Consider the following 72089-nt stretch of genomic DNA (forward strand, 5'->3'; position numbering starts at 1 on the left):
GAAAGTGGGGGAGGGGCAAAGAGAGAGGATCCCAAGCAGGCTCCATGCTATCAGCACACAGCCAGAGTCAGGGCTCCATCTCACAAACCCTGAGATCATGACCTGAGCTGAAATCAAGAGTCTGACGCTTAACCGACTGAGCCACCCAGGAGCCCCCAGCAGCAGAATCTTTATTGTGATTTTACAAAATGATCTGCTTGGATTCTGGTTGTTTGTCCAAAGCAGAGACTGGGGCGGTGGAGTGAGCAGACCTCAGAGGACAGCGCTCTATTTCTGCTGTCCGTGCTCACGGGGCTCCTGTATTTAGTTCTTGGTCTCATCCATAGCACAGGGATTACTGGAATCTACTGTGTGTGTGAGCCTCAGTGAGTCAGGCACTATATTCTCAGTACGTTCTAAAAATCATCTCGCAAGAGATACCGACCCTTACTCATTTTGTGGATGTGGAAACCGAGGCAGAAAGAAATAAGCCATGCTGAAACTTACACGGATAGGAAGAGGCAGAATTTAGGGAAATTTCATTGTGATCAAGAGCTCTGCCATTAACTAGCTCATTGTGTGGCTTTGGGCCAGTTACTTAACCTCCGTCTGTCTCCATTACCCCAAAATGGGGTAATAGCAGTACCTGCCTTACATGGATGTGGTGAGAGTCAGTAATGCTTGCAAAGGGCTTGGGAGAACACCTGGGACGCAGTAGGAGCTCAATAAATGTCAGCCTTCCACAAAACAAAACAAAGCAAAAAACAAAACAAAACAAAACAGTATCATTCTGTCAGGCTTCCAAGCCTTGTATTCTCTGCTACTCCCCGCTGCCTCAAAAGGAGCCAGGGAATTGAATTCATACTAAGAAACCCGAACAAGGTTCAGGATTGCAAGGCATTCGAAAGCGTGGCCTAGTTAGAAAGCACACTCACATACACACACGTAGCTACTTTTAATAGCTGGTAAGAGCCAGAGAAAATCCAATTACAGATGAATCAATCGATTAAAGAGAAAAGGGGCAGAAGAAAGGAAAGAATGCTGGAGAGACACAGAGCCAAATTACAGCTGGGTAATAGAATTAAGGGTCTGTAGAACGAACTGGGGGAAATAACAAAGGCATAAGGGCGGAGGACTCCCTCACAACGCCGTCATGATTTCATTCTTTCTCGGCCCCTTGACTCCAAAGACCCCTCATTGGTCCAGCGCCCCAAACAACTGATCGCCAAGAAAAGGGCCAGAATTGGCATTTGGCAAATTATATTTTTGCAAAGAAACAAACCGCGCGTGGCCTCTGGAACAAGAGGATTATGTCCGGGTTAAACAGAAGCTCACCGGGACGGGTGAAAGCGTGGGGCGCGGCGATCACAATCCTGGGAGGGGGAAGTTGAGAGCTGTGTCTTTGCTTGGCAAGAGGTAGCCTTAGCTCGTAATTTTCTGTTTCCTGAGAAATTCTGCCTTTGCTCTCAAAGAAACATCTCATTGTTGACAGAATTTCCCTCTTGCATACACGCACTGGAAAAAAAAAAAAAAATCCCACGTGCATTTTAAACTTTATTTTCTATTTTGGTGGGAGGGGGGTGCGGAGAGGGAGGTGGGGCTGTTAATCCAGCAGCAGTCTCTACAGCTGTGCCTATTATTGGTGGGTTCTAGAATAACATCCGTTTCTATGTATTTATGGAAAGGCGTCCTTAACTAGGCCACATAAAGAGCCAGCGCATCTATAAATAAATTAAGGCGGCTGCCCCTCGGCGCAGCTGTCGCCTTTGTGACCGGCCAGGCCTGTCCCATTGCCCGATTACCCAGGGCGGGAGGGGCTGTGCACGTGGGGCGGGGCGCACCTCCTCCGGCAGGCCTCTGGGATTGACACCAGTGCGGAGGGTGGGCTTCTCAGAGGTCCCGGGCAGGCCTAGCTGACTTGCGAGTCTCTGGCCCCTGACTGCCAGCGCAGGTGGGCGGGCAGCAGTCACTTCGTGGGAGTCAGGTGCACCCAACGCACGCTTAGGCTGGGCACGGAGTTAACGGGTGTGGGACCGAACAAAACAAGGGGAACAACAAAAGAATCCCGAATGTGTAAAATTAAACGGACAAGGGAGCATGAGCATCAGAGCTTTTCCCAGAGTTTGGCAGCCCAGTCTTCTCATCCCATCCCAGGGTCCATGCCCCTACCAGGGTGATGGCTCTGAAGGGGCATGGGGCATACCGGCAGGTTTTCTTTCCTATGCCCTCAGAGACCGAAGAAGAAAGCAACCCTTGTCCTAGGAGAAATGAAGCAGAGAGCTTCTATTTGCGTGGTAGCCATTTCTGGATTTCCTGGGCATCTTGTGCTGGGAGCGACCTCCCTGAGAGCGCCAGTCCGTGGGCAAGCCATATCAGGACCTCCTGTTCAGAAAGCAGAATCTGGGGCCTTCCAGACCCACTGAGTCAGAAGCTGCAGCCATTCAAGATTCCCAGGGGGCTTAGAGGCCATTTGAAGAGCTGTAGTCCGCTGGGTCCCTAACCCTGGCCGCACGTCAGAATCACCTGGAGTTATGGATTGACTTGCCTTCTTGAAAAGGATGTCGAAAGTCCTAACCCCCAGTACCTGCGAGTGAGACCTTGTGTGGAAATAGGGTCTTTGCAGATGAGCAGTGTTGTTGGGGTGGGCCCCAATCCAATATGGCTTCTAAAAATGGGGAATGCGGACTCAGAGATAGGCATGATGCGCGCAGGGACAATGCCATGTGAGCATGGGGCGCAGACTGGAGTGACAGCCTGTGAGAAAAAGAATAACCCAGATTGCCAGAAAACCGCCGGAAGTTCACGGAGACCCTGGAGCAGAGTCTCTCTAACACCCTCAGGAGAAACCAATCCTACTGATACCTTAATCTCGGGCTTCTGGGCTCCAGAAACGTGAGTCACGGAGTTTCTTTTGGTTAAGCCATCCAGTTGGTGTCACTTTGTTAGAAGCCCTAGCAAACGAAAACCTCGGGATACTTCTAAGAAAGATCCAGGTTTCTGAGCTACATCTGACATGTTTGCAGACTACCCCAGGGGCGGGGCTACGGGACCTGCATTTTCTACCTGTTCTTTGGGTGATATTGATGTGGTCGGTAGTGTGGGCAAGGGGTTCTGTCCCCATATCGTGCACTACCTGCCTCACCCTTACGGCTCCCTCCCTACGAGCGGACCCTTGCACGCACCAGTCTGCTTGTAGACTTCCAGTGATGGGGGACTTATTACCTGATGGGGCAGCCTGATCCATCATGGAAACTTGTAATCTGTTCAGAGAAATCTTTAAATAGAGCTAAAATCTCCTATGCCTTTCTCATTACGAGGATGAAGAAACTGAGCTCCTGGGAGCTGGAGTAACTTGTTCAAGGCCATTCAAACATGGGGCTGCCATGGATTTGAATCCAGGTAGATACTGGGGTCCATCCTCCTGACCACTTGAACTCCTCAGATGGCCCAAGAGCTTACAAAGGGCCATGACAGCTGTGGTCATAGCAAGACCTCCTCCAGCCTCGGAAGACAGAGACCCAGTGTCCCTCCCTGATCCTTACACCTAAGTGGTGGGAGGAGAGGGTGGTGTATGAGGTTAGAGGAGGGAACTGTGTGGTCCCACGAGGCACTGGGGCTGTGGGATTTGCTATGTGTGCATCCAGAACGTGGCTGAATCATGTGGGGAGGCCGCGGTGTGGATTTGGTTCTTGTGTCAGGGCCTACTTCTGGCCCCAACTCCCCGAGTGACCCTGGGCAGGTGTCTTGTGCTTTCCTCAGTGTTCACATCTGTGAAATGTGGATAATAGATGCCGCCTTTCCTACTCTGTAGCAGCCTTGAAGGGTTACAGTGAGATCACCCACAGGAAAACACCTTGGGAAGCAGAGATGTGATGATTATGACTTGGCATGAGAATTGCACTTAGGTGTTTCCATGGAAAACTCTTCTCACAAGGGCAACTTTGGCGATTTCTCTTCTTGCCCAGCCATTTGATTTCTGCTCGGTTTCTACCCAGCCATTTCTAGACTGGAGTGGAGGTGGGCATAGGGAGGATGAGTCAGAGGTGAAGCCTTGTAGACAGCTCTGAGTTTGGCCACATACTTCCCTCTCCGTGGACATACCCCATAATGGACCCATTCTCCAGAACCAAGAATGGAATCCCCTTCTCTTTTCAATGCATTGCAACTGGGCTGTGTTTTCCTGGGGCAGGACTGCCTGTCCCTCTTTCCCTAGAAATCGAGATTGCCTCCACTCTATGGACCTGGCTCATTCACCAGGGTTCAAAGGGCTCGATACCATTATTACTCTCATCCCCAGGTTTTCTCATCGATTTCCTGATCAATTCTTTCCACAAATATTCCCTTAGTGCTTACTTTGCCTCAGACATTGTGCTGCAGAATATGAAATGGATTAAGATGACTTTCTGTGTTCCAGAAGCTCACACGCAATCCAATCTAAGGGTTCCACGTGGTTCTCTTTCCCAAAGCCGTCCCTGTCTACAGACCTCATGGTGAACTTTCTGCTCCTTCTCCCACCCTTTGTGGTGTGGTAGACCAGGAAGAGATCACAGCTGAGGCAGATGAGACAACTGAGGCACAGAGAAGTTCACTAATTTACGAGGTCCCAAAACTAATTCTTTCCGGAACATGAGTCAAGTGCAGGCTCTCTGGTTCTGGAGCCCAGGTTCTTAGCCACTGGAGTGTCCTGACTCCCTAAGTTGTCCATCATCAGAGTTGGCCTTAGAGGGTGTGTGAACAGAGGCATGACACTCTGTGAAGCACTGAACAAATGAGTGCGGGATGATGATGAAGATGAAGAAGGAGGAGAAGGAGGAGGAGGAGGAGGAGGAGGAGGAGGAGGAGGAGGAGGAGGAAGAAGAAGAAGAAGAAGAAGAAGAAGAAGAAGAAGAAGAAGAAGAAGAAGAAAACAGATGTCATCTTTGATAAAGGAGTGAAATTTCTCATAGGGTCTTATCTATCCATAGACGGAGGGAGGGATGGAGGGAGGGAGAGAAGGGAGAAAAAGAAAACAGGAGAGAGGGAGAGAGAGAATTATATACGGTGTTGAATTGCTATATTGTATACCTGAAACTGATACTGCACTGTATGTTAACTAGAATTTAAATAAAATCTTTAGGGGCACTTGGGTGGCTCAGGTGGTTAAGCGTCCAACTTCGGCTCAGGTCATGATCTCATGGTTTGTAAGTTCGAGCCCTGCATCTGGCTCTGTGCTGACAGCTCAGAGCCTACAGTCTGCTTCCGATTCTGTGTCTCCTCTCTCTCTGCCTCTCCCCCACTCGTTCCCTCTCTTTCTCTCTCTCTCTCCCTCAAAAATAAATATATATTAAAAAAATTAAATAACAACTTTAAAAAAGGTGAAGAAATGGAGGCTCAGAGAGGTGCTGTGCCTTGCCCAAGGTCAGTCAGCTACAGAGCTTGGGTTTCGCCCAAGGGCTGTCTGATTCTGAAGCCAGTGCCCTTTGTACATGTCTCCGCTCCAGGGTAGACAGGAGGCAGCAATTCTGGTCTTCAGGTGAAATCCAGTCACCTCTCCTGTCCCCGCCTTCATTTATCAACAGTTTGTGGAGCAATTTCTGTACTCATGGACAATTCAACAAGAACGATTCCACCATTCCTGCCTTCAGGGAGCCGTAGCTTTAAACTATTATAGAATCTTATGTCCTGTGAGAAAGGAGACTTTCCTAAGAAGTCCTTACTTCCCGTGAGAAGGAGGAAGCTGGTGGCCAAAGGAGAGACTTCTCCCCTCTTTGTCTCACTCTCCTGTTTGCTGGAATCTGGATTGAAGCATGGCTTCCAGTGCCAAAATGGACTTCATTTGGACAACCTAAAGGTCAGTTTAGCAAAGCCAGGCCAGCTGTCTCCTTTTGACTTCAAGGTCAAAGAATAGGTAAGTTAAAAACAATGTTACTCCCAGTCTCTTTGTTGCTTAAACAGATTGACTTTTTCTCCTATTATGTCCTGGGCTGGTTCTAAGACGACATCACACATGACAAATCAGAACCAGTTAGGATAATGTGGGTGAAGTTAACAGTGGTGGGAAAAAATGCGCATAAAGTGGTACAAGAGAGAGCAAAATAAAAAGCAGATTTTTTTTTGTTTTATTTATTTATTTTTCCCAAGGGAGACATGGACAGATCTAAACTCAGGTAAACATGTCCAGGGAAAACTTAGGTCTGAAAGCCTTAGGTCTTCCTTACAGGAAGACGGTATGTATTTCACCCATGTTGTGCAAGGCAGTGAGTTAGACCCTGTCACTGCATCATCCCATTTAATCCTCCTGGCAACTCTAAAATGAATATATTATTATAAAATAGGGATGGGGACTATTATTATTTTTTAAATGTTTATTTATTTTGAGAGAGAGAGAGAGTGAACAGGGGAGGGTCAGAGAGAGAGGGAGACAGAGGATCTCACGTAGGCTCTGCACCGTCAGCTTCACGCGGGGCTCGAGCCCATGAACCATGAGATCATAACGTGAGCTGAAATCAAGAGTCAGACACTTAACCGATTGAGCCACCCAGGCACCCTAGGATGGGGATTACTTGAGAGGATGTAAGTACCACACCAAGTCTGTTGCCTGTTCAATTATTACTGCTGCTTAAATCCATTCGACAGACAAGGAAGCTAAGCCTGGGAGAGATTCAGCAACCTGCCTGTGGAATTATGAGGCTAAGGAGTGGCAGACAGGGCAGGGGTCTGACACAGACCCATGTGGCCCCAATGATCACTCAAGGCTCTTCCTACAGTGCGTGGTGCTAGTAAGCTGCACTTGCCTGAAGGAAAGACAAAAAAAAAAAGACTTTTCATTTATTAATTTTTCTATAAAGTCCTACAGTTCTGGTTCCCCTGGGCCAGCCCTATTCCTGGCCTGTGTTTTTCTTTTCTCCTCTAATCATCTAGTCTCGGGAAGAAGCCACCGTATAGTTTCTTTCGTAGCCCCCGGCTCAGCTCCGATCTTAAAGGAAACATGCAAGAAAGCAGAAGACCCTGTCACCGTCACCATCACCATCAGCAGTGCCATCTGTTACAGGTCTCTCTCAAGCCCCAAGCAAAGCACATCCTCCTCTCCAGTGTGACTCCTACCCCATCAGCTGCCCCTCCCATGAGTCAGTCTGGCTCTGACAGTCTCAAAAGAACTATAAATTTAAGTCCAATCCTTCAAGGTCAAGGAGCACCATAGTTCTTTAAGCCAGACCATTGTGGTTGGCACACGCCTTCTCCTTCAGCCAAGGCGAACTCCATGCCTCTGTGGGTTTTTCCTTTTTAGCTAATTGCTCCCTCTTTGGTCCCACCCTGAGAGGATCGTCAGTCATGGGGACACTCCTGGATCAGAGGTCAGGTCACAGATGCTCCAGGGCTGAGATCTTGGGTGAATTCTAGGTTTTGCAAAAGAATTAGAGACTGGGGAAGCCAAGTCCTGAATCAAGTGCAGCTTATTAGTAGGACCAGCAAAAGCAGGGACCCCCTTAGTGCTGGTTCATCACAGGCCACTGGGCCTGTGGCTTTACAGGCAGGTTATAATTAGTAGACAGCTCATCCTGGAGGAAAGCAGAGAATGAGCCTCATAACCGGTCCTCCTGCCTCTGGTTTGGCATCCCTCCAGCCTGCCCCATTGTCATGTCACTCCCATGCTTAGGATCTTTAATGACTTCCCTTTAACCTCTGTTTAACAAGAGGAAGAATGTTTTTATGGTTTAAATGGAAATACACACACACACACACACACACACACACAGAGTCTTTCCCCCTCTGCCTCCCTACTTCACCTGCCCCACTTCTCCTGGTCTCTGCTGTCACCTCTTCTGATTTGCCAGGCTGAGCTAGGCTCCTGCTCTGTACATTTGTTACACTTCTTGGGCATCCTTCTAGCCCAGCCCTCACTGCACTTCCTGGAACTCTGCTTTTCTATTTAATCATCTATCTTCTCAACATTGCGATAAGCTTTTCAAGGGACAAGACCCTGTTTGTACAAACCATGTAGTAGGTGTTAGAAATGATGGGTGACATAGCAGGATGACTGTGAAACTTACCTGGCTCTCTTTTTATGTCACTGTGGCTTCATTGGACTTGAAGGAAAGATGTCTCTTTCTGTGTTATTGAAAATCTGAATCTTCTTTACCCTTAACGAAGGAAATTAATGGACTTGCTGGGGCTTCTGGGATAAAAAAAAAAAAAAAAGTCGGCCTACCCCGCCCCAAACTCAGTGCCATGATTTCTTTTTTAGGTGATAGAAATGGACATCAGAGAGAGGATACAAGAATCCTTATAGAGACAGAACTGCCAGGCCTTGAAGTGTGGATGGAGAAGGATGCAGGACAGAGAACAAGGAGTTGACTCGGGTTTCTGGTCTGCTTGATGATGCATTCCGGAAAAACCAGCAATTTCAGGAGCAGGGACAAGTTTGGGAGGAGTATAAATGGTTGGAGATGATAAACGTGATTTTAAGCATGTTGAGTTTGGACTGCTTACGGAACATGTTAAGTGGCCATCTGAAAGACAGGCTTGGCTCGGAGAAAAGACCAGATTAGGGAGAGGGATGAGTAGGAAAGGTTAACATATTAGAAGTAAAAATAATAAGGGTTCCTTCACTAAGGAGGAGAAGAGAAAAAAAGAAATAGCAAGAAGGGAGGAGAAAAGATGATTCTCTAAAAGCTCCCAACCATATAAATATTCTGGAGAATGTCACATGTGTTTCTCCTACCGAGCGTCTTGACTTGGGTACATATGTGGTAGTCCAAGTGCCAGGAGCTATGATTTGTGCTGGGAGAGTACCTCTCCACTCTCAAGGAGCTCTAAACTTACGCGAGGCAGGTGGTTGGGTCTCCCACAGATGGGTCTTCCCCACAGCCAGCGAAAGTCTCATATCCAAGGTGAGCTAGAGGCCACCAGAGGGGTGTTTCCTTCTATGGGCCTGGAATGCCACCATTGCAAGCTCACAGTTTTTGAATAAGCTGTTTGCCTTTTCTTTTTAGGAAGCCACACGATATGGTGGAAAGAAGGCGGGCTTCGGAGGCAAGGGGTAGAATACGCTACCTAATAGTGATAGGCCCTGGACTGATAACTTGTAATCTCTAAGCTTTGCTTCTCTATTGATTAAACAAGAACAATAAGGCTAACGTTGGGGACCCTGAGGGTAACCTGCAATAATGGGAAATTCTTGATATTAAATATGTAGTGTTCCTTGACAAGAATAATGGGAAGATGCTGATGGTGGTGATGATGAAGGTGATGATGGGAGCAGACAGACAGTGCTACTATTTTGTGCCAAGGCGGTCTAAGCCATTTACAAATATCCTATTAATCTCCTTAACAACCCTATGAGGTATAACTATTATTATTATTTATTTTCTTTTGACAAGTAAGAAAATTGAGACAGAAGAGTCCTCAGGCTTGAAGATGTGATGATTCTGGATGGGCAACGCTGGAACTAGCTCTCAACACCTCTCTGAGAACAACCAGCACTAGGGGATGTGGGATTCAGGGGGTCGGAAAACACTCACTGTCCACTGGCAAGGAGCCTGGAAACAGAGAAAATGGTGTGGGATGCTGAAGTATGTGGACGCTGTTGGGAAGAAGTGAGGGGTCAAATGTCACTACTCAATATTTTGTCAAAGACTGCACAGACACCAAATGGTTCATGAGTTCATTCAGCCATTCAGTGTCTTTTTATTGAACACAACTGTGGCAGACCAGGAGCTGGGCTCAAGGGCGCCCCCTTCCCCCCAGTTTCCAGAAGCTTCTGGTTGATTCCAGGAATGGCAGAGTGATGAGCAGGCAGAAATCTTTAAGAGGGTTCCTTTTCTCTCCATCTGCCCTATAATAGATGCATAGGTAGATTTTTTTTGATGGATGTCCAACATCCATTTTCTTTCTTTTGATCTTATCTTTTGGGAATTACTCCTTAGCCATGTGGTGTGACACTCATAGGGCTGGCTTTAAAAAAAAAAATTAATGTTTATTTATTTTTGAGACAGAGACAGAGTGTGAGAGGGGGAGGAGCAGAGAGAGAGGGAGGCACAGCATCCCGAAGCAGGCTCCAGGCTCTAGGCTCTGAGCTGTCAGCACAGAGCCCGATGTAGGGCTCAAATTCACAAACCACGAGATCAGGACCTGAGCTGAAGTCGGAGGCTCAACCCACTGAGCCACCCAGGTGCCCCACAGTGGGTTGGCTTCTGATGCAAACCAGAGTGGCCAGGCAACTCTCTCTAGAATTTGCTTTCGAATGGAGGGACATGGTAATGAGAAATGTCTGAACCTGCTTCATCTAGAGTCCCGCACTCTGAAGAGACTTTCCTTTGGTTCCTGGAACTTTAAGACCCTGGTGCTGCCCAGCTTCCTTTATTCATTGTGTATTTACTCATATCATATCTATATGTATATAGACATATACATCACACACACACACACACACACACACACACACACACATTTTCCCCCCTTGTATCGGCCAATTGCTTTCTGTTGCTTGCAACCAAAGACATTTAACTAATACATACCCTTTTCTAGCATCTTTCTGCCTTGTTTTTCCTACCTGTAAAATAAGAATGGTAACACTTGCTACTTATCCTCGGGAGGTTGTATAGATTAAAGGTGTATGTCAATAAAATGCTTTCAGATGCTTGGATGAAAGTTGCTGTTGAACTACAAAGTCTCCTACTCAACTTTAGCTGCACTTCCAAAGAGGGACTTTCTTTATATACCATAAAACAGCTTTTATCCCGAGAGGATGTGTCCCTCATTTTACTGTCTCTGTCAACAGTTCAAGGATTGCTCCCTACTTGCTGTGTTTCCAAAGCGACCATTGGAGATGAAAGCCCAGCTTTATTTAGCATGAGAGGTGGCTGTATGCTACAGGGAGGAAATGTGTTCATTGTTGCTATTATGAATTATTTAGTGATAAGGAAGGAAGGTGGCTCCAATTTTCAGGCTGTCACTTTGTTGGCTCTTTAGGATTAATATTCACATTCTTACAAGTTTAAAAAAAATGTAAAAACCCCACCAATTTTAGGACAGAAAGAGCTGCATCATCTTAGAGCATCTCACAATTGTGAAAATATGGACGATGATAAAAAAACCAGAATATCTTAGAGATTCTAAGATATTTTACGATTTTCAAAACACTTATACTTTCCCTTGGACTAATCTAGATTCTGGAGTATCTGGCATATGACAAACACACATAAGACTTCGGAGTTATTCGTTGCAAGTGAACAATTTTTATAATATGCCAACATGACAGTTGTTTATACTCAGCAGAGAAAATTTGGAAATGCAGAAGGGTAGAAGGATAAAGCAAAATGTATCAATATTTCAGTGGGTTTACTGCCCTAAAGCAACCAGTCTTTAAATTTTCATGTGTCCTATTTTCCTTTTTTGTCACAATTATTTTGTAATTATTTCATATTAGTTGATACAATTTTGTATTCTGTGGCTTTCCCCCCTTTTCTATTACTTTATGACTCTATCAGTTATCTACTGCTATCCCAAGACTCAGCAGATTAAAATAAGACCCATTTATGACTGCTAATGAGTCCAGGGTTTTGCCGGAAGGTTCTTCCGTTCTGGTCTCCTCTGGGCTTGCTCATGGGTCTGCCATCGGGTGATAGTGGCAGGGTAATCTAACTTCTTTGGGGGTTCACAGCTACTCTACATTTGGTCTGTTATCCTCTAGGAGGCCATTTGGGGCTTGGATGTGTGGTGGTAGTAAGATTCTGAGAGAGAGAGAGAGAGAGAGAGAGAGAGAGAGAGAAAACGTGACAGTGCAGTTACTGCTAATATACAATCACAAGGGCTGTAGGGATAGCCCGCATGCCTCCATGGGATCCCTCCTCATTTGCAATGGTCAGAGATGGGGGGGGGTGGTGAAGAACTGTCTAGAGTTTGCAGTCAGTCCCCCAGAATAACAGAAGCACACTTCTATATCACTTCATAGACTTTTTAATGACTTTATAGTGTTACCTTGAGTGGCACCATCACAGACAATTTAAACATTTCCATAGTTTAAGACATTTTGGATTCTCCATTTTGTTTTCTGGGATACAACACACAGTTTTGTGGGGAGAAAACCTTTCTATTTGAGCTTACTAATAAAATCTTAGTATAGAATCACAGAAATTAAAAGTTTATAAAAATTTTGAGGGGAGCCTGAGTGGCTCAGTCAGTTGAGTTTCCCCCTTTTGATTTTGGTTCGGGTCATGATCCCAGCGTTGTGGGATCGAGCCCCACCTTGAGCTCCGTGCTGAGTGTGGAGCCTGCTCGGGGTTCTCTCTCTCTCCCTCTGCCCCTCTCCCCCGGACTTGTACGCTCTCTTTCTGACATAAAAAAAATAATAAGGGGCACCTGGGTGGCTCAGTCAGTTGAGCGTCCGACTTTGGCTCAGGTCATGATCTCACGGCTCATGAGTTCGAGCCCCGCATTGGGCTCTGAGCCTGGAGCCTGCTTCATATTTTGGGTCTCTCTCCCTCTCTGCCCCTCTCCTGCTCATGCTCTCTCTCTCTCTCTCTGTCTCTCAAAAATAAAAATAAACATTAAAAAATTTTTAAAAGTTTATAAATATTTTTGTTTTTCCTTCATTATGTCAAAGCATTTTGTGAGGTGCTCACGCCCATTTCAGCCCAGGTCAGTAGTACAAGTGTGCTCATTTCACTGCCCGGCAATACTGAATACTTAAAAAAAAAATCTCTGCTGAAACAAAATAAGGAAACTCTCCACCCCCAGCATTTCGTTGATATAATTGGCATTCATTTAATTGCTAGTAAAGGAAGAGAGGGAGAGACCTAGAGAGAGAGAGAAACAGAGATGTTTATATACTCACCCAAGTCTAGGAAACGCCCTGTCATGTTCCTATCTTCATTATTCACAGTGAGCACGCTCTGGCGATTCCCACAGGAAAGTAACATGTGCAATTTTCTTGTGGCGTCAGAGTGTTTTCCCGATTACTTGGATCACGGAACACACTCCTTTTTTTTGCATCGTATCAAGTTTTGCGTGGCATCAGCGCCTTGGAACTACCGTTTTGAGGGGTACATTCCTGGGGAAATGTTGTCTTGATAAACTGCGGTAGTTTTTCTTCCTGGGGGGGATTTCAGAGACCACGGAAAGGCGGGAGCTTCTGGTGGCTCCTGCAAACACACTCGACTTCATGAAAGAGGAACGAAACCCGTCAACGAAGATGTACTACTTCTCTTTCCTCCAGCCTGTTCACTTTGCAGTGAGAACCTCAAGAGCTCTCCGAGGCTTCGTTTTAAGGGATGCATTCTTTTCTGCGAATAGCAGGCTGGCGATTCTCTCCTCTTCGCGGCTCTACAGCCGGAGGTAGCTGACGGTGGTGCAGAGCCGAGGGGGCTGGCCGTGTGCTGGGACTTTGCTGCTGCAGGCGTGCTCTGCGGATGAACAGCTTGGTGAGGTCGCAGGGTCTCAGGCCCCACTTGGCCCTCCTGAGTCAGAGCCTGTGTTTGAATTAGGTGTCCCAGGGATTGTGTGCAAAGGAGAGAGCTAGATGCACTGAACCAGGAGGCACCCGGCTAATATAAAGAGACTCAGCCTCAACCCAACTTACAGGGCAGTGACTGTATTGTGTGAGGTCCCTCACTCTAATCAGAGCATGACACAGGCACTGTATTCAGGAATCGTATGCATTTGCAACACAGGGTCATTTCTTAATAGCTTCTGGGCTATTAGCCTGAGGATGGCAGGAGGTGGAAGCCGGTCAGGGTTATAAACTACCAACCAATGGCTTTAAATTGAATTCTCTTCCAACGTCCTACCCAGAAGTAGTTAAAAGCGTGGGTCAGAAGGAGACTTCCTTGTTCTGCCAGTAACTAGCTGTGTGACTTTGGACAAGTTACTACAACTTTCTGTGCCATAATTTACTCATCCGTAAAGGGAGAATGAGGATAATTCCTGCTTCTTAGACCCAGGGTTGGCTGCAAAATTTGTAAGACCTAGCACTAATTGAAAATGTTGGGCCCCTTGTTCAAAAGTTATTGAGGATTTCAAGATGGCCCCTCTGGGCACAGGGACCTAGGCGATATGAGGCTGTCCTTCCTCAAGTTGTTAGCATAATTGCTGTGCCTAGGACATGGTAAGAATTCAGGGAATTCCAGTATTAATAAGGCTTTGAGAAACATACATTACTTATCTTATTTTATAAAGGAAAGGACTGAGACTCTGGAAAGTAAAACAACTTACCCAACAAGGTCAGACAGCCCAGTGGCTGAGCCAAGTTTCACCCTAGGTCTGCTTCCAGTGTGAATGGGGACGAATCCTTGGCAGGTGAGTAGGAAAGAACCTGTCCTTGCCCCGCCAGAGGGGAAGAGTGCCTGGGGTCCAGGAATCCACCCACTGCCCTTCAGTGTCGAGAGGACAGCAGAGAGTTGCAGATCTTCCCTCTTTGGCAACTGGGGACAATTACTAAGTCAAAGGCAGGACTGAGAGCCTTTGATTCAACTTGGGCTGTTTATGAGATCCCAGCTGGACTTTAGCTTATGTTGATCAGAAACTGAAGGCTGAGCACCGTTTCTCTGACTCCATCCTAAGTGGAGAACCATGTTCTTTCCCCCTACCCCACCCATCAGGCGGGAATCTTTCCTTTCTTTGGGCTGTGATGTTTCCTGGCCTCCAAAAAGTGAAGAATAATCTGAAAAACTCTCTTCAGAAAACTGGCTGATTAGCCTGGTCAAGAAATAATTGCACGTCCAACCAGAAGCCCTAGAGAAGGCCATTTACGGTAAGCCCACACGCGGGGCATGTCTAGCACAATTCCTTCTCACGTGGCGGGAGTGCACTCAACAAACACACCTCGATCCTTCGCTCTGGTCCCAAAAATGTGATAGGCAATTTCCATATGAGCTCTTTTAATTCTCCTGATAGGACTGAGGGGCAGGCACAACTATTCCCACTTTGCAGATGAGGAAACAGAGGTTAGAGAGTATGGCCACATGCCTTAGTCCCACAGGCTAGAAAGGGGGGAAGTCCAGTTTGCATGTGGGTATCTCTGGCCAGACCAAACCATACGATACCGTTCCATACCACACGTAAACTTTTAAGCACTGTGCAGTGAACTTTTACAATTGGGATGGTTAATTTTATGTGTCCTCTTGACTGGACTATGGAGCCCAGTTTGATCAAACGTTGGTCTCGATGTTTCTGGGAGGGTGGATTGAATGCCACAAAACAAGACTTGTTTTTTCTTCTGGAGAGTCCATTTTTCTGCACACTGTTAGTTCTGGAACTATTCTACAGCTGGAGACTGACCAAGGCTGGTTGCTGCTGTGGTAAAGGCTCTTGCTTGTGGGAGGTAGCTAGTGGTCCCTGCCTCCTTCTGTGGCTCCTGACTTCTCTCAAGGTCTCTGGTGTGGCAGACTCATAAATAAGTCATCTGGCAAAGGGGAACTGTGGTTTGCAGAGTCCTAGTCCTCACTTTCCCAAGAGGAGAATATAAAAGGGTCTGTTTGGAGCCTAGAAACAATGGCATAAACACAAGCGGATCCAGCCTTCTGATCTCTAGGAGGCACTTTTTCATAGGGGAGGTTAAGAGTTCTGGCCTTAAAATAATCCAAAGCTGCCAGGGTTCAAATCTTGACTTTTCCAGCTACTTCAAGATCTTTGACTTTGAGTAAGACCTTTAAACTCTCTGCTTCTCTTCCCCCCTCTATGTAATGGGAATAATCATGATATCCAGTAGAAGGATACTGTGATAATAACTGTAAGATAAACATCCTCACTTTCTCCATCAAATCTTTGTTGAAGTGTCCTCTTCTCAGTGGGGACTTTCCTGATCACTATTTCAAATCGCACCCCCCCCCTCCTTTTACCCCTGGACTCACCACTCATTATTCCCCTCACATGATTTATCTTTCTCTAACTTCTATCTTCAAACTTAACGATGAATGTTTTTGTTTATTGTCTATCTCCCTAATTGGAATATGAGCTCCATGAGAGCTCAACATATTTTTAATGTTTATTTATTTTTCGAGAGGCAGAGCATGAGCAGGGGAGGGGCAGAGACAGAGGGAGACACAGAATCTGAAGCGGGTTCCAGGCTCTGAGCTGTTAGCACAGAGCCGCAGGAGGGGCTCATACTCATGAACTGTGATTTCATGACCTGAACCAAAGTTGAACCCTTAACCAACTGAGCCACATAGGCACTTCAAGAGCTGAACATTTGTTCTGACTTGCTGTGTAGTACACAGTTGCTATTCAATAAATATTTATTGCATGAACGAAAAACCTTGTGTAGCAAATAGCATGCGTGAAGATATGTTAGCAACCACTAATAAGATGAAAATGAGTTTATTAGTGTTTTGGCCTTCCATAAACACACTGCCACACCTGGACCAAACTCGGTTCCATATAATGAGATGTTAACCCACTTTGAAAGTCTGTCAAGAGAACTAACTGAACAAATCCCAGGACCTCACTAATAGCTTGAGAATTTTAGTTTTGGGACATGTGTTAGGACATCTCTCAAAACTGGCCAGTGGGTTTTTACTCCACGGATGTGACTGAGGTGAAACATCCTTCTTGGCCCACTTCTACTTTCAGTTATGATATAAAAAGAACCAGAACCAGAGCTTCCATGCCTGGAGCATGCCAGAAAGACACTAGGAACATGCTAACAACTCCAGAGGAAACTTCTCCATTTGCCTTCTCACAACGGTCAGGTAGCAGATTAAAATCTTAGCATTCCAGAGAGAAATTGAAGCAGCTTATTATGTGGTACGTTGAAGAAAAATGCTACCAACTGACAGTTCTGCCTACCTTGATGAACAAAGTGATTTTTTATTAGTTTAAAGAGGAAACCAACCACTTCCCTACCTTGTATCGAGTGTGTGTATTTTTTCTCTTGGTGTGGCCAGTATGGTACATGTAGGCTAGATGGTCAAGGTGAAATACGCCCTGGTAGTAGGGAACATATTGGCATTCCCTAGTGCCAACCACCTGGGTTGGCTCTCTGGTGAGGAACTAAGAAAGGGGTGGGTGGCTTGCATGGACAGTGGGTTGGCTCTTGTTTTTCATTCTTGACCTGCACTTGAAGCATCCAGGTAACTATGAGGTTGCTCTCAAGTAATGGGAGTTGAAGACAGGCTTTGTCACCTAGGGGCAGGTGGATGCTACTAGTAATTGGTAGCTCATGCTGATTGAACACCCACTGTATGCCCGGCACCCTGGTCAGTGAGTGGTGTCATCCACTTTCACAGCAACTCCCAACGATCAGTAGGTGCTACATTCATCCTGATTTTGAAGATTAGAACATGGAGGCTCAGAAGAATTAAATGACTTTCCCAAGCTCACACATCTAGTAAGTATATGTAATGGGATTTGAATCCTGTGATTTTTACCCCCAAACCATACTCTTAGCAGTTTCTAAACAACCCAGAGTCTGTCTGTCTGTCTGTCTGTATTTATTTATTTTTTATTTTAGGGACAGAGAGTGTGCACTAGTGACTAGTGGGGGGAGGGGCAGAGGGAGAGAAGAGAGAGAGAGAATCCTAAGCAGGCTCTACACTCAGCGAGGAGCCCGACACAGGGCTCAATCCCATGACCCTGGGATCACGACCTGAGCAGAAATCAAGAGTCAGACACTTAGCTGACTGAGCCACCCAACTGGAGTATTCAGAATCTGTATCTTGCTGATGCTAGCTTTTTTTGGTAAAGGCTTTCAAAAGGAACATTGGAGTCCTGCCTCACATGTACCAACGGAGGAAATGGGTCCTTGGTCCTTCCCTGAGTCACAGCATGAAAGGAGAACAATACCCCTTGAGATGACAGGGTAACTGGTGATCTCTTCCTGAGGGAAGCAACCCATGGGAAAGTTACTTAAATTCTCAGTTCCCCTCTTTTCTCATCAGTGAAACATAATAATAGTACCCAACTCATGGGGATGTTGCAACACCTAAGTGAGATAATACATGTAAATAACTTAGCACAATGCCTAGATTTTGGTAAGTCCTTACTAAACTCTTACATGTTACCAGGGAAGTGAGGGGCATCTTCTTTTGCATAAGTTACTTCCCTTTCAGTGAGGCTTCAATCTTTAAGATGTCAAAAACATCTTAGACAACCTCCTACAATCACATTTCCCAAGATGTGTTTGTTCCTTATATTCTGGGGCCAAATGCTCAGCTTGGAACAAATTCTAGGATTCACTGTGTTTTGGAAATACATTTTATTTTATTTTATTTTGTTTTATTTTATTTTATTTTATTTTATTTCATTTCATTTCATTTCATTTTTTATATTAAATATAATTTATTGTCAAATTTGTTTCCATACAACACCCAGTGCTCATCCCAATAGGTGCCCTCCTCAAGGTCCATCACCCACTCTCTTCCTTTTTGAAAATTAGATGCTCTGAGAGTTTTGCAATAAAAACTGTGTTAAACTTGGTTTCACACAACATCTTCTGAATGCCTTTTTTAAATAAATAACTAAAAAGTATTAAGACTATTTTTTAGAGCAGTTTCAGGTTCACGGCACAATTAAGAAGGAGGCACAGAAATCTCTTATGTAGCCCTGTATCACACGTGCATAACCTCCCCCATAATCAACAGCCCCTGTTAGAGTAGTGCATTTGTTATAGATGATGGATCTACATTAACACATTATAAATACCCTAAGTCCATTAGTTTACCTTTGGGTTCACTCTAGGTGTTGTATATTCTATGGGTGTGGAATAAATGTGTAATGACATGTATCCACCATTATAGTATAATAGCGGAGTATTTTTGCTCTTCTAAAAATCCTCTGTGCTCTACTATTCCTCCCTCTTCCCCACGCCCCTCCCCCACAATCACTGGAAACCAATGATTTTTTTTTTTTTTTTACTGTCTCCATAGTTTGCCTTTGTCAGAATGTCATATAGTGGAAATCATACAGTCTGTAGGGTGTTCAAATTGGCTTCTTTCCCTTAATAGCTTATTTATTTTTAGTGCTGAATAGCATTCCACTGTCTGGATGTACCAGAGTTTATTTATCCATTTGCCTACTGAAGGACATCCTGGTTCTTCCACATTTTGGTCATTATGACATCTGAGCGCAGGTTTTTGTTTGGACCTAAGTTTTCAACCCCTTTGGGTAAATACCAAGAACTGTCATTGCTGGTTTGTCTCATAAGAGTATGTTTTGTTTTATAAGAAAATACCAAACTCTGTTCCAAACTGACTCTTCCATCTTGCATTTCCAACAGCAACGAATGATATTTCCTGTTGTTCCACATCCTCACCAGCATTTGGTATTGTCACTGTTTGGGATTTTGGCTATATCTCATTGTTGTTTTAATTTTCACTTCCCTGATGACATATGATGTGAATCATTTTTTCATATGCTTATTTGCCATCTGTATATCTTTTTTAATGGGGTGTCTAAGGTCTTTGTTCCATTTTCAGTTGGGTTGTTTGTTTTCTCATTGTTGAGTTTATGAGTTCTTGGTATATTTTGGATAATGGTCCTTTATCAGATGTGTCTTTTCCAAGTATTTTCTCCCACTCTGCAGCTTGTCTTCTCATCCTTTCAATATTGTCTTTCCCAGAGCAGAATTTTTCAATTATAATGAGGTTCAGCTTACGATGATTTCTTTCATGGATTATGCATTTGGTGTTGTATCTACAAAGGTCTCACCACACCCAATGTCATCTAGATTTTCTTCTATGTTGCCTTCTAGGAGTTTTAGAGTTTTGTGTTTTACATTTAGGTCTATGATCCATCTTGAGTTAATTTTTGTGAAAGGTGTAAGATCTGTGGTTAAATTTATTTTTTACATGTGGTTGTCTTGGTATTCTAGCACCATTGTTGAAAATCCGATCTCTGTTTCACTGTATTGAATTTACTCTTTCGTCAAAAATCCATAGACTATATTTAGAGGGTCTATTTCTGGGCTTTCAAGTTTGTCCTATTGATCTATTATCATGCTGTCTGGATTACTATAGTTTTATATTAACTCCTCAAGTTCTGTGGTATTAGTCCCCCAACTTTGTTCTTCTGCTTCAATACTGTATCAGCTATTCTGAAGCTTTTCCTTCTCCATATAACTTAAATTTTTTTTTAACATTTTTATTTATTTTTGAGAGACAGAGACAGAGCATGAGTAGGGGAGGGGCAGAGAGAGAGGGAGACACAGAATCTGAAGCAGGCTCCAGGCTCCGAGCTGTCAGCACAGAGCCCGACGTGGGGCTTGAACCCACAAACTGTGAGATCATGACTTGAGCTGATGTTGGACACTCAATCTACTGAGCCACCCAGGCACCCCCCTCCCCATATAACTGTAGAATCAGTTTATTGATACCCACAAAATAACTTGCTGGAATTATAATTTCCAAATGCTTTTGATATAGAAGTTATTTTTTTCACTTAGTAGTTATGACACTCTTTGGAATACACTTTGGAAATGGCATTGTATATAATTTTCTCACTCTTTGTGCATCTTATGTAATTTCCCAATTCTTTGTCTATGACCGTCTTCTGTTAATTTTCAAGTTTCTTGCTCATACTGTATATGACTCTTAATATCCACCATAGCACTGGACACATAATAAGTACTTAGCAAAACAAACATTGTTCAACCAATTCACTGGGTTCTGTATTCTATTTCACGGAAAGAGCCCTCAGCTCAGCCTTGTATGAAATGAGCTCACCTTCAGGCAAGCAATGTGATGTTATGAAGGCAACAGTGGATCAAAAATCTCTGTGGGTTACTTTCCTTGTATAACTTGGTGTCTCAAGTTAAAGAGCACCTGCATTATTTTCTACATTCTTTGTAATAATGAATTAGGGGCATTAAAGTTGGTTACGTTTCATGATATAAATATGGCAAAATAGAAAGGAGAGGATATAACCTTGTTGAAATAAAAGAAGACTAACCATATGAGAAAAACAAAGCCTGTTTATTCAGAGCCTGCTATAGAATGGGAATCAGCTCATTGAGTTTGGCAGAGTCAAAAGCAGGCAAAGTGAAAAGCTTTAGTGTAGAAAACAGAGAAGGCTTCAGGTATGTCCTGATTGGAGGGTGTTGGTTGGCATGGGGAAACTGTAGAGGGGTAACTAGAAGTGGAATATCCTATGTGATTGGTTGGGGTACATATTTGACTTTTTCTGGTTGATCCTAAATTGGAAACAGGTGCAAAGATTAGTTAATCTGTGAGTTATTTATCAAATACTGGCCATTTGGGGTTGATTGTTAATAGTTTGGCTTCCTAGAGTATTACTAGAGATAGTAGTCTGACTTCCTATAAGTGTGACTTACAGCAGGCTGCCCTCCTGGGCTGGTCACTGTAGATAAGAATTTAGTTTCCTGGGCTAGTCATGGCAGGTTTGGGGTCAGAGTTCTGTTTTTATGTATGGTCTGGCTATTGTCCGTTTATATATTTAGTCTTTTATCCTCATTAACTACTTGTGTAAAATTCTCAATTCAACTGCACTCAAAAGTTTTCCAAGTCAAGAGAGTATGCCCAGAATTATGATTTGTGTTTTTAATAAAGATAACAACAGATGGAACTATAGATATTTCCAGATTTATTTTCTGGTGGTTCATAAGTATTAGAAATCATTTGTGAGATGATAGCATTTTCTTTTCTTGTTTGTTTATTTTTTTAAAGTTTATTCTGAGAGAGAGAAAGAGAGAGAGAGAGAGAGAGAGAGAGAATCCTAAGCAGGCTCCAAAATGTCAGCTCAGAGCCCAATGCAGGACTTGGTCTAATGAACTGTGACATCATGACCTGAGCTGAAATCAAGAGTCGGACACTTGAGGCACCTGGGTGGCTCAGTTGGTTCAGCATCTGACTTTAGCTCAGGTCATGATCTCACAGTTGGTGAGTTTGAGCCCTGAGTCGGGCTCTGTGCTGACAGCTCAGAGCCTGGAGTCTACTTTGGATTCTGTGTCTCCCTGTCTCTCTGCCCTTCTCCCACTCACACTCTATTTCTCTCACGCTCAAAAATAAATAAACATTTAATAACATCTTTAAAAAAAAAGAAGAGTTGGACACTTAACTGACTGAGCCACCCATGTGCCCCAGCATTTTCTGGAAAAGGCATCGTTTAAACACTTATGAGTTGTGAGTTTCCAAATATGTAAAGAACATTTTGATGTCTGTGGTCTCAGAATTCTTTAGCACTCTCTATCACTCCTGTGGGAACTGGAGGCATGGTCACAGAGATTTAATTCCTTGTGCTGATTTTTCTCAGGATATTAGTTAAGATTGGATGAGGCTTGGTATAACATTTCTCAGAAATTTGGGAATAATTCTCAGGATCTCTGCTTGTTTTATTTTATTATTTTTTAATAAGAAAATAAAGAACTTCCTGTCCAGGGGTCCACACACTCTAGCTCGTGCTGAGAAGGCTTTATACAGCCTGAGCTAAGAAGCTTTTTTATTTTTTCCACCATTTTTAAGTGGTCATTAAAAAAACAAAAACAAACAAGAGTATGTGATAGGGACTGTCAGTGATTTGCAAGGTCTCAAATATTTACTCTCTGGGGGTACCTGGGTGGCTCAGTCAGTTAAGCTTTGGAGTCTTGATTTTGGTTCAGGGTATGATCTCAGGGTTCGTGAGTTCGAGCCCTGCATGGGTCTCTGGGCTGACAGCTTCAAGCCTGATTGTGATTCTCTCTTTCTCCCTCTCTGTTCCTTTCCCAGTATTGCATATTCTCTCTCTCTCTCTCTCTCTCTCTCTCAAAATAAATAAAGACACTTAAAAAAACATTTAAAATATTTACTCTCTGGTCTTTTAGAGAAAATATTTGCCAACTCCTATCTTGGTTGATTAATAGAGAGCCTTCGTTGGAGTTTTGAAGTAGGACCCTCTTCATTTTCAGTGCAGTGAGTGTGGTGAGGTTGGGGGTACTAATGGACATGTCCATACAGTGGCTGAAGAGGAAACACCAGTCTTACTTGTCAGGCTGGACAAGGACGGAGCAATTGGAGGTATTCTCAGAGGATCTGACATCAGCTGGCTCTCAGGAACTGTTGACTGTGTCTTATGTTTTAAACCATGTACCTCCTCCCATGTGACTGCTGCCTGGGCTGGCCCTGCAGCTTTTTCAGGTCTAGCCCTTGCCATGGCTGGAGAGGAGTCAGGATTTTTAAGGTTTCAAGGGAACCTCATCCCAGAGCCCACTGCTTCTGAATAAAACTTAAAACCTGCTTTCCCTTACCTTTTCCATTTCTGCTTGGTTCAGGGCACAGAAAAAAAAAAAAAAGCTGAATTGCTTTCAGAGAAAATGATACAGTGCAGTCATCAGACATGTGGAGACCATGTATAATAACATCCTCAAAAATGCTTCCAGCATTACAGTAAGTGAACAGGCTGGGCACAAATGTGGATAAACAGCATAGTCTAACCTGTTTAAAATAAACAACAGACAAACAACCAAATATGCATCAAAACAAGGCATCAGGAAGGAAATACTCCAAAGTTCATGGTGACTGCCACAAGGAATGGGATTTCTATGTTACATTTTATTTTCTAAGTTTTTCTATACTTGCAAATTTTCCCACCAAAAACATTGCTGGTTTTAAAATCAGATTTATAAAAAAAAAAAGTTTGCCCCAACACTACTTTGGTGTATCCCAGTCAGAAGAAAACATACACGTTTATTCTCAAATGTCTTCCTGGGAGGAGATGAAAAGTGGATCCATAAAGATGTAATTTGAATCAAATTGTCATAGTTACAAAAAACTGGCAGAAAATGAAAAAAAAAAAGATATTAGGGATCCTTGAATTATCCTGGTAACCACTTCCATTCTCATTTTACTTTATAGGCAAAGGCCTTTTTCCTTGCTTTAAATATTTTAATGTCGGAGCTACTAAGAATTATAGTTGGCCTAATCCTTAATATATTTAATTTTCCAAACATGGAACTTCAAGTAGAAATAAAAGTCCTGAATGTATTTGAAACTCGCTGATGCCTTCCTTTTTTACATAGGACAAATCCATTGCTTCTCGTATTTATTTTTATTGCATCTATAAATTGATTTGGAACAATAAAACCCAGAAGCCTGAAAATCAGGAAGGAAAGGAGACTTGGTCACAAGTTGTTGATAAGTCTTTGAAATACATATTTATTTTGAGCCACAAGAGTGCTGTGCATCAGCGTCCTTTTCTCCTTAATGATGGAGAGCAGTGGCTTCTCCAGTAGGCGGCCAATGAGTTGGCAATATGGCAGCCCTGCACCTTCTCAGGGCATTGCCACCACTTTATGTCCACAGTTGTTGTTTTTTGTTGTAGTTTACCCCTCTTTCCTCCTTGGGTCATGTTTAGAAGTGGGAACAATCAAGACATATCATTCTCCATTTACTATCCTCAGTCTTATCTTTGGCTTCTCTCCACCACAGATGCTATACCCCTGACCTTTACTCATCCACTCACTGGCCTATTGTACTCATTAGATTGTAAGCTTTTGGAGTGCAGGTACCATGCCTTATTCTTCTTTGTATTCTGAGCAGACGCCACGGAGCCTAGAATGTAGGTGCTGATATCTTTTCTTAAATGAATGAGTAGAGTGAAACCAAACCAAGTAATAAGACAGAGCACTTACTCCGTTTCGAGCACAGTTTTAAATGCTTTGCCTATATTAATTCATGTAGCCCTCATAAAATATAATCTGATAGTTCTATTCTTATTCTACTTACATGTAAATGAGATGGAAATACAGTCGTGATTATAGACCTTCTTTCTTTAGAGCAGAGGCTGTTGAAAGCTGTATTTCTCCCAGTACCTCCCTTCTAGATACACTGATGAGAATGGAGGAAATGATCCCGTGGCATGACCCTCACCTCAGCCCTGGATGAGGGAGGATTTGGGCACAGTCATGAGTCTAAATGGAGATCTTCTGTGTGCTCACCTTACCTAAACTACTCCTCATTTTTCAGCCTGTTAGTGTCTAAGGATGCCTGGTATCCATCCTGAGCCTTGTCAGTCAAACCGGGCTGGCCCCCCATATACCTTGTGAGCAGACCCATACAAACAGGCTGCTGGAGTTTGGGCTGTCTTTGGGCATTTGTCTCGAGTGCTATGGCTTCTCCATCCCAATCTGTCTCCCTCCTCTCTTCTAACCTCTAGCTGGCTGCCCTCTGGCCCTCTTGCTTTTGTTTTCAGCCCCAACACTGGGCCCTTGGCTTCCCAGGCTGAACCTCACTGCGTGCAGCCAGCACTCGCCCACCCTGGGCTCTTCTGTTCCCGGCAGCTTCTGGCAAATGTCCTGCCTGACCAAATTCCAACTTGAGTCCCAACCCCCAGAGCTGGCCTGGTCCCTAAGGCAGGGATGGAATTCCCCCAGAGCTTTCCACATGACTAAACAGATAAATTGTGTGATGGGTTATCCGTGTCTAGTTCCAGAGCGGGAATGGGAGAGGGGGCTCTAAAGCTTTCAGGAGCAGATATGGGCTCATCACCCCATCCTAACCTGTAAGTGCTCTTGATGTTTCCCCCAAATTCTCATTCTTCCTGTCTCAGGGCCTTTGTGCACCCCACTGCCACTTTCCAGAAGACTTCTCATCCCCACCTCACCCCCCAACTCTACTCTGACTCATCTTTGGGCTTTCGTTTTAATGTCCCTTCCTTTGGGGAGCCTTCACTGCTTACCTCGCTCCACTCCTGTCCTGGATTGCATAGGTGCTTTTCTTTTTTCTCCTTTGTCATCTACGGCATCTCCATCTCCATCATCATCATCATCATCATCATCATCATCATAGCTCATGTTCACGGGGCTTCACCTAGGCACTCCTTGAAGAATTTTACAAGAGCTAACTCAGTTGATCTTCCTCCACAACCCTGACGCAGACACCGTTTTGATCTCTGTTTTACGGAGGAGGACTCTGCCTCAGAGAAGTTAAATAACTTGTCTGTGGCCATACGGGTAAGTAGGTGAGGTCAGGTTTTGAACCCATGTTGTCTGGCTCTGGAGACACTTGGTGCAGCAACTCTAAACCGCCTCTCGTGTGTGGCATTTGTCATACCACCTGGCGTTCCACCATCGCCCCTCTGTTTTATTCACAGTTGCATCCTAGCATGTAGTACGAATCCTGATAAAAATTAAGCTCGATAAATACTTTTTTGGTGGAATGAATGCCTGAATTCTGGTTTATAGATATTTTACGTCTCACAAATTCAAATGAAACAATCCTGATTCTTGATTTGGTGACATCAGTAGACAAGGCCAGCCACGCAAGTGGTTTCCTTGGATTCCTTAATGGCTTCTGTATTAATCAGTCTCATTCAGTAGGAACAATGTGAGCTCAAGGGAAATTGTTGTCTGTCCCAGCCCCCCACGTTTTCCATAGTAGGAGACCGGGGCCAGAGTGTTTAAGTGACTCGTCCACGGTCACACATGAAGCCAGCGGCAAACAGGATGCCAGGTCTCCTGGTTTCCAGTCCTGTGTCCTTTCTCTGTGCCTGGTCAAACAGAAATTACTGTCACATGAGGGTGTATAGTTAAAACAAACATCAAGGCTGCAACCAATTTGATTACGACTCCAAACAGTGTGAAGGGGCATGTGGCTCCAGGGCTCCTGGGGACTATGACCGGCTCAGAGTAAACACAGGACTTCTGATAGGGAGGCATGCTTGGCCCAGAAAGGACCCAGACTCTGCAAAGTTCTAAGAGTGTTCTAAGAGTTTATTTCGTGGCCTTTTTTTTTTTTTTCTGTGTGACCTTGGGTACATTGCTTTGCTTCTCTGGTCTCTAGTCTCCTTGGTAGTTTGACAGGGTGTATGGACTGAATGTTTGTGCACCTCCACCCCCACCCAAATTCACATGTTGAAGCCTTGATCCAGAATGTGATGTTACTTGCAGGTGGACTTTTGAGAGGTGATTGGGTTTAGGTGAGGTCTTGAGGGTGGAGCCCCTCCCTGTGGGAGGACACAGGGAGAGGGTCGGAAGCAAGCTCTCAGCAGGAACCGACTGCCTGCACCTTGATCTTGGACTTCCAGCCTGCAGAGCTGTGAGAAATAAATGTCTGTTACTTAAGCACCAGTGTTTATGGTATTTTGGTACAGCAGCCCAAGCTGATTCAGACACAGACTTTTATGAGCTTGACCTTGAGGGCTCCTTCTGGCTCTGCAATTCTCACGTTCCTTCTCCAGTTCTCCCCTGTTAGTGCTGTGCCCATTCCTGCCACTCTGCTGTCCCCCAAGCCATTCCTCCTCACTGGGTATGTTTTCTCCAACCCCTTGCCATTAATCAGAGTCTTTTGCTAACCTAGAGACTGAACATAAGTCTCAGCCCACGGGTGTGGAGGAAAAGCAAATGCCTTTGGGTCAAGTACAGATACTTCTCTTCATTTCTTTGTGCCTTGAGCAGTTGCTTGTTTAACTTCTCTATGCGTCTATCTGCAAAGTGGGGTTGTTGTCACTCTCACGTGGAATTAAACATGGAAAATTCCCAGGAAGATTGAGGATCAGAAGCATTTTTCTTTTCCTTTTTTCTTTTTAATGTTTTACTTATTTTTAAGACAGAGAGAGACAGAGCATGAGTGGAGATGGGGCAGAGAGAGAGGGAGACACAGAATCTGAAGCAGGCTCCAGGCTCTGAGCTGTCAGCACAGAGCCTGACACGGGCTTCGAACTCACAAACTGTGAGATCATGACCTGAGCCGAAGTCGGACGCTCAACTGACTGAGCCACCCGGGCGCCCCAGAATTTTTCTATTAAAGGCAAAACGGTAAATAATTCAGGCTTATAGTGTATATACAGTCTCTCAGCTTTGCCATTGTAGGGCAACAATGGCCATGCACGATATGTAAATAAATGGGTATGGCTGTGTTCCAATAAAACTTTATTTATAAAAATAAGTGGCAGACTGGATTTGCACCCCACTCCCACCTGCGGCACTAAGCTTTGTGGTCCCTTGTAATAGATTATGATTCTCACTACTTTTTTATTTAAACAAACTTCAGGCTGTTCTGTTCTGCCTCTGTCTTTGTGTGAGGACCCTCCTTCCCTCCCTGCCTCACCCTTCCTTTCCTAGATAGTGGGTATTCTGAAGTCACTGTTTTCCTTGGCTTCTCTTCACCCAGAGCTCCAAACACAAGTCCTAGTAGATATGCTGTAAGTGTTTGTTGCAATGAAATGACAAAAAGTCCCCCATCATTCCAGGCCAGGAGTCCAGTGTCTGAGGGCCCCCAGTGCAGTGGCATGGGCCTGGCGCCATTGGAGAAGAAAGCCTTTCTGAGGTTTGAGGGGGGGCCTGCAGACTGGGCGGGGCGCTGCTTTATAAAGAGGTGCTGTGCTTTGACATTAGTGAAAAGCCCCAGCTGGCACACTGGGGAGCTGGCCAGCGGCGGGAGCTGGCGTGTGGGTCTGCTGCACAGGCTTCCTGGCCCGCCAGCGCGCCTCGGGCTCTGCCCATAGGGGGGCCGTTGTTCCTTGTCCATTGTGTGGCGGGCAGGGGGTTTGGGGCTACGGGTAGGGTTGGGAGCAGCCCCTCATCTCACAGAGCTCAGCTCAGTGAAAACAGAAAGATAAAGAGCCAGAAGAGGAGGAAGAAAGAGCCCACCGTGCTAATGTGCCAGCTCGGAAATTGAAGTGACCCACCCGGCGAGGTGAGCGTTCTCGGAGCAAGGATGACATTTTCCGCAAGTTGCTCTGGGCTTGGAATGGGAAATGGGCTTTTAGATATTGGTAATTGGAATGCACAGAAATTCAGGAACCCATCTGGCAATTATTCTGCTAATCTCAGGATCCTGGCCAGGGGCCAGGCGGGAACAAAATCGTGTTCTCTTCTCTTAATCCCCAATGCGGTTCCCACTGGACTCGGCAGGCTCCCAGCCCTGGAGATTTCTCAGGGCTCCTCTTCCGGGCTCAACTGCTCAAAGAAACCCCTAGAAATGCCATTACATGATCTCAGAGCCTCAGACATGGCTAGACACCAGGAGGGGCCAGGAATGTGTGTGGAGGGATGGGAGACCCAGGTTCTCAGAATCATCTGGGCTTGAGTTGAATCATGACTCTATGCAGGCAAGGTAAAGGACTATGTCCCCCTTCGGTTGAGAAATGATCTCTCATTTCTCCAGCTTCCAGGATTCGCTTTTGAAATCTGTCACTCACAGACTCTGTTATACGAGCACACTACTTAATGTTCTGTGCCTCAGTGTCTTTATGTGGAAAGGGAACAATATTGTGCCTCTTCAAGGTGTTATGAGCATCCAATGAGCAAATGAGTACACACACACATACACACATACACACACACACGCACTAGAAGAGGACTTGCCCGTAGTGCACATTTGTATGGGTTTATGACTTTGGTCGTTATTTCCTTACACAAAAACGGGGATAATGGCATCCACTTTCAGTTTCGTTGCAAGGATGTGATGAAATCGTGAATGTCAAACCCTCTTACCTGGGCCTGGTGCATTGTAGGTCTTCAGTGAATTCTGGTAATTTTGTGGGTCCCTTCATGACAGATTTGTGTGGCCATGAGGCTAATTGTCAAGAGTCCTGACAATTAGCCCTCTCTGGTTAATTGTCCCTCTCTGGCCTTAGATGTCCTTCCTCTAAGATCAGGACATCAGCGTGGGTTCATTCTTTCTGCTTGGATGTTTTGACTTCCCAGAAGGTCAGGGAAACTTACCATGGATGACTGTCTTGTAGAGATTTGCCTTTTGCACTAGCTTGACTTTAAATAGTTGGGGTCCCAGGCCGGATATTCCAGTGTGTGAACACTAGTGAAACACGGTGAGGCAGGGGGCCCCTGTACAACCCACCAACCTTTCTTCCAAAGAAGGAGAATCAGGCTTCCTCAACCTTTAGTGGCCCCAAACTCACCATCATCATCACCATTGTCATCATAGAGATAGTCGACATTTATTAAATACTTTACACATGTTAATTCGTGCGACTCTCACAGGCACCCCGTGAGGTGGATTATTATCCCCATGTTGCAGATGAGGAAACCAGACACAGAGAAAGTAACTTGGTGGGGGTGCGGGGTGATCACACACCTGCTCAGTGGAATGGGCTTTGATCACAATGGTTAGAATTCCAAGGTTACCTCTTCGCCATAGGCCCTCCCTGGCAGGCCAGTAAATCATCTGGCCACAGGCTGTAGGACATGCAGTGAAGAAGTGGGGCGGTCCAGGGGGTAGGCACCCTGGATTCGTCTGGGATCCATCTCACACCTGCTGGAGGCCAAGGATGGACGGTACATTTTCCTGGGTCACAGCGGCCCCAGCCTGGTTGGAGTTTGGTGGGTCAAGTAAGAGCACTGTCTGCAGGAGGCCCGGGAGAGGGGGAAGAGGAACTTAGTGCTGAAAGGGCACACCCAATTGTCACCAGTCTTCTTGCTGACATTCTCATGTAGATCATGACATGTGTTGGTCAGGGTATAGGATGGTACTTGAGTATGAAGAGACCTGTTGTTTCCAGGTAGATACCTTGAGGCACCTTGAGTTCAAGAAGACATTGGACAGAGAATCAGAGACCCCATAGAGCTTTCACATTGCTTAGCTCTGTGTTCTAAGAAAAACTACATTTTAACATGACATGAGCCTTTGGGGGCTTTGGCTACTCATCCCCGTTGGATAGGTCCAAGGTTAACCTCTCTGGGCTCTCTGGAGAAGACAAGCAGAAGTATGTTCATGTGATGTCCAGAGAATACCCAGAATGTGGTCCCCTGCTTATATGTGTCCTCTAGACCCCTTAGAAGCACAATCATGTCTTCAGGTGTCTCTGAGCACCTAACTTTTTGCTCAATACAGAGTTCCCATTTTACAGGTGAGGAAGCTGAGGCCCAGTCATTAGTCAATTGGCCATGAGCACACAGGCTGTGGCACAGCTGTGATTTGAACCCTGGTATTTCTGGTCTCAAATTTCTGCTCCTTCCTCCTGGCTTATAGTGGAAAGTCTCTACCCCCTGGTTTAATACACAAGGCGTTTCATGTCTTGGCCTGTCACTCCTGCTCACTCATGCCACTCTGCAGCCACAAGAGATTCTTGCTGTTCTGATGGTCTCTGTCCCTTATACATTCCTGCCTTGCCTGGGCTGTGTGGCTGCCAGGATTTCCCTTCACAATTTTCTACTCATCTGTTGGCACTCAGCTCATGTGTCACTGTCACAGGGAAGGTTTTAAATTATTTTTCATGGACTAGTGAACAGCTTCTAGTCTGTTCTTCCTGGATCCATTCACGCTGATCCAATCTTTTCTTCACATTTCTGCCCCAAAGAACTTTCTAGAATATCCATCTGATCCTACAGCAACCTGGCTCATCACCCTTTACCAGCTCCCTTTTGGTCTTAAGATGCCTTGCATAAAAGGCTAGTCCTGGCCCTTGCCTGCCCCTCTCTTGAATCCCACCCCACCAGCCCCTCCTACCCCCCCCCCCCATGCTAACCTTTCAATTCTCTAGCAGCAACTCTCTCTCTCTCTCTCTCTCTCTCTCTCTCACCTCCTTACTTTCTGTCTCAGCCAGCTCGGGTACTGCAACAAAATGTCACAGACCAGGTGGCTTAAACAACAGAGATTGATCTTCTTTTAGTTCTGGAGGCTGGAAGTCTAAGATCAGGGTATCAGCATGGTTGGATGCTGGTGAGAGTCCTCTTCCTGGCTGTCAGATGGCCACCTTCTGACTGTGTCCTCACATGGTAGCAAGAGAAAGAGAGCTCTGGTCTCTTCCTCTTCCTATGCAGATCACGTAGGCCCCATACTCATGACCTCATCCAATTCTAATTACATCCCAAAGGTCCACCTGCAAATACCACCACGTTGGGGGTTAGGGCTTCAATATATGCATTTGGGGAGGATATAAACATGCCATCTGTAGCACCTTCTCACATGCATCTCCTTCTTTAAAAAAATTTTAATGTTTTTATTTATTTTTGAAGGAGAGAGAGAGACAGAGAGAGAGCCTGAGCCGGGAAGGAGCAGAGAGAGAGGGAGACACAGAATCTGAAGCAGGCTCCAGGCTGCAAGCTGTCAGCACAGAGCCCAACGCGGAGCTCAAACTCATGAACTGTGAGATCATGACCTGAGCTGAAGTCAGATGCTCAACCAACTGAGCCACCCAGGAGCCACTCACATGCATTTCCTTCTTTCTGGAATCCTTTCTACCTCTATCTGCACTGACAAACGTCTCCTCATTCTTGTAGTCTCAGTTTAACCATCTCTTCCCCAGGGAGACCTCCGTGTCTTGTAAACCCCTGTATGTGCTCCTACAACACTCACAGTGAAACTCTCCACTCTCTACCACCGCTAAATCTTAATGTGTCTCTTCTCTGGAAGATGGCGAGCTTCACTGGGCAGGTAGCCAGGCCGCTATGTGCAGAGCTCTGGGTACATAGCAGCTGCTCAATGAATACTGTTAGATGGATGAATGAATGAGTGCATTGGCTTGCCAAGATCATGTTGAGAATTAAATCGGGAAGCTTGGGATTCTAAATTTGCCATTGCAAACCACTTCTCTGTTTCTGGACCCTGCCGGCTAGTCCATTTCCTATCCCAGACCATTTACCCTGGTTACTCCCAACTGTCCACAACATTAAAAACCATATGAGTGTACACCTGAAACTAATAGAACGCTATGCTTATTGTGCTTGAATACAAAGTATGAAATGGTGCTCCTCTTGTTTGTGCCTTTCCAATATCTCTAGGCTCTTACACTCTTTATGTTTTGTCTGCTAGCCAAGTCATGCATTTTGGCTTCTTTTAATTTTTCTCTCTTAAATAAATCTCTTCATACTCACTTTGGACCCTCTCCAATTTTCATAGTTTTTGTTCTTTTCCCTCCTCCCATTTCCTTGTTGCTTAGAAAAATGCACTTACATTGAAAAGCACTGGCTTTAAAATATAGTTTGAAGTCCATGTACAATTTTTGAGCCTGGTGTTTATGACAGAGGGATGCAAGGCATGGTCCCGGTCTTCAGGGAGTATGTGCTCTCGCATCTCTGAACTCTGCATGCCTCTGGGCTGTAGGCACAAGGTGTTGGAGGCATTTCTTGGACATCAAGCAAATGAGAGCAGCTAGTCTCCAGCCCAGTGTGTTTGGGTGGTATCTCCTAGAATCATCCTGCGCTCTTCTTTCTGCACACTCAGAACTGCAACTCTACACCCCTCAGGGAATATTCAGGAGAGTCTGAGTTCCCTGGCCACCCACTTGTCACAGAGAAGACCAGACTTTGGCTTTGAGTCAGAAGACCTGGTTTAGGGTTTAGGTGGAAAGGCATTCAACTGAGTTTGGCAGTCCTGGATCGGGATCCTGGTCATGCTTATCTGTTTATCCTTGGGTAAGATTTATCAAGCTCCCATTTACTCACCTGTAAAATGGGGATAATGATGACTACCTCATAGCATCGTTATGAGGATAAGGTAATGTGATTAAGTGAAAAGTCTCTGGCACATGGTAGGCACTCAGCAAATGCTCCCAAACCAGTGTAGTGGCATTTTAGCTATGGCCTGTCTTTTGTGGCTGCGTTGTGACTTTGTTAGTGGACATGCATGTGAGCTGTCTTGTAAAGTCTGAATTATACCATGGCCTCTGTGATATTTGGACAGGTTAAGTCATTGGCTCTAAGATTCAAAACTAGTATGGGTACAGCCATAAATGAGGTGTATTGACAAGAGTTTTATATTTAACTACGTGGGAAAGATGCATCCAGATGTATAATAACTACTTCAGAAAATGCTTTGGTTATACTGGTCAGGATACAAACAAACAAACCAAAAAGTGCCATTTCCAGTGATACATCAGGTCTTCCTTCCACCTACACATTTAACCATTCAGCTAGGCTAAATGGAGCTCCTACGATGTGCCAAACATGGGGCAAGGGAACCATAGATATAATTCCTGCCACGTATGTGTGTGTGTATGTGTGTGTGTGCGCATGTGTATGCGTGTGTGCTCTTAGTGTGTAGCCAGTACAGGTTGGCATAGACTGTGATGGAAATTAACAGAGGAGTTATGGCAGGGGACAGAGAGAGGGGCAGCTGATGCCATTTAGGGGGTCAGGAAGGTTCTCTGTAGAAGATGATCTGATAGACAATTTCCTATTTATGGTGATGCTGGACCAATCAGAGTAGGTTCTGGTCAAGATGCTGGAGAGTCTCCTAGAGATTAGTTTTGCCGTGTATTAACCTTTCCATTGCTGCTTCCAGGGGCCTTAGGGGATGAGACAGGAAAGCTCTACAGAAGCTTTCTGTATTTTATCATCCAGTCTTGCCACTTGCCTATTATATCGCCTGTTTATGAAGTTTAGGACAAAGTTACCAGGTTTACAAAAATCCTAAATTTATCACCAGGATCTGAATCCAGCTTTATTTTTCCCTCTCTTGCTTTTTAAAAATGGTGTTTTAAGGTTTTCTTTTCCATCAAATGTACAGATATTTTTTTACAGTTTCTTGTTAAACAGAATCCCCAAAATAGTTTTGAGCATTTCAGTCACTGTGTCATTTGCATTAGTGGGTGTGTTGGTTGTCCTCTCTCCCTCCATCACAGAATCCTGCCCAATACATGGTAAACCTCTCATCTTGTCTTTTTACCCTTATAGTCCATTATTTCAAGGCTCTGTGTATTTTATTCTTATCTTCTGTGTTTATCATGAGTAATGCAGGAAGTGCCTGATGCCTTCCACCAATCTCCATGAAGATTTCTGGGCAGGAAGGAGACTGTCCATTTTGGAAGGTGAATGGTGTAGACTGTGACGTGTTTGAGTTGGGAGAAACTGAGGTTAAGCACAAAGCCTTTCCTGGTTGACCACCTGACTGTGGGCTAATTTCTCAGGACTTAATAAAAACTAGAGATAGAAATCATGAGACTTAAATGAGCCAACCCAGTTGGTTCAGGTCCTTCACGATGCAGACACCAGGACGAGATTAAACATGCAAAGATTTTATTGGGAGAAATTCCCGTGAGAAAGGAAATAGGGAGGGAGTTTGGGAAGGCTGGGAGAGCCTCAGATATAAAGGGGAGGGGGCGAGGAGGTTGTATGGAAGCATCCAAGACTACTGTTTAAGGGAGGGTTGACCAAGTTGCAGGGAAGTCCTGCACCTAAGCTGGTCGGGAAAGGAGTCTCAGAACCCATGTCTCCAGAAAGGGGTCAGGCATAGAGTCCACACAGGGCTCTGTCATAGTGGAGAGGCAGCCTGTGAGGGGTGTGTCTTCAGTGTCAATGAGGGGGACTTCGGGTGTAGCAGCTTTAGCTTCAGGAGGTATGTGAGTATGTCCTCATGGCACCATAGTGCCTTACACAGTTCCCAGCACAGAAGTGACTCTCCACCACTTGGATATGAGGTGATATACCAACCCCCAAACTTGGGAGGCAGGATCCCTCTACACCAAATGGAAGCAACAAAGCCTTCACATTGGCTAAGTATAAGATGCTGAGTGTAGTGGCACAGAGGAAGACACTTAAGAAACATTTGAAGGGGCTCAAGTATGAAGGAAAGAGCATATCTGTCCTCAAATCCTGGTCATATGACATTCCTTTTGGCAAGTGTTCAAAAATATTTTTATCTACTAAGGGAACTGATAAGACATCAATGCCAGACATAGTGAGGGCTGAGCATGTGACGTCTCTTGGCTTTTCTTCTTTCTGTACCCTCCCCACTTTACTTCCAGTCATCGTCATTTGCTTAGGCAATGAATTTATCAAAGCACCTGTGCTGAGGTCCAGACTTAGGGTCTGTGCACCACATGCCTAATCTTGGGAGGAGTATTTATCCTTTCAGAGAATGTGCCTGCAAGGGTCAAGTTTACTTACGATGTAGAGATCTTGGGGTTTCAGAAGCCAAGGGTGGTAATTGAGCAGGGAAGGGGCCCCTGGCAAATAGTTACCCCCTTTCACAGGCTTCTTTAATTTGGTGACCTTGCAGCCTCTTAATATTTTCCATCCATTTATCTATACAACAACATCCATCTATCTATACAACAACATTTTGAGAGCTCTATGCTGGCACGGAGTTGAGTGTTGAGATGGGGAAGTTATTTTAACAGAGGTCCTAGTTTGGGTTATTCCAAAAGCCAACCACAGCACAAGGATTTGGACACAGCTTACTTGGGAGGTGAGCTCTGTAAGCAGTGCAAATAAGTGGGGAAGTGAGTCAGGGAAGGAAAGGAAACCAATGAATCTTAGCAGGGGTCAGCACACTTCTGTAAAGGAACCAGATAGTGTTTTAGGCTTTGTGGACCATACAATCTCTGTTGCAGCTCCTCAGCTCTGCTCTTGTAGCCTGAAGGCAGTCATAGATGACATATAGATAAAAGAACATACAGATACATGTGTTACAATAAAACTTTATTTATAAAAATAGGTACTGGTTGAATTGGGGCTATAAGCCATGGTTTGAGGACCCCTGGTCTAGAAGGTCCCTCCTCTGGACAACTGAAGCTCAGTCACATTGGAGAATCACTGGAAATACATGTTTTTCCATCTGTCCTACTGAGGAGCAAAAGAGCTGACCTGTTTATCTGACAAATCCCTTCCCTCAGTGTTTAGTGATTTGGTTCCCTCTGGTCAACCCTAAGCCCATCTAACCTGCCTCAGGAGTGTTGGGCATACTCTGTGGCTAGAGAACACCCTCAGGCAAAGAGACATATGACCCCTCAGTGTGTGCTGAACTGTCTACAGGTGGCTTCGAGGGTGGGCCAAGGGGACCTGGGTGAGGCACTAGCAGCAAAGAGCTTCCTATCTAGTGATGGGATAAAACGTGACCCTTAGAAAGTGAAATCAGACTTCATGTGGTCCAGAGGCCCTGGCTATTACAGAAATGCCACAAGGCATTGAGAGGTATTACCAGGCAACTATTGTATTGGAGATCTGGGATGTCACCAATACAATATTAGTTACCATTTATTAAACACTTATTATAGAACAAGTACTATGCTAAGCACTTCAGATATATTAACTCAATTAATCCTCACAACAACTCTGTGAGGTAGGTGCTATTTTATTCTCATTTTACGGGTAGTTAAACTGAGGCTTAGAGAACTTCCACAATTTGTCCAAGGTTGCACAGCTCCTAAGAATGGGGGTGTCTTGTGAACCCCAACATTTTGTCTTCAGAACTCACTTTCAAAGATGAATTCAGGAATGCTGTTGAGTCAATGGCCATGTTGGCTCACTAGGGCTGCCCATAACAAAGTACCACACTCCGGGTGGCTTAGGACAACAGAAATTTCTTTTTTTTTATTTTAATTCTCTTAATTCTGAAAGTTAGGCATCCAAATCAAGGTGTCAGCAGGACCATTCTCCCTCCAAATGCTCTAGGGAAGATTCCTTCCTGGCTTCATCCTGGCTTCTGGTGGTGGCCACCAGTCTTTGGTATTCTTTGGTTTCTAGATGGATCACTCCAATCTCCGTCTCCACCTTCACAAGAAGCCTGCTTCAGATTCTGTGTGTGTCTCTCTCTCTCTCTGTTCTTCCCCTGCTCATGTTCTGTGTGTCTCTCTCTCTCAAAAATAAATAAACATTAAAAAAATTAAATGCAGGCAGTTCTAGAGTACTTTTATTTGCAAATGCATCTTCTTATAGAGGGTACTTTGGTTTCTCTAATTTTCATATTTAACTTTATTTTTTTCCCATCATATATTGCTTCCTGAGGTTGGTTACACATTAGTGAGCAGCAGCTACAATTCAAATGGTGGCAATTGTCACTTTGAGGCAAGGATGACTCCTCTGGGCCTCAGTTTCTTCATCTGTGAAAGAGGCAGTAGGACATTGGCTTTTAACTCTAGCAACACACTAATCACCTCGGGAGATTTCAAAAACTGCTGGTGATGGCTGGGCCCACCCTCAGGGATGCTGATTCAGTTTTCTGAGTTGAGACCCAAACGCTAGTATTTTTTTTAAAACCTTCATAGATTATTCTAATATGCAGCCAAACCAAAGTCTATATTGGTGCTCAAGGTTATTGGGGCTCACTCACCTGCTCTGCCAATCTTGGGTTCTAATCAGTTATACACTTTCCTTCCCAGGTTGAAGATGCTTCCTTGGCTTCTGCCAGAGTGAGTTTAGACAGGACTTCTGAGGGGTTGTCTTCCCTGCCTGTTAGCCCAGAGCTGCTCTTTCCAGCAGACTATAGACCCGGAAAGGCCTCCAAAGAAGATATGTACAATAAAACGCTGAAGAACTGTCAGCAGGTCTGGAGAACAGATACAGAGATACCAGCAATTGTGAATTGGGTGTTAATTGCTTCCTGGAAAGCCAGCCTTTTGATGGGAGAAGGCTCAGGGACCATCCAGATTACTCAGGCCAGCATGCTTCCTCTTTTCCTGGGCTGTGGAATCCAGGTGGTAGAAAACCTTGGGGAAGAAAAAATCTGGTTGGTGGCCAGAAGTTGGAGTGCTAATTATAGACAGAAGGCCAGAAAAGGCATGGAAAGTTTGAAAGGTTTTTTAAAGTCTTTTTTTCCTTTGTCATATTTGTAAGCCAGGCTCCTCCTAAGAATGCCGTCCTCATTGTTTGATCCATCTGGGTTTAAAATCCCCCTCCACCTTCCTTCACCTGTGACCTTGGAGAAGTTACTCAGCCTCTCTGGGTTTTAGTATAACAGGCTCATACCTTGTCGGATGGTTGTACAACACATAATAAGCTTACATACATGTGATGATTCATGTCAAGCATGTGGGGTGGTGCCTGTCACATAGAAACACATAATCAGTGTTTGCTGCTGTTGAGTTATTTCTCTAAGTATTATCATCTCATGAATCTTGTAGGGGATGAGAACAGAAGCTAAAGACATTGAGATACTGACACCAAATATGTGTCGGGTGCTGGGTTAAACAATTCCATGTATAGAATTTAATTTACTATGTATTAGAAATGTGTGAATTGGGTGTTATTATTTCTACTCTCCGGATGAGGAAACTGAGGCCCAGGGAGGTTAAAGATTAGACAGAGAGGTGTGGGTGGAGGCTCAATTCAGTAAGTCAGCGTGAGTGCAATCACATTTCTCCACAGCACACATGGCTGAGTGAAATTGGGTTAAAAGGAAACAGGGGGAACTTGTAATGGAAGAAAGATTCCATACAGGAACAGCCTGGGGTGTCTGAGCTTGTGTGTGCACGTGTGCTCACAGTGACCCCGAATCAGATTCTGGTGACAAACATGTTAGGGGAGATTTCAGGGTGGACAATGTGGGTGTTGGAGAGTGGGAAGGAGCAACACGGGTGGGGAGGGGTTGTGATGACAGCCTGAAATCTCTTCATCCGTCCATCATTCCCTTGAGGCATTTGATGGGATGTGAGAGACACTTCTTTATCCAGCAGTAAGTCTATGCCCTTCTTTGTGGCAGGCAGGCACCTTCCCCAAATCACATTCAGAAACCCAACAGGGGTTTCTGGGAAGGAGGACCCAAACTGGCTTGATAGGGCTGGGGAGAGACTCTGAAGAAGCCTGGTTGGTCTCAGGAATTCAGCGATATCTTCTTAAGGGTAATCCTCCCCTCCTGTCTACAATGCCCATCCTATATGCCTTAGGTAGCCCTTCTCCCCCTCCTCCCCTTTTTTTCATAATAAGTCAATCAGAACCATCTCCACGGTCCCTATCCTCAGACACAGCCTCAGCCGACAGAGAACCTGGAGGTAGTTGGTGTGGTCTGCACAATAAGAACTCTGGGAGATGTCCACGCCAGAACCTGTGCATATGTTAGCTTACAGGACAAAATGCCATTAAGGCTGCAGGTAGAACCAAGCATGCTAATCGGGTGGGCTTTAAGTGAGAGAGAGAGTAGGCTGCATTAGCCACAGGTGCCCAAGATAATCACAAGGGTCCTTAAAAGTGGAGGAAACTGACCCTGTGAGAAGCACTCAACCTGATTTGCTGGCTTTGAAGATGGAGGAACCCCGAGGGGAGGCAGGGGGAGCTGACAGCGAGGAGGCAGATTCTCCCTTAGACCCTCCAGACAGAACTGCAGCCCTGTTGACTCCTTGATGTTAGCCAATGAGACAGGTTCTGGGCCTCTAGCCTGCAGAACCTTGGATCATAAATGTGTGCTGCTTAAAACCCCTAAGTTTGCGGTAATTTGTTATGGCAGCCATAGGAAACCAATATGCTTGGTAGTGCATGGGTGGGGGGAGGGGCAAGAACTGGGGGAGTGGAGCATGTAAAGGTGGCCCTGTCCCAGGGTCCCATCCAAGCACAGGAAAACACAGTCCAAACTGGGAAAATGGTAACAAATATCTTATAAAACAAGAGAGTGAAAATTCTACTGGTGCGGTTCCTTTGGGAAAGGGGAAGAGCATGGGTTTTGAACCAAGCCATGTGGTTTTGAAACCTGACTCCATTATTTCAGCTCTGTGATCTGGGCGGGTTAGTTAATTAATTCCTCAGAGTCTCAGATTTCTCATCTATAAAATGCCATATCCAGGCTGTCTGATTAAGATGCTCATAATCCTCCTGGTTATCTTGGAGTTCATATGTTAGCTAATGACAGAGTTGTTCTGCGGACGTATGTCTAACTGAAGGGAAGTGTCCAGTGCTGGGAACTCAGTAAATGGTGACTAATATCTTTTCCAAAGGCACATGTACCCAGGCTGACTGCAATTTTGATTCTCCAAACCGAACCACTGAATGCTCTTTAGAAAGAAATACAGTCAGTGTTAATGTAGTGCCCTACAGTAAAACCTTCAACTTTTCACGAGTGGAAATTTGATAGGAAGAGGCCAGGCCATGCTGAACCAAGAATCAGGATCCGGACTAAGGACTGAGATATTCTTTGTAGAAATGCAAAGTCTCTATCCCTTATGAATTTCAAGTTTACTTCTCAATTGACCAACAAAATCCCCATTAAAAAAAAAAATTATACTCAGTAATGATCTTGACATCAGAATGGATGCTTACAATGTTGTGCATATCCACCTTTGCTTCCAAGTCAATATTCCTAGGCCTGAACTCCTTTCCTACTCACCACTGTCCCCAGATCTGCTTCTCCGGCGCGACTAATCTGTGAGGGCCACCACTTTTGTCCCATCACTGCAACCAGAAACCTGGGAGTCGCTGCTTCCTGCTGAGGACACCTCCTTAGCCATTTTGCAACTTAGCCTCCCCTCTCCATCCCTATGTCCTCCTCATTTTTTTTCCTAGAAGATGAGAAATAGCGCCACAATTTCTCTCCCTGTCCCAAATCTTATCCTTGCTCTGATCCAGTTTCAACCCAGTGACCACTGCGACTTTTCTAAATTAATAGTTTGATCGTATTATTTTCACACTTAAAATCTTTCAGTGGCTCTTTGCACATCAGGAGCACTGTGGATTGGATTGTGCTCCCCTCTCCCACCTACCACAGATGCATGTGTTGAAGCCCCAACCCCCAATGTGATTGTATTTGGAGGTAGCGCCTCTAAAGAGGTACTTAGGTCAGGGTGCCTGGGTGGCTCAGTCACTTAAGCATCGACTTTGGATCAGGTCATGATCTCAAGGTTCGTGAGTTTGAGCTCCGTGTCAGGCTCTGTGCTGACAGCTCAGAGCCTGGAGCCTGCTTTGGATTCCATGTCTTCTTCCCTCTCCGCCCCTCCCCCATTTATACTCTGTCTCTCTCTCAAAAATAAATAAACATTAAAAAAATAAAAATCAATGAAAAGAGGTACTTAGGTTAAATGAGGTCATATGGGTGGGGTCGTGTTCCAGTAGGATTATCAGCCTTCCAGGAAGACACCTTCTCTAAGAAGCCCCCTCTCTACAGTGTGAGGACACAGTGAGAAGACGGCTGTCTGTATGCCAGGAGAAGAGCTCTCACCAGACGTTAACCTGGGACTCATGGCCCCAGAACTGTAAGAAAATAAACTATTGTTTAAGCCACCGAGCCTGTGGTATTTTGTTGTAACAGCCCAAACAGGCTAATGCGAGGAGATAAAGTCTGGACACGTCAGAATGGCATGCCATGGCCTTTTCCTTCTTATTCCCATTCACCTGAAGGTCATCCATGGCTGTTTTCTGCACCTACTCATAACTGAGATTCCTGACCCACAGGGCTCTTTGGGGCATATGCCCTTCCCTCTCCTGGGCACAGCCTGGTTGGTTCCCTGTCACCCTTCATGATTTCCTTTAGTGCATGTGGTTAAAATTCCATTTTGTGTTCTTGAGGTATTATGTAAAATACATAATAAAATGTATTTTAATCATTCCTTATCTATTTCCCCCAACTGACAAATTGTCTTACTCAGCTTTGTAATGTCCACAGCACAGATTCTGGCACCTTTCAGAGTTTGCAAACATATCTATTGAGTGGATGAGTCAGTGAATGAATTACACATGAAGCAAAACCTCTCGTTGCTTTTAGAATAAACCCCAAGCTCCCTCATATGGTCTCCATGCTTTTCTAGCCTCATTTAATTCTACCTCCACTGGGCACTGGCCACCAGAGCTGCCTGCCACTTTCACTCTCTGCTGTTCCCCAATCTCTGTGCCCCCCTGTCCCCTCTGCCTGGAATGTGCCCCCTGCTCTACTCAAACCATGGGTGGCCTCTCATCCTTCAACTTGTAAGCTAAATGGCTCCCGGGGAAAGTCTTCTTGACATCTCGTGCCCCAGACATGGTGGTTTCACCTCTTCTTTGTTTTCTTCCCAAAACTTAGTCCAGCGTGCTGTAGCACGCTTATGTGATTGCAGAATTCAACTGGCCTCCTGACCCAACAGTAAGGTCCCTGAGAGCAGGGAGGTTTTGCTTGCTTGCTTGTGTGTTTTGTTTTCAGCTCTCTCTCCCCAGGTCGAAGAACAGTGCCCAGCACAGAGCCAGCACTCATACAAATGCCACAAAGTGGTAGAATATCGAGCACACAGTTAAGTTGCAAGATACAAACCAGACTGTACTTCCTTGCTATTTTTTTTCTCTATATCATTTCATTCACCTGTTATAACAGATCAGAACAAATCAACCTTATCTCTCGGCTTCACCCTTGTATCCCTGGCTTCATCCACACTTGAAGAAAGTCTACAGTGTTCGGGCTGTGAGGAATGGGCTTAAAGATGAAGGCTGTTCATGGGGCGCCAAAGTCCTGCAAGCCTAATGGAGACCCTCAGGAGCTGCTTTATTGGGAAGGCTTTTGGAGGCATGCGGGCTCGTACCTTTCCTTGAAGGTGGGCAGAGTTGGACTGTAGAGAAGGGAAGGGTTAAGAAAGAGCAAATTTGCATGCCTAGTGGATCTTGAACCCACCACAGCTCAGCGGTTCGGAGTCTTGGTTGTAGAATCTGACTTCTCAGGTTCAAATCCTGGCTCTACCTCTTACTGTCAGAGTGACCCCAGGCAAGCTTATTAGCCTCTGCACCTCAGTTTTCTCATCTTTTGAAGTGGAGGTTAGAAATAATCCCTAACTGACAGGATTATTACGAGGATTAAGTGAGCTAAAATACGTAATGGGTTTAGAATAGTGCCTGTCACATAGGATACATCTAGGGTCAGTTATTAGATACAAGTGTTAGCTGTTCTTGGTTTTTTTAATTGATGTGGAGAAACATGGATTGCTGTATCACACCTGACCTTCTCCCCCAGAGCCGAGGAGTAACCCCTCATTGTAGTGTTTAGAGGGAGAATCTGGTTGTGCACAGAAGCTTCTCTTCTTAGGGGCTTATTGGAGCACATGTGTGTGACTCAGCTCCTCCAGATTCAGGTTGGCTCTGGCCCAGAGATGCATGGATAATGCTGACTGGTTCTGGGACTCAGTGTTAGGAGGTTCAAATGACTGTGGATATAAGCCCAATTCTCTAATACTAACTTAATAATGATCAAACCTTGGCCCCCTCTGCCTGCCTCCTTTGTTTTATTTATCCATTAATTTTGAACTTAAGGAAGAGGGTAGCTGGCTATTGAGTCCTCTTAAGAACCCCTGTAGGATCACATTTAAATTGAATAGAAAAGCAAGGGTCAATGAATACCAGGAGTCCTAGTGTCTGAAGAACAGAAGATTCATGCTGAGAAATTAGGAAAGCAAAACAGAGTCAATGTGCTTTGGGATGATCAGTGGGAAAAAACAAACCAGCATAACCTGCACAATCATGAGTGTGAGTTCCTAAATGTCAGTCCCCAGACTAAGCTAATCCCCAGCTAAACAGCCAGGGGATGCAAGTGTTGAAACTCAAGAAAGTGTCATGCCATCTGTCTCTGTCTATAGAGGACTCGTCATGAGCTCAGACCTCCAGCAGTGAGTCGCTTCAACTTGTGTAGTGTGTGTGTGTCGAAGTCAAAGGTGTGGCATGCAGCACAGAGATAGCGCTCGGAACACGAAATGCTCAAATCAAAGAGACAAATGCATTCATTGGGCTGCAAAACCATGCAAACGGAACCGCCATTCTCAGATGTTTGTCCAACACTGCACAGACCACGTTATCTAACGCAGTTGTTTCCGATGACTCATAAACTAACATTGGAACTAAACTGGGAGGATGGGCCTTGAAACAAGGAAAGGACATCACAGGGTAGAGGGACATGGAAGCATGAGGATACAGAAGGGCACAGAACTTGGTCAGGGCAAAATGGGAGAATGATCCAGTCTGGGTCCGAACAGATACTCCTCTTTCTGCCACACCTGGCTAAATAATTTCATGAGTGGTAATCAGAAATGGATACAAACATATAGATTCGAAGGAGCACATGCACCCCGATGTTTGTAACAGCATTATCAACAATAGTCAAGCTATGGAAAGAGCCCAAATGTCTTTTGACTGATGAATGGTTAGAGAAGATGTGGTCTAACACTAAAAATAGTGGCAGCAGTGGGGTTTCTGGGAGTTCTGGAAGGAGAAAACATGCAGTTCATGAGAATGAGTGATCCTGCTTACTTCAGTTCTCCCTTCTCCCCTCCCCCCTGCTAAGGCATTGCAGGCTGGGCTCTCTGGGATGCTGACTCTGAAGGACAGTTCAATACACCGTGATTATTGAAGAGTTCTCCTGGGAGGAACACCTGGAGGAGAGCGAGGAAGGGAGCAGGACTGGGCATGGGGACAAGTTGACTTGTGCTATGTGACACCCTCATCCCACCCCTCAAAAGAGCTCTGGAGCTAGAATGACTCTTCAGAGTTGTTCTGAATTAGGCCAACATGGCTGGGAGGTTTCGTGATCTCACCTTAATTGGTCACTGAATGTGGGGCTCCCAGGAAGGGGTGCAGACTTGATTGAGGTGGTATCTCTGCAGCTGAGGCATCTCTGAAGGGTCTGAGGGATACAGGCATCTGCCCTCAGCACTTTCAGGCTGGGATAGCAGACTTCCACCGCCCCGTTCCATCTGGGTAGTGTCCCCTTTGTAGGGAGACCGATCTAACATTGACATCTAAAAAAGACATAAGGCAGAGGAAGGAAAAAGTACTGGGAATCAAAGCTATTGTAAAAACCATAGGAATTACTAAAACAAAAATCTAGAAATAAGGGTAAGAGTAAAAAGGGAGGGAGAGTTGAGAAGGGTTTGCAATGACAATCAGGAGAATTAATCTCTCCAGCATGAATGCAGACACTGAAGTCACCATCTACTGGACCTCCTATGTTGTCTTCATTTTCTTGATGGGAAAATTCTCTCAGAACTGATACAACCGCAGGTACAACATACAGAATATATTTCCTTTTAATGTCTTGTTTTCTTCAATCATCTCTTGAGGCGCTTTGTATAATCGTAGAGTGGCAAGAATTGATTTCAAATGCAGGCTTTGATGAGTCTTTGATGTTTGACTCTGGTCAAGATTTTAACCTTTCCCAACTCCAGCTTCCTTATCTGTAAAGTGAGAACAATGCTATCTACCCTCCTCAAGGTTGTTACAAGGTTAAAAAGGCACTAACATACGTGAAAAGCATTCGGCCCAGTGCCTAATACGTAATAGTTCTTTAACAAAGTCTGTTTTATTCCCACAAAAAAAGATTCTAAACTGCTCCATTGGACCCAATTTTGAGAGAGAATCTTGTAGAACAGTCTTTGCCCAGCTTTATGTACAAAACAATAATATATTAAAAAAAAAGCTTCTGGTTTTAAAGTGAAATAAAGGTATGAAACATTCATCTTCCAGCTCAGACCTAGCATGTTGAAATCTGCCTGCAGCAAAATTTCATGGCTGAGCTACAGCCCCAGAAAATAACATTCCAAGTTTGAAGTTCTGTATCAACCTTCACATTCCAGCCCTATTGAAAGGAATATTTTAAGTCTACCATGAAGTGGCATTTGAGTTGAAGTTTTTGGTGAAGGAGAAAAAAAAGACACAGGTAGCAAGGTTTGCGATGCTTCCCATCTGGTGAAAACTAGAAAGGATCTCAAATGGAGAATGCGAGAGGAACATTCTGGGTGAATCTCAGTTCTGCAACAGTGTCCAAAGGCCTCCCACTCTGCGGAGGCCCCCTGAATCTACAGATGTTGCAAATATAACATAAAACCCTGTCCTGAGAGATTGACAGTCAAATGGAGAACCTCCATGAAAACGGACTTTCCTCCAACATACCAGGGGGAAAGGACTGTGGTCTGACCCAGTTCATTCGTTGGATGCTTGGAGCAGGGAATCTTGGACCTGTGAGTTTTTCATGGACTTAAATACAAATATCTGATATTTGAGAAAAAACAAAACAAAACAAAACAGCTCCTAAGGGCAAAAAGAAAACTTCAAAAATAAAAAAAGCAAATAAATGCTAAGTTAAATATTTATAAAACTTTACATTATGTCAGCTGACCTAGTGTGATTCAGCACACACATGAATATACACATATAAAATATTTATGCTTATAGATATAGTGTGTATACATATGTGTGTATACATATCTGGGTGTATATGCATGTATACATGCATTTTATATATATATATATATATATATATATATATATATATATCTAAACAACAAGGAAAAAAGCCAATGATTTATACTAAAACAAATTCAGAAGTAGTTTTATAATCCTTAGTATTTTCTTAGATGAATCAATATAGTTATATTGTGGATATATTTTATTGTAATGAAGTATGCAGGGAGGCCTCTGAAAATAAGAGTGCCTAAGATCCTTTAAAGGTTAAGAAGTGGTGCATCTATAGGAGCCTCAGAAGGATAATGCTTCCCTCCCCCCTAGGGAGAAAGCCCAAAGAAGGTCAGGCTAGAATTGCATGTTGTTTTCAAAGCAGGCATTGTGACATGTCACAAATTTCACAACTAAGGAGAGTTCTGGACCCACATAGTCAAGTTTATCTGTGTATCTGGCAGGTACTTTTGACTTAATTCTTCATGTCCGTGGCAACTCTTCATGTCCATGGCAACTCAGGCGGACTCTTGGATTGGTAATAAGAAGGACTAGGCAAGCGCAGGGTCATTTAATTGCCTTCCAATTTTTTCATGTTTCTCATTTGTAAAGGACCTGATTCCCTCAGACTCAACTGAAGGCAGAAAGAGCAGGGACCAAGGGACAGGTCAACGGACAAGCTGGTAGCACAACATAAACAGAAGAAATACATGCTAACCTCCCAGAGATGCTGAGGGACGCTGCTCGGGGCAGGGCTCTTTCTTTAGTCTGCCTTGAACTTTCACCTGGTTCTGGTGGGAGAGAGAATCAGAATCCGGAACAGAATGTCCCCAAAAGTGGGACAGTTGCCGTCCCACGTTTGGTTTTCCTCAAAGGTTGGAGAAATCTTGACATGTTAAGTTTGTCTGGTTGGGATTTTAGAAGAATTCGTTTTTGGTCTGAAAGCTCAGGGGCTTCATGGCTGCATCTGTGGGAGCAGTGGTTGTGCGCAAGGCAGCTGAGGCCATCCACTCTTCCTCTGGATCTATTCAATCCCTTTAAATGGCGGTGATCCTAAACAAACTGAAATTGGACCTGAGATTAGGGGAAAGAGGCCAAAAGTTGAACCTGTCTGTGGCCCAGTTATGAACGTGATATAACAGTAAACATCAAGATTATTATTGTTCCATGGGTGATCATTTACTCATCTGTTCTTTCTTTCATATAATAAAAGAAGCTAGGGGCGCCTGGGTGGCCCAATCTGTTAAGCAACTGACTCTTGGTTTCGGCTCATGTCATGATCTAATGGTTCATGAGTTTGAGCCCTGTGTTGGGCTCTGTGCTGACAGTGCAGAGCTTGCCTCAGATTCTATCTCTCTCTCTCTGCCCCTTCCCCCCTTGTGCTTGCTCGGGCTCTGTCTTTCAAATTAAATAAACTTCTAAGCAGCTTCTGTCACATTTCTGTCATTTAATCTCTGCCTCATTCCTGCAAAGTAGGTCTTATTGGCCCATTTTAGAGCCAAGGAAATTGAGGTGTAGAGAGGTTAAGAGAACAGCTGAGGTTCCAGAATTGTATCAGAGCGAAGATTGAAAATCAGTTTAATGAATTCCAAAGCATTTACTCTTTTTCACAACATGGGCTATTTATTGCTTTTGAATATTCTTATTGTCTGGCCTGTGTTCCCTGACCTAAAAGTTAAAACAAATGGTGTTCTAAGAATGTGCCAATTTTAACTGTGAGCCCTGGGAATAAAGAGAAGACTGTCCCTTCAGATGGGGTTTTTGCATTCCGAGACTCTCCTGGGGATGTTTACATGGGAACAGCTGACTTTTTTTTTAAATGTTTACTTATTTATTTTGAGAGAGAGACAGAGAGAGGGAGAGAGCACGCTAGCAGGAGAGGAGCAGGGAGAGATAGAGAATCGCAAACAGGCTTCTCGCCAACAGCACAGAGTCAGATCTGACGCTCGATCTCACAAACCGGGAGATCATGACCTGAGCTGAAGCCGAGAGTTGGACGCTTAACTGACTGAGCCACCCAGGTGCCCTGAGAACAGCTGACTTTAACGTCAGGTCAGGTGAGCTAAAGTGAGCTGCCCATCCCAGTGCCTGGGGGGACAGTGGAAGAAGTCACTGGTTTGTTCTTAGGGACTTGGGAGGACTTCCTGGTGGAAATGGTGTTTCAAGTTGTACCTTAAAGGAAAGACCAGGTCCTGCTGAAGGGCCTGCTGGGCAGATGGTTCAGGAGCAGAAGGGGCAGGGAGGAGGCCCATATAGCACAAAAGGGGGTGTGGAGTTTTTCAAGGCAAAGGGTTCTGTGAATGGACCTCCTGGCAGATGGGCTGCACGGAGGTTTGTAGGCAGGTGCTGATGTGTGGACTTCTTTCTGTGAGGACAGGAAGAGACAGAGGGATGTGCTTAGAACCTCTTAGCCTTACGAGACCTGTTCAAAATTTGGGTTACAATGGGGTCATAGGTGAGAACGTGGCTAGCCTTCCAGATTCCATCTCTAATGGAAAATAATTTAAAAAGTGTCCTTTAAGGACAACCAGAAAGGCCAACTTTGTCTGCATACCAAAGGCAGGTTTTGCTATGCAACTGGCATAATTTACCCTGAACTTCGAACCTCAGCCTGCCCCTTGGTGCAGGATTCATAGTTCCTCATAATTCAACAGCAGCCACTATCTAGATCCTGGGAATGGGGTGGCTAAAAAACTTTCCTTTTATAGAGAGATCCCCACAATACAAAGATGAGCAAGCGAAGAAGAAATTGTGACTGGTAGAATGTGCTAGGAAGAAAATAAAACACAGGGCTGTGACCGAGCATGATGGCGGGGGTGGGTGGGTGGGTGTTCAGAGATGGTCAAGAGAATTAATGTGTGCATTTAATTTGATTTGGAAACACAGTCCCTCCCCATAAACTGTAAAATACTCCAGAGTGTGTAAGCAATGCAAAAGAGGGTCTGTCTTTGACTCCTATTCCCCAGTCTCCTTTCCGGAGTCAAAAACCAAAATTGGTTCCTTTGTGTATTTTTGCAGAGATATCTTCTGATCCTGTGCGTCTGTGTGTGAAAACACTGGCGATACTGGGGTGCCTGGCTGGCTCAGTCGATTAAGCGTCTGACTTCAGCTCAGGTCACTATCTCGCGGTTCATGAGTTCCGAGCCCCGAGTTGGACTCTGTGCTCACAGCTCGGAGCCTGGAGCGTGCTTCAGATTCTTTGTCTCTGTCTCTCTCTGCCCCTTCCCCAGCTTGCACTGTCTCTGTCTCAAAAAGAAATGAACACTAAAACAACAACAACAACACTGCTGATACCATTCTGTCTATACTGCCTGACATATAACATTTTCTGCTTTACGATTTCTTGGAGAACTTTCTATATCAGTAATAGACTTGCCCTACTTATTTTTAGCTGGTTTTATAATACTCCAGCACAGGTATAGAACAATGACCTCTAATTCCCAAATCCCCAAAGCCCTGAAAACTTAGTTTCACACCATATTTGACACCCAAACTTATCTAGCAGTAAAAGTAACTTGAGCTTATATGAAAATATTTATCGTTTTGGTAATCCCACTTGGCTTCCTGGGGTATGCTTTGGGATAATGAGTATATATATTTTTTTAATTTTTATTTTTTTTTAATTTTTTTAACGTTTATTTATTTTTGAGACAGAGAGAGCCAGAGCGTGAACGGGGGAGGGTCAGAGAGAGAGGGAGACACAGAATCTGAAACAGGCTCCAGGCTCTGAGTGGTCAGCACAGAGCCTGACACGGGGATCGAACTCACGGACCGCGAGATCATGACGTGAGCCGAAGTCGGACGCTTAGCCGACTGAGCCACCCAGGCGCCCTGAGAATGAGTATATTTAATAGCTGGGTGCTGCTAAGAGTCTGCTGGAAATGGGAGTATATAACATACCTGGGTTGTATAACTTTACTAAAATAAAAAAAGAATCTGTATTCTGAGTCAAAACTGACTCTGAGGGTTCTGGGTAAGAAACTGTGGACATTTATTATTTCATTTAAACTGCCCCTACTGATAGACATTTTCATTGTTTCCAATGTTTGTTCTCACAAGCAATGCTAATGTGTACGTGGTTCCATGCCCATGTGTGTTATCCATAAGGTAAATTCTTGAAAGAGGAATCTTATGGGTCAAAGTATTTGTATTTATAATTTTGCTCAGTTTGACCAAACTGTTCTTATGCTCCCACTAGCACTAAGAGTATCAGTTTTCTCTGTCTGTAGGCTTTTCATGTCTGCAGCGTGCAATCAGCTTTCAGTCATCTGGTACTTCATTAACTTGAACTCTCCATCAGCCAGGGCCACATGCTCCTGAGCTCATGAGACTTGGTGACCGTGAGGTTTAATGACACAAGGGTTTAATGACGAGAAGAGTAACTGGCTTACCAGGTGGAGCTGACTGGAGTCCCACTCTTGGAAAATAGGCAGCCAGGTATCCTAGATGAGGTTTAATGACAAAGTCATGTGACTGCTTTTTTAACCAACAAGCCAGATGCTAGCCAGTGATAACACTGTGGGCCACAAGGCTTGTCTGAAGTGAAATGATTGTCATTTATTGTTTTAGCAACTGCAGGGTTACCCTTGGTCATTGAATCAGAACACAAGTCATTGCCTATCTAGTCAACAATGCATACTGTTGAAGGGACATAAAGTCAGGAAAGGATCTGAGTTCAAATCCTGCCTTTGTGTTAATTTGGGCAAGTCACATGACTGTCCAGGGATTTGGTTTTCTCACTTGCTTAATTGGAATAATACATTATTATTATTATTATTATTATAAGGATTAAGTAAGATGAATGTATCATAGATACTTGGCATGTAGTAGGTATTTATCAGTAAATGGCTGGTTTTAATTTTAAACTCCTGAGCTATAAGAGGCTTTAGATACCTATTAATTTTTAAACTTTTTAAAATGTTTTTTTTTTTTATTTCTTTTTGACAGAGAGACAGAGTATGAGCAGGGAGGGGCAGAGACAGAGGGAGACACAGAATCCAAAGCAAACTCCAGGCTCTGAGCCATCAGCACAGAGCCTGATGTGGGGCTCAAACCCACGACCTGAGCTGAAGTCGGATGCTTAACCAACTGAGCCACCCAGGCACCTCTAATTTTTAAAATCCTGTAGTAAAACGACAGGCCCACGACATTAGATTGTTGTAAAAGGTTGATCTGAACCAGGTGTGGTGTAAATGAATGAGTCCTAGGGAGATAAAAACCCTGGGGGAGCAAGAGGACAAAGCATGGCTGACAACCGGTCCGATCATCTACGGTTCCCTTGTCTAAAAGTGATCAGGCCTGCTGTTGGGGTTTTCAGCATGGATGTGCTTAAGCACAGGAGAAGCTTTGGGTGAGGCTCAAAGTATGCGGTCTCAGAAAGGAGCAGAGCCAGAGGGTGCTGTCAGGCAAGCCACTTCTGTTGGTCTCAGTTATCCTGGGATGTGGGGATAACTTTACTTGTCCTAATACTTATTATTTCTACCTATGACTTTTAAATAAAAGAGTGTAAAGCAGGGACTATTCTCAACTACCCCATTTTTCATCATGTCGGGCTAAATAATTAAATGTATACTAAATGACTGGATACCCCACTCTCACCCCCCATTCCTGAGTCATCAAGTTTGTGATTCTACGAAAAACCAAACATTTCTTTTTCCTTGAGCACTTTTACAGGTTCTTTGCACTACAATGGAAGGCAAATGGCATTGTTAGATGTCGTCTTTAACCAAGCACTCAAGAGTATAGTGGCTAAATTATGGAAAGAGCCTAAATGTCCATCAACTGATGAATGGATAAAGAAATTGTGGTTTATATACACAGTGGAATACTACGTGGCAATGAGAAAGAATGAAATATGGCCTTTTGTAGCAACGTGGATGGAACTGGAGAGTGTGATGCTAAGTGAAATAAGCCATACAGAGAAAGACAGATACCGTATGTTTTCACTCTTATGTGGATCCTGAGAAACTTAACAGAAACCCATGGGGGAGGGGAAGGAAAAAAAAAAAAAGAGGTTAGAGTGGGAGAGAGCCAAAGCATAAGAGACTGTTAAAAACTGAGAACAAACTGAGGGTTGATGGGGGGTGGGAGGGAGGGGAGGGTGGGTGATGGGTATTGAGGAGGACACCTTTTGGGATGAGCACTGGGTGTTGTATGGAAACCAATTTGACAATAAATTTCATATATTAAAAAAAAAATAAAGTCATTGGAAAATCTCTGGAAAAAAAAAAGAGTATAGTGGCTAAGTATGCGTTCTGTGGAGTTGCTCTGACAAGACCCAAATCCCACACCTGACACTTACTTGTGGGATGGCTTTGGGCAAGTCATGTAAACTCTCTGTTCCTGCCTCTACTGCTCTGTATAATGAGAATTCTAATACTAAAATCAGCCTCAAGGGGTTATTATGAGGATTAAGTGAAAACCAGAGCAAAGCAAAATATGTGAAGCACTCAGAACAGTGACTAGCACATGATAAGACTTCAGTAATTGTTAGATTCCCCAACTGAGTGGTTACTGTGTGCCCAGCATTGTGTTAGACAATGAGATACAGGGGGTAGGGGCAGTGTTGATGGTCTGTGATTCTGATTCTGTCCAGAACCAGCACCCCTCTTTGCTGAGTTTTGAAACAGTTGAGAAAAAGGCAAAAGAATCAGCAGAGAGAGGGAGCCAAAATGTTAGATTTATTATTGATAGTCTGTGCAGAAGAACCTACGTTAGAGGGAGGTTGAAAATGGTCTTGCTAACTCCCGACTCCTGTCTTGGCCTTGGGGTAGCACCCCCTGGTGACGTTTGAGTCTACAAGCTGGATCCCCTAATTTGAATTACTGTTCTCACTGGTTCAGATTGTGAAGGGAAGAGAGATGCCAAATCCCCAGGGCTTGAGGCTATTGTAGATCAGCTCCACCCAATAAACCAATGGACTACTGCCAGCAACTATGTGAGAGAAGGTGGAAAAGGAAACCAGAGTGTGGGGGTCTTTCTATCTGCTAAAGAAGGTGCACGGTCTCTGGTAGATCGTGTGAAATCAGGGAAAGGGAGTCTGGCATGTCCTCAGAAAATAACAGTCATGTCAAATGATAGCTCTTCTCTAAAGAATTTGCATCACCATCATCTGAAGTTTTCTTCACAATCATCCCATAAACCAAATGGACAAAAAGAGAACTATCATGGAGGGTCCATGACTTCTCAGGCACTCTCTCAGTTTGCCTCATCTGCTCAAGGTCAAAGAGGCAGGACTGGAATGTTCCACATCTGACTCCAGGCATGGGAGGAGAGAGTGGCAGGCTCATGGCAAAACCCCACACCATATGATTCTGCATTTGTATCCATGTTCTCTCCAAGATAATTATCAAAATTCACATTGTTTTGGTGCTAAAAAATGAGAAAAGGAAGAGTTTCACACAGCTCCTTTAGATACATTAAATCCTTCGATCCTTAAGACAACCTTTTGAAAGAGACTCAGTAATCTGACATGCATTTTTGAGTGCCCACTCCATGAAGGGCATAGGGCATGGGCCCTTATAATGACAAGCAAAAGCTGACATGATCCCCTTATCTTGGGGGATGTTTCCGTCTTCATGGATGAGAGATGCCATGGCAATGTCAGAGCTGATCTCGTGGTGCTTTCACCAAAGCACTTTCTCCTACAAATCAAAACCTGGTTAGATAAAGTGCTCAAGTTCTTCTTCCCTTTCTTTGACTTCTAAGCCAAGAGTATGGCCAGACTCAACCTTCCAATTCCCATTTTTGTCTTGTAGATTCTTTGAACTCTGTCTCCCCTGGCCAATCTGCACAATACCTGGCTTGACCAAGCTTGAAACTTCTCTCCATCCCCAGGCCCTTGAACTTTGACCCACATTTACCCCAAACAACCCCCCCCCAAAAGGGTCCTCCTGAGAATAAACTGAGCTCAGGGTCAACATCTCTGATCCACTGTCCTGTCCACCTCCCCATACCCAGGGAACATTTTCATTCCTCCCTATCGCAGAAAAGCCCTTCTCTGGCTAGTCTTAGAACACTTGCAGAACTCTGAACCAGAGGGGCTACCCTATTGCTAGAGGCCTTTCCCCTCTTGCAAATAATTCTTTCGAATAAAGCTTATCCTTTCCTATATATAAAAAAAAAAAAAAAAAAAGAAACTCCTGTGATAAACGTAAAAGGACAACTTGTGTGGGTCTACAAGGGTCAAGAGACATATCTAGGAAACCGTATGATAAGGGAAGTGTTGGGGAGAGTATTCCAGACCGAAGGAGTAGTGCCTGCCCAAGTTGTGTGGCTGAAGTCGGAAGGCATGCCTGAGCATGCTGGAAAGCCAGCATGGCTGAAGGGAAGAGGAAAGAAAGGCAGCAGATATGGTTATCATCTCTCTCCACTTTAGAGATGAAAAACAACCTCAGAGCATGGCATGGCTTACCAATATCACCACAAGGGAGTGGAAGAACAGTACCTAAAAGGTTATAATTAAATCTCAAACTCTGTCACACTCATGTCTTCCTCCGTGCTAAACTTGTCTTAGCAAGAAGAAAAAGTTGGCTGGGATGCCAACTTAACTGCCAACTTAATTTCAGTGGGAACAAAGCTCACAGGTGGATTGACTATTTTGTAATATCAGCACCAAAAGGCACCAAAAGCGCGTACCAAGAGCCGAATAGTGTGTCCTTCAGCCTACTTGCCATACATGACTAATGCACAGCAGTGCCTTCTGAAATTCACAGCAGCCATATTTCTGTTTGTAATTTCTTTTTCCCTTCTTTTCCCAGATAATTTTTCAGAACTTTTTGAAGTTCTGAAAATACTAGAAAGACTAAGTTTTTTCTAAGACTAGAAAAAAACACAGACTGTGTACTGGAAAAGCAAGGGTACACACACACATGCACACACACACGCACAGAGTGGTAATTTCATTTATCACTACTTTGTCCTGTGACTTGGAGAGATTCCCTAATTGCTGCTCCCACCAAATCCCACCAAACCAGTGTGCTTAACAGACTTTAATAGGCGGCTGTGAGAATCCGCTAAAGCTAAAGATTTGGTGCCTTTCCTCCTCTCCAGTCATGCACACCGGCACACATCTTTGTGCATGCATTTCTTGGGGACCGCACATCCCAGCAAGCCTAGCCCTGAGTCCCTCCTCCATTCTCAGTGTCCTTTTAGACTCTCCCCCTCATCACTCCTTGATTTCTTTTGTGAATGTCAGCCCCTCCTCAGGGGCTTCAACAAGCTCAGTAACTACAAAAAGCAGTTGTCTGAGGATAGAAATGTTGCCTACATCGTATGCTTTTGCCACTTATTAGCTCTGCAACCTTGACTAATTCACCTGTTCTTTCTGAGCACTAGTTTTATCTTTGAGATATCACCTATTGTTCAGATTTTTGTAGGGATTAAATGAATTCAAACACCACAGTGGATGGTGTGTGGATGATAGTTGCAACTATGAATGAATGCCTCCGAGTCTCATGTTCACCGCCTGTAAATTGAAGGTGTTAGACCAAATGATCTTTGCATCTTTTTAGGTCACAAGGTCTCTGATTCTTGGCCACTCATCATGCCTTGCGTCCTCCTTTGACTTACTCCCTCTCTAACTCCATCACAGTCCATTCCAAACACAACAGGCTGATCGCAAGGCACTGTGGAAACCGATTTGGTTTATAGATGACATGGGTGCTGGTAGTGTTTCTCAGCATTAAGACTGAAATGACCCATGCTGAGGAAGAACCAGGGTTTCTGAAATTGTAAGTGCTAAGTCCCCAAGGATGAACATGTCTTTCTAAATTATAGAGCTAGGGGCAAGAAGTGACCTTTGAGGAGTTGGATCAGAGGAGTGTAGACTGTAGGAGCATTTGAGAGTATTAAACACCCCTTTGGGATTTGCTCCCAAATCTCCTTACTGGCCTGCTGCACTATTTTCAACCTAGGACTCAGGTTTCATTAGCATCGCTGACGACTCCTTTGGGCCTGCTTATCACTGTGCAAAGAAATGAGCATCTCATAGGAAGGCAGGGCATAGAAATAGAAAGTGAATCAGCTTCAGGGCCAGGGGAACCAGGACTCTTCCATCCCAGCTCTGCCATTTACCTGCTGTGTGGCCTTCGGCAGATGATTCAACCTTTGTATTCGACATTTTCCTAATTTATACATTTGAGAATAATATTAGATATGTCTTAAAGTTGCTTTCAAGATTACTTTGTACACTGGCACACAACAATCATGCAAGATAGAAAGATAGGCTTTGTATTATTTGGTATGGCTTTGGCTGCATCCAAACTTAAACACAGCAAACAAGAGAAAGCAGTATGATGGGATGTTTACATGATGACCATTGTCTTCATTCAAATCCAACTTCTGTCATTTATTAGCCATCATCATAGGCCCGTTTCTTAACCTCTTTGTGTCTTGTTATTTTCATCTGTGAAACAGGTGTAATAATAGATGTAGTTGTGAGGGGTAAATAAGTTAATTGTTATGTACAGTACTAGCTGACGTATGGAAAGTATGATATGTGATACCTATTTTTTATAGGTCTAGGACAGCAAGAAGGTGAACATACCTAGATTCTGAATTTGAATTATCAGCTCCAACAATGTCAAGAGTATGGGCGCCTGAGTAGCTCAGTCGGTTGAGCCTCTGATGCTTGATTTTGGCTTAGGTCATGATCCCAGGGTTGTGGGATCAAGTCCCATGTTGGGTTTCATTCTGAGTATGAAGCCTGCTTAAGATTCTCTCTCTCCTTCTGCCCCTCTTCCCTGCTCCTGCATGTGAATTCTCTCTCTCTCTCTCTCTCTCTCTCTCTCTCAAAAAAAAAAAAAAAAAAGTATGGGTCAGAATTGTTGAAATTCCTTGTCTTTTTTTTTTTTTTTCATGGTTATAAAATAGCTGCTGCTTGAGATCCAAGCTTCAAGGCTTCATACAACACAACCCAAAACAGGGAGGGGAGGGATGATGGTCCAGGTTATTTTCCTCAGTCAGCTGATTTTTGTTTTTTGTTTGTTTTTAAATCCCCAGAAATTCTAGACTTCCTCTTATTTCTCATTGGCCAGGATTGGGTAATTGGCAAATGTGAATGAGATTCTGTGACATAAACCAGTCAGGATTTACCCTCTGGGATTGGGAAAATTGCTTCTGAATCAAATGAAAATACTGTTAGCAAGTAAAAGGGGGACGTTTGATACTCAACTAATAGTATTGGATCCATCCTTATTTTAGAAATAATGACACAGAATTCAGAGACGTAAAGTGACCTAGCTAAGGCCACCTGGTTTGTGGGTGCCGGGTTCTAGATTGGAGCATAGATTCTGTGACCACCAAATTGTTTTTCCTCATTGCCACTTACAAGTTCTTTGTTAACTGGAAAGAACAACTAGAAGATGTCATGTATTATTTGGGGATTAAAGCATTACAGACCACCATTTTAAATGATAAATGTGATCTTTTGGAAGTGAAATAAAAATTTGGAACTAGAATCTTCAAGTGTGGTATTGTTAGTTCATTCAAGCCGCAATTCCTGGGTAGGCACTATCTTCATCTATCCATTTGTCCACCCATTCACCCATCTTTTCCTTCTTCCTTTCATCCATTCATCATCCATTCTTCCATCTTTTTATCCATGTATCCTTCTGTACATCTACTCCATCTATTCTATCTATCTATCTATCTATCTATCTATCTATCTATCCATCCACCCATACATCCATTCATACGTCAAAGTGTGTATGTATGTATGTATGTATGTATCATCTATCATCTATCTATCCATCCATCCATACATACATACATACATCCAAGTATGTATGTATGTATGTATGTATGGATGGATGGATGTATCTATCTATCTATCTATCTATCTATAACTGTTTTTCATCCCCCCTTTCTTTTAATTACTCATCCACTCAGCCATCTATCCCTCACTTATTGACTACCTTATTTTGTTAAGTGTTGGAAAATGTAACAGTGAAAAGAGCCTATTAATTATTCTTAAGAAATGCACATTCTATTTGACAGGCAGGCAGTTCCATTGTATTATATCCAGTACTAACGGGGGCTCCAATCTGTGTATCCATTGCCCAGGTTTTAAGTGACCTTCTGGGTTAGGCAGACAAGGAGTGCCTAGTGTGGTTCTCCTGAGACCAGCTGGACTGTGCAGGTTGCTCGGTGCATAGGCTGTGGCCCAGTAGAGCCCTACTTCTGATGCAGCTGTCCTGACATCCAGAACAATGTCTTTGGAATGAGCAAAAACTCTTGCAGTTCTTCAGATGTTTTAAACACCAAGTACATTTTGCAAAGTGTTCTCCCTTGAATATTTAAAATCATGTTTTATTTAAGGGAAATGACTTTCATAAATTTCTGACCCATTTGAGCTTTATATCATTGTAATATTCTTTAAGAGCCAATTCGTGTCCAATAAGGCTTTTCACCTTGTTTAATGACTTTTTAAAATTCTCTTTTCTTGCAATCAAAACTGTATAAGCCAATTCGAATGCCAAAGAGTTCAAGTTCAGTTCAGAGTGCTCAAATCATGAATTCTGAGAGAATTTTAAGTTGGTGAAATGAGTTCTGCTCATCCGTATTCAACTCCGTATTTCCAGCGATTAGCTTAGTGTGGACTCAATCCGAGGTTGTAAGAGCTAGACTTTTCACCGAATATTTGAAAACAATGTAGGCATACCTTCCCTTATACATATCTAACATGTCCTAAGCAGAGAAACTGGCTTATGTTACTAATTCTGAGCAACCAAGAAGGAAGAAAGGAACATGCACTGTGCTAATCTTTATTATGCCATGTTTCAAGTTGCTCTTATTTGCTATCTAGAACAGTCCTGGAAGGTAGATATTTTCTCCATTTTACTAATGAGGAAACTCAGGCTCAGAGATGTTAAGGAAATTGACCAAAGTCCCACAGCCAAGAAATGGCAGAAAATATTCTCAGGTCTTCTGAACCCAAGCTTTGAGGCTTCCTGAGTTTCGTCTCCTTCTGTGCCCCGCTGGCTCCATAAATTTCCACTAAGGTATGGCAGAGGTCTCCCTCCTAAGCAGTGTATCAGGTACTTAACATGAACACATTACCTTGCTTAATCTTTGCTGTAGCTCCCTTCTATAGTTTAGGAAATGAGGTCTCTGAAATGTAAATCCCAAGTTATCGAGCAGGGCCAGGCAGACTTGTGTCTGAGTCCTGGCTTCAACACTGTATTAGTTTCCTGAATCTGCTATAACAAATGACTGTAAGCTTGGTGACTTCAAACAACAGAATTGTATTCTCTCACAGTTCTTGAGGCCAGAAGTCTGAAGTCAAGGAGCCAGTAGGTCTACACTCTCTCGGGAGGCTCTAGAGGAGGAGTCCTCCCTTGCCTCTCCCTGCCTCTGGCTGCTGTTGGCATTCCTTGGCTTGTGGCCACTTCTCTGATCAATCGTCACATTGCTTTCTCCCCTGTGTCTCTTCTCTGTGTCTCTTATATGGACACTTGTCACTTGATTTCAGGCCCACCCAAATAGTTCCAGAGACCCCCTCATCTCAAGATCCTCGACTTAAATCACATTTGCAAAGACACTTTTTCCAAGTGAGGTCACTTTCACAGGCTCTGGAAGTAAGGTCATGGACCTGTCTTTGTTTGGGAGCCACTTATAGCTGATAACTATGGGGCCTAGACCCTTCAACTGCCTCCCCAGAATGACAATGCCAACAGTACCTATCTCGGTGATAGAGAGGTGATAGGTACTCATCCTTCACATGTTTCAGCACTGACTTCTCTCAGTTCACAAAATCCTCATCAAACGTCTCGTGAAAAGCCACAGCAACAGGCGATTATAGCTTCAAAGACACACAGGCAGGTAGAAGATGTCATGCAAATGCAAATGAAGTGAACTCATACTTTATAGGTAACAATGTACTCCCCAACTTTGACTCCGAGAGTGCTCCTGTCTTGTATTCCTCCCCAGCCCCTCCACCTGTGATGTTAGGGAAGCCAATCCTAAAAGCTTGGTTGCTGTTCAGAAGGTGGTTTTGCTCTGAAACAATCTTTTGCCTGGTGGCTTGAAAGATGGCAGATGCTTTCCAGAACTGATCTGAGGCTAATAAATGTTCTTGACTTACATCACCACCTGCAAGCCCACAATACAACCTCACTTCAGTGGAGAAGTATATGGGTTCAGCCCAAAAAAACCAGGAAGATTGTGTTTTCACAAACTTTTGGAGACAAAATCTAAGAAGGGAGAATCTTTGTATCGGCGGTTAGTGTGAACCAACTCTGTAGCCTTAGAAACCCAGATCCACAGCAGCATAAGGTGACCCAACCTGTCTCTCCTTCCTCTCTTTTCTTCCTTCCTTTGCTTCCTGTTTTATCTTTCATCAAACCCCTAGAATCCCTTCATCATATGCCAAGACATGGGTTCAGCCCAGGAGGTATGTGACATGGGCTCAGAATCTAGAGCAGAGAGAGGGACACGGGTAAGTGGTCACCCTCTGAAACTCTATAATAGAGGATGTAGGGAGTTCTGGGGCAGTGCAACACTGGTCATGTCTGGGGGCAGAGCAGGGACGTTGGAACTGGCTTACAGTGTTTGAGTTTGATCTCGAGAGATTAAGAGTGCAAGCCAGGCAGAGGGAATGGTGCATGCAGGGGCCCAAAGGCAAAAGGTAAATGCCAATCTCAGGGAAGGTGGGCCCTTTGATATAATCAGAGGATAAAACCGTAGCAGGAATAGGACCTGATGAAAAGACCAAGCATGCTGATTTATAGGTTAGAAAGCTCAAACCTTATGATCTGACTTGGTTATTGCAATGATCTTGTGAAGCAGATGAGGAGACTGAGGCTCTAAGAAATGGCATGATGGGCCCAAAGCCAGAATTTAAAGTCTAGCTCGAGCATTCCATTTTCAGGGGGTATGGGACACCATGTTATAGCTGCCTTTATTATCTTTGGGCAGAGCCATTTTTATGGTGGAGAGTGAAAATCAGGAGATAAAGCTTTTAAACTCTGTTTTAAGCCAGGAAATGGGTGGAGACCTTCTGTACAGACAGCCCACCAGAATGTCAGATATGAGGAGACCAGGAACTCTCACAGGTGTCTTTGCTCCTCCAGACCATGTCCATCTTTCTTTCTCCCCTGTGCCTCAGAAGACTGACCTGTTTGGACCACGTTGATGGCTTCCCTTACCTTCTGAGTTCTGAGTGGGTTTCTCCAACAAGGAGGCCTGGCAGGTGGTAGGTGGTAGGTGAATGATGATGGGGTATTTATTCTCCCAGTCTCTTTCCTTGAGGTTACTCAGTGTGGGCTGCATCTCTGAGGACACCGTTGAGAGGTTGTCTCCACGCAGTTACTGACCTTTTCTGGGGCTCAGTTGCCTGTCTTTCTGGAACTAGTGTTGGTGGCAACTGTCTGCTATGCAAAACCTGGCTGCTCTACCAGCACCTTTTATGCTTTATCCTCACCCAGCTCTCCCCAACTGAATCCTTCTGCTATGACCCATTGTGAAGGAATCCTTTGTTTCCTGCCATGACCCTACCTGATGGAGTGGTGGGGTTGGGGGACACCTTCATTTTCCAGAAGGAAAGCTGAGTCTCTGAGAAGCAAGTGACCCATCTATTGTCCCATGGATGGTTAGCGATTCTAGAGCCAAGTCTAAAATCCAATCCCATGATAATGTTTCCTTACCAACTGGTTTTCTCTTTACCTTATTTTCCCCTTCACTCTCTTTGCACAGGTCTATTGCAAAATTAAGTCGATAATCCTAAATCTGTATTCTATTTCTCACAGAGGTTTCCTGAGTTGCATAAGCCTCAAGCCCTACACAGCCCAAAGCCTTCTCTCTGCATTGGGAAAGAAGTGTAGACATGTATTTGAATGAACTATGAATCTTAGCTTTAAGCTAAGGGAGAAGGCCAAGGCTTAGTTCAGGGGCTCCAGCACTGGAAAACCCACTGTGACTCTTATGAACTTATCCTTTGGCTTCTACGAGCAGCCTGCCTGCTCCTACCTGTTTCTTCCCCTCCTTCATGCCTCAGGTGGTACTCTATGTTCCGGCTGCTGTGGATGATGTGATGGCTGCTCCTTCTATTATCATGTTGCTAAAGAAGCACAAGCATTCTTCTGATTTTTTACTGTTAGATTTAAGATAAAAGAATAATAACATCAAAGTCTCGGATCTTCAGGGTATGAGCTAATATAAGAGCATCTACTTTCCAGGGTCTTTTTTTAATCCCTCATTGGCCCATCTCTTAGATGTTCTTCTGGGAATTGGCTCCAGAGTTACCACAACCTCTGCCAACTTCCTCCTGCCTTCTCTCCTTCCAAAAGATGCCCTGGACAAAACAATGGTGACCAGGGTGGCTAGGGCAGCCACCTAATATCATGACCACAAGGTGGCCTTGAGAATGAAGGTCATCCACAGTGTGGCCACATAATTGCAAGGTTAACTGACCTTCACCAAACATCCATGGAGATTCATTCTCCTTTCATTTCCTACTGTTTCTCAAACACTCTATGTCCCTATATGGGCGGCTCTGCCTGGAGCACCTTCCTCTCCACTTTCCTGACCACCAAATAAATAAAAATGCTGCAACATCCACAAAAGTTGGCCCAAGCAGAAGTAAATTTTCCTCACTTCTGAGAACACACTTAAATAAAATAACATCCCCAATGCCTTATATAAAAAAGTGTTAATATCTATTTGTAGTGTTCATCTGTATATTGCTTTCACATATATTAAAGCCCTGGATTTTTACTTTAGTAGATAGGTATTATTATATCAATTTTACAGATGAGGAAACTCAAAAGAGCAATGCATTTTTGTGATTTTCTCCAAAATTGTTCAGCTAGTAAATGGTTTCACCAGCATAAAGCAATAATCCTTAAACATTATCTTTGCTGTATGGCAGTGGAAGGAAGAGGTACAAAGTCTTGGATGGGGCATTTATGGAACTACACTACACTAATATCCTCATTAATGACATGATCCAGGGTCTTGATTCCCCTAGAATAATAGAATTTGACAATATAATTTAGCATAAAGAGTGGGATGTAGAAACTCGCGCAATCTTGGGCTCAAATACGGGTTAGCTATTTACCAATTCAGCAAGTGACACCATCTCTGAGGGTCTTTCCTTCTCTGTATAAAGGGGTTTTAATGACAATGGCATAGACTGCTAGTTTTTCTCCAATATCCATTCTCCCCTTCCTCCTTAGAAATAATCATCACCCAGACTGCAGACTATATTTTCCATATGTTCCAGCAAGTCTCACAGCTCTTGACTAAGTATTGTCCAGTGATATACAGTATATGGTAATATGTCACTAGTCTCTACTTGGATTTAAAAAAAAAAAAAAAAACAGCTAGGTGTATACTTTTTGCCCTTACTTTTTCCCTTTCTCCCCATTGCTGGGTGGAATGCAGGCATAATGACTGGAGCTAAGGCAGTCATTTTGGACCATGAGGAGACTTTGAGAATGGAGGCCACACCCAGAGGAGCCTGGGTTCCTAAGAAATTTTTGGAGCAAAGTCAACATAGCTTGCCACTTTCTGTCTTAAACTTTATGATGAAAGAGGAATAAACTTTGTCTTAAGGCACTCTTAGTTTCTGGTCTCCCTTACTTTTAGCCAAACCTCACCCTAACTATACAACACTTTTCTTTTAGGATCATTGTAAGAACTAGAATACCTATATCTAAATATGTATCTATATATTTCATGTGTGTGATACATGGTAGACACCAAGTAAGTACTAGTTATTAGTACTGTTATAACACATACTTTTGCACATATTACATATTCAGTAAATTATTGACACTTGTGTTAAATGCAACTTATGTTCCAGCGTAACATCCAGCCATGGATGACTGAGGCTGGGCCTGTGATAGATCAAATTCTAGGACCTGGTCTGCATGATAGGTGACTTTGACCTCTCTTTCTATCCTGAATGGCTGGATATAGAAACAGAAGGCTGGGATTCAGAATCCCATGTTTCCCATTATTCTCTGGCTTCAAGGTTGTACAGGTAATTCTGGCTAAGCTGACCACCCAGATCAACTTAGAAGAGAAAAACTGAAGAATAAGAAGTCACAGGTGGGGATGAATGGGTTGAAAGGTAGGGGTGGTATTTTTAGGAGCCCAGTTTTTTGAAGTCTCAACTTGGGTCACTTTCTTCTTCACTATCTCTAGTTGGTGCACAGTCATGCTATGTCAGAAAGAATATATGCAACATTCATTACTCAAACACTTCACTCTGATTTTTGCTACTAATATTTAATTTTGGGAGGCTGCTGATTTGATGGAATGTGGACCAAACATTTGTTGAAAGCCCAGCTTATATCAGGCCCTTTCTGGTATTTCCTTAATATGGTCCTTATAGCATCACTATAAATTAAGTATTGTTGTCCCCATATTAGAGCTGGGAAGAATGGAAACCAGGAGTGGTAAGCAATTTGTCCAAGGTCACAGAGTGAATAAACAGCAGAACTGGGATTCATACCAAATTCTAATTTTAAATTCTGTGCTCTTGAAAAATAAATTCTCTATAAAACCTTGGAAATGAGACAAAACTTTAAGAGCAATTTTCTCTCCCTCCTTGAATAAGCTGGAATTTCTACTCTTGCTATGACTGATCCCCTCCCATCCCTGAAGGCACTGGCTCTAGCCTTTCTTGTAGCCCCAACAAGTTCTAGGTCCTGGGCAAAGCTACCCACCCTGAACTGGATGGCCTGTGACAAGGTTGGAATTCAGGAGCTGCATCCTGTCCATTATCCTCTCCTAGCTCTGGTAAGAGCTGCACAATGACAATGTATCTGTCCTACCACAGGCATGGGAAGGTGCCATCAGATGGTAAACTATTTTACTGACAGCATGTAAGTAAAGCCAGGTTAATTCTCCCAAGGACGTATGATGCAAACCACTTGCCTGACAAGTTTTTTTTTTCAAAAGGAAATCTTGTAACTGATCATTTCTGAAAGGCTGTTTCTGAACCTATGCCTGAAGATAGAGCTTATGAATTCCCATGATAAACTTGTTGTAAAATGTCCACTATAATTTATTTTGGGGAAATGAGGTAGATTGTAAAAATGGGCATGCTTTCCCCTTCCTTGGCATGTAATTTTACAACTCCTTCCATTAAAAGGTACCCTCTTTCCCCCAGTCTTTGGATCCGGGCTGGCCTGGTGATGTGCTTTGGCCAATGAATGTGGCAGGAGTTGTGAAGTGCCAATTCCAAGCTTTTACTCACTCTCTTTTGGGACCTTGCCCAGCCCCTGTGTAAACAAGCTGAGGCTAGCCTGCCAGGGGATGAGAAACCATGTTTAGTGGAGACAAACCATTGCAACTGAGGCCGTCCTAGATCAGGAGAACTGCCAACTTGCAGGTGAAGTGTAGAATCATGAGCCACGCTTAACTGTTGTTTTAAGCCTGGGCTCAAACATTGATAAAGTGTTTATAGTGAAACACTGTAAAACTAATAAAAAGAGTAATAAAATCAATCACTGAGCTCTGGGTGATTGATTATGAAGCAACGGTTGATACACTCCAATGACAACAGCTTTTTTTTTTTTTTTTAATAGATGATGCTGGCTAAGCGTGCTGTGCAATGCCATGTACCAGCATCTTGCACACTTTTTCTTCTTCATCTCCCCATCCACAAAACCTACCATTTTATTGAACATTTACTCAGCCATGTTTTATATGTCATAAAATCTAATCCTTATCCCTACCACATGAGATATATCTTATCATTTCCATTTGATGGATAAAGAAGCTGATTCTCAGAGGGATTGGGTGAATTAACCAAGCCTAAGATACCATCTGAAAAGTGGCAGAGCTGAGATTTGACCCCAGGTTTGATCTGCATCCTATACCTGCATTTTCCATTCCCAGGGCTTCTATTTTCCTGGCCAGCTTTCAAGAGAGGTACTTTCATTCCTTATTTTTGCAGAAGGACTTGGTGTTTCAGAGAGGTTAAATAGCTTGTCCGATTAATAAATGGGAGAGTTGGTTTTGAGCCTAGGATTCACTGCCTTTAAAACGTGCATTCAGTGAGGTTCGTTATTAAGAAATATGTCCTAAATGGAGAAGAACATGTTTACATTCATGCTAGGACCATGTTATTTCTTTGTTTTAGAAACTTGTTCTGCTCTGTTTGAATGTGTTTTAAAAGTCATGTTTTGCAAACCCCAAATTGTAACAGAAAGCAGGTTGTAAAGGAACTGGTGAGAGTTATTGCCCAGAAAAACCAGCTGGGAAGCATTTCAGTGTCAATCTTATTATTGCTTTTAAATTAGCAGTGACTTCAAAAGCCTTTGAAGTAGCTGGCAGGGAATGCTTGGATTGGAGAAAACAATCACTAGAGGGTATTCTCAGCAGGCATGTGCTTTATAAATGTTCCTCCTCTTTATGCCTTGGCACCGAGAAAGGTTGGAAAAGAGGTAGAGGGATCTTAGCAGGAAGCTTCTAGCTGACGTGAATTGCCAGGAAGACCCAATTAGCCTGTCCCTCTCAGTAGCAAAAGCCCAAGCAGAAGGAATAAATTATTTGTGGCAGTGGCCAAAGCTGCTGACAACTTCAGAGACCACCCATGAGGTCTTTCCATGTCAAGCTGACTAGAAGGACCTGAGAGGCTCTAACCCCAGGGACTTGAGGGATTCCAACCTGTGAGCAGAGCTCAGTTAAGTTAAATGGTAGCTCATAATACTTGGAGAAAAAGTCAAGATATGCTTGTTTGCCACCCTGAATCTCTGTCTGAGGACTTCCACTGGCCATCCTCCAAGGTTGGGCTCAGAGTTTTCTTCTTTCAAGCCTCTGGCATGTCCTGGTACTTCTCTCTATCCAAACAGAACTCACCCATTTCCCCATCCACCCATCCACCCATCCATACAGTATTTGATGATTTCCTACTTTGTACGTGATGTTACCGAATCTTGAGGATACCATTGATTTTAAACTGGTTACTAAGGTCCCTCTCTTCCTCGTGATGCTTACTTAAGTCTTGGGAAGAGCATAGAGACTGCCCAGTGAGCTGACAAAGTATGTGCCTGGGAACCAACAAAGAAGGAATACCAAGAAATTGTTAGGACATAATTTGATACTTTTACATATACACAACTATGTTATCAGCATGGGAAAATATCATAACGGTCTTGAACTTTCCTACATGTATTAATGCATAGGAGTGATTTTATGTTGAGTTAGATATTAGAAGAAAAGGGACTATGATTTTTTCCAAGCTTGGGGGTCTCAAACGTCCTTTGTTGTTGCAAAAAGGGAAAAAGGAATAGTTGTGTTAAATTTTCTAGTAAGGAATGCTTGTGAGCTGTGAAAGAAACCAGGAAAGGTGTTTAATCAGCCTTGAAGTTGGTGTGTGAGTGTGTGTGTGTGTGTGTGTGTGTGAGAGAGAGAGAGAGAGAGAGAGAGAAAGTGAGTGATGGAGGGTAATCAGGGAAACCCATTGGAGAAGAAGTTATGGTTCCCTCCTGTCTGCTATTATAGTCCCTTGGTCATGCTTCTATTTGAGCTCCTGATTTCATCAATCATCTGCATGTCCATTTGTAGCAGATGCCATAGGACCCCACCTATATATAACCTGTTGGCACCCACTATTCTAGTGCATGCCCATAGCATACTGCAATGGGAACCCGCAACTTTCTGCCTGAGTAGCTTTTCTGCATCTGCAGGCAGAGAAATCCAGAAGTTCAAGAGGGTTACAGTCCCTGAGAGTACCTCACCTCAACCGAAGCTGGATGAGATTAAGGTGATAAGTAGCCCAACTTTATCACCCCTTGGTAGGATCACTTGAAGGCAAGTTCTGTAACACGTGCCCGAGTTCTCAGGTGGGGCTGAGCCTAGCATTTACCAGCATAGTAACATGGCCTATATTACCTTCCTTCTCCGGCCAGTCTCACTCCCTTACTCCTCTACCAGTTGTCCTGGGATCACCTCCAAATAAACCTCTTGCATACCCATCCTGGGCCTCAGAGTTCTGGGAGAATCAAAGCTAGGAAAATGACTCTCCTCTCATCTCAGTGCAGGACTGGGTCCACACAGATCACATAGGTGGACTTAATAAATCTTGAACAAATGAATTAATGAATAAATAAATGAATGATGAAGTATGAATGTTGATAGCACACTTCCAGCCTGTGTTATTTTGTGAAACTCAGATGAATCTCATTATAATGGTATTTGGGAGGAGAAAAATATAATCTGTTTGGAAGGTAACAGACAGGTGATCTGGCTTCTGAGAAATGGGAGACACCAAGGCTGGGCCTGGAGGGAAAGATAAAGCCGTGTTGATGGCCTCCCTTCTCTCTCCTACACTGGATCACCCTCCCCTACTGTACCTACAGAGACACCAATAACAGCCTGCCTTCCCTTCATAGAAATTTTGATGAAATTCAGATTCAAAGATTTCTTGGAAAATGTATTCTCGAGCGAAAGACTAAGGAGACCTAACAAATCCAATGTAATCCTCACAAAAGTGGTGGCATCCATTTATTCACTTACTCAGTTCATTTGTCTGTAAATTGATTCTTTCAGTAATTTACTTATTCATTAATTTGGTCATTCATTAATTGATTCACCTCCTCCCATCTTGCTGACTTGAAAACTTTGGTTCGGAGGAACTGGTAATGAAGCACATGGTCCCTAGAGACTGAATGCTTTGATTGGCGTCCTGCTATGTGACCTTGGGCAAGTTATTTAACTTTACCCATGCTTTAATTTCTTCGTTTGTAAAATGGGGATGCCTGGTGTCCCTTGTTGAGAAGGGTAAGTGACTAGTGGTGTATGTGAAGTGCTTAGAACAGTGCTCACACGTAATCAGAGTCATAGTCACGATCATCATCATCCTGCTTTTCGAATTGTCAGGCTGTGCTGAGGATTGCTCTCTCCTTCTATACTTTCACCTTCAGGTTCCCATTTCTGGTTTTCCTCTCCACGACAGACTGATGGCCTCAGCCTGGAGGAACATAGTTTCCCAACTTCCAAATCAGTCCTGAAATTTTAACCTGACCCCTTACTTTCCTGACTGTTGTTAAGGATCAAAAATACCACACAGTGGGCAGGGTGTGTCCATTTAACCTTTTCCACTCCCTTTGGAAGCTGCTCACCCAGGGCCTTTGAGTTAGTTGTCCCAAGCTTCCGTCTCTTCCTCTGATCTCCAATAATTCCTGCTTTACTTCAGCTGCTTCTGCAACGCAGCCCTTTTAGCCATGTGCAAGGGGATTCACCAAGAAGAACAGTTGACACAAAGGTGTAAATAAGGTGGCAGCTTCCAAGGAGGAGTTCCTCTTGGAGCCTCTACTGTTTGGACTGTGTGTCCCCCTTCTTCTCTTAAAACAACACTAACATGGCCTCCACCCTGACACCTAATTAGATTAGTAGCAATTTAACAGCCACTCCTTGTCTTTTCCTGCCTCTGGTTTTCTAATAGCCAAAGGTCAGGGTCAGGGTGGGGAAAGGAGAGGTCAGCTCTATGCAGCCAGCTCTGGACTGGTCAAAAGGAAAGATGAGTACCTGTTTTACCAGGAGTAGGAAACAGAATGTGTGCAGAAAGGTGTCGTCCACCGTAGCAGGAAACACATTCCTACAATTCGTATTTTGTTAACCCTTTATAGTACATTCAGCTAGTTCAAAGAGCCCCTGACTGCACATTAATGTCACTATAGTTCATAGAAAAAGTGTAGGATGGATCTATGGGCATGTAGGTTGTGAAAACAGTGACAGCTCAATTTGATTAGGAGGCATTGCGGGGGGCAATGCTGAAGAGCATGCATTCTGCTGCCTAAATACCTGGATTGAATCTCTACTCTGTTATTTACTGGCTCGCTGGGGTTAATGTGCCTCAGAATTCACACATGGAAAGTGAAGATCGGATCAAGCCCATGTGCTCTAGCATTGTTGGGACGGCCAAATGGGTCCACCAATGTGTGGCATTAGAGTGGTAATGACATCTCATAGGTATTAGCACTTGCTGTGTGCCAGGCCCTGTTCTAAGAGCTTCTCTGTTCATAGAAATGGCCATGACCTGGACACTTGCTTCAGTCTGGCACCATGTGGCAGTAAACAGCAAAAATACCAGCGGCTTAGATAAGGTAGAAGTTACCTTGTCTGTGGTCATCAGAGACTTAGGCTCCCTCAGTGTCAAGTGCTTCATTATTCAAGTACTAGTTTCTGTACTCCAGGTCACCTCGTGTTCCATGATGCTCTAGCAATCAGATTCCTTTCTCAGGCATCAGGAGGAAGACAGGGTGTTGGGGAAAAGGTGAGTCAGTTCTCCTTAAGGAGTTTTCCCAGAGGCTCTCCACACCATTTCAACTTCTATCTCATTGAAAAGAACTTAGTCACCTTGTTTTACCTAGCTGCAAGGAGGGCAGGGAAATGTAATGGATCTCAACTGAGCCTTTCAATGAGACTGAAGTCCCAGATGATACCTTGAATGCAATCCTAAAAGAATCCTTGATCAAAAGGGACCAAGTTCGACTGGGCTTGGGTTCCTAACTCACAAAAAATATGAGATAATAAACATTTGCTGTTTTAAACTGCTAAAATTTGCAGGTAATTGTTATGCAGCAATATGGAATTAGTACACTAATATTCTGGAATTTTCCTTTTTTTCTATTTTAAATGTTACAGCCTCAGTGAGTGTATGGTCTGTGTTCCAACTACCAGTAGGCAATAAGTTGGCCAAATGCTTTGCCACCACATGGCATGGGGTGCCAGATTTCTTGGCTGCAATATCCTTTGATAAATGAGTTCAGTAAAGTTGCAGGATACAAAATAAACATACAGAAATCCGTTGCATTTCTATACACCAATAGTGAAGCAGCAGAAAAAGAATTGCAATATGCTTACTGTTTGCTTCTGGTGTGTTGTCTAATGCCATATTTTAGATTCTGTTTCTTATAGTACCTCTCTCGCCAGAACTAAATTCTGCATCGTTTAAGATTAGGTCCTGCTACCTATAACAGAAATTCTAAAATCACAGTGGCATACCCAAGAAAGAAGTCTATTTTAGTTTCATATAAAAGAAGTCTAGCAGTAACTAGCCTAAGACCACTTTTGTGGTTCTGTATTCGTCAGTGTCCCAAGCATCTTTCTGCTCCAAGACCTTGGCATCCATCTTCAAGACCACCTCATGATCCAAAATGGCTACTTTAGCTCTGTGCATCATATCCTTATTCCAAGCCACAGATGGATAAAACAGGTAAGTCATCTTAGTTGAGTCAGCTCCCCTTGAAGAGTCTTTCAAGCAATGTTTTCTATAAGATATTTGTGTAGTAGACAATAGGGTATTTAAAAAGTAGGAGAACTTGTAGGTCATTTACTCTATTGTTTCCCAACCTTTATACATTTTGATTCCTCTTTCATGATTTTTACTATACTTCAATGTCATCCATCCAAGCAATTACTTCATAGTCAATCATGTAGTGAAAAAGTTATTTCCCTACATTTCATACCATCTATATGATTTTTACATAATGTGTTTTTAAATCAACTTACTTTTTAAAACTTAAATATGTATATT

The 72089-nt window shown here is 43.9% G+C and overlaps 1 long non-coding RNA gene across 3 annotated transcripts; it reads right to left on the reverse strand.

Annotated features, from left to right (window-relative positions):
- Positions 1-29759: 29759 nt before the first annotated feature.
- On the reverse strand, positions 29760-47359 carry LOC109269650 (uncharacterized). 3 transcript variants are annotated; one of them, XR_002081188.2, is made up of 3 exons: positions 47316-47359; positions 44962-45165; positions 29760-30357 (listed from the first exon to the last, which is right to left on the reverse strand). It is a non-coding gene; the product is annotated as an uncharacterized LOC109269650 (long non-coding RNA). The 3 variants fall into 3 exon arrangements; XR_002081190.2 differs by lacking the exon at positions 29760-30357 and adding an exon at positions 37388-37599; XR_002081189.2 differs by lacking the exon at positions 29760-30357 and adding an exon at positions 44722-44799.
- Between the last annotated feature and the right edge of the window lie 24730 nt (positions 47360-72089).

Source organism: Panthera pardus, unplaced genomic scaffold, assembly GCF_024362965.1.
Source record: "Panthera pardus isolate Hobbes unplaced genomic scaffold, ASM2436296v1 HiC_scaffold_13, whole genome shotgun sequence".
NCBI lineage: Eukaryota > Metazoa > Chordata > Mammalia > Carnivora > Felidae > Panthera > Panthera pardus.